Here is a 72,089-nt window from a genome sequence, read left to right on the forward strand (position 1 = left end):
TCAGTGTGCTTTAGTGCTAACAAAGTGTTGTAGGTTTCAAGTTCAATAAAGTTGCTTTTGGTTGAACATAAATGTTCAACAAGGGGGTGAAAAATGATGGTGCAAGCAAAGTTGGTCCGGATCAGGAGTAGTACCAAGCAAAGCTAAGGATGCCTATAGGTGTGGGACCAAGTGCTAAAGCTGGTATGTAAGGCCTGTGTAGACAAAGGCCACTAGAATGTATAATGTGGTTTTTGGGACCAAAAACTGTCATAAAATCTGATATCTAACCAACCCCAATAATTTTCTCATATTAAATTGATCACTTAATGTGGGAGAATAAACAGGAACAAGGGTTAGAATATAGACATGTGCTTTCAGATCTATCTCAACACGGGGCCAAAGGTAAAGGGGTCCAAATGAGAGATGGTCTGTCAAAGAGCAAGGCTAGCTAATGGTGGAGCTTAAAGACCTTAGGGTTAGATTCATTAAAGACCTCCAAAGGTTAGTGTTAAAAAGTCCTTTGACCTTAGGTAAGCTAGGGCTGAGCTTGAGGTGGGATCCCGGCCCAAGCTTGAGGTGCTTGTTGTGCTTGTTGACTAAGGTGCTTGAGGTGCTTGTCGTGCTTGTTGACTAAGATTCTTGAGGTGCTTGTTGTGCTTGCCGACTAGGGAGCCTGAGGTGCTTGTGGGAACACTACCCAGGCTTGAGGTGCTTCGTCATGCTTGCTGACTAAGGTGCTTGGGGGTAAGGTGTGCAAAACTCAACAACTATCCCTACAAGGAGGGGGCGAGCCCTACAAGAGGGGGGTAGAGAGAGAATACACACACCCTCCCAGAAGGCAAGCTAGGTACAAGGAGCAAAAGGGACACTTGTCAAGCTCCTCCTCATGTTGCCCTCATGGTGTGCCTAAAGCCTATTGGTTGGCCTCCCAAGGAGTCCAATGATAAATTAGTTAATTTAATTAATTATTTTTGAATTTATCAAGTCCTCTCTCTCAAAGGGGAAAGGGGACACTTGTCCCAAGACACCATGCGTGCTTGATATGCCTCTTTCTTGTGATTGGCTAGGCCTACCAACGAGCTTCAAGCATGAGCTACTAGGGGGGGTCAACCAAAGCAAGATAGGGGGTTGCTTGGTGGGTATACTCTCCCACACACACTCATACAACTCTCATTGTGTGGCGTGCAAAGTCCAAGATCTCCATCTCCTTCTCCAAGCAAGTAGAGAGGTTGAGAGCCTACACCAACACTCTTGGCTATGTAATGCAAATCCAACCAAGAACCATGCTTGAATGCTTAAGCTTGCCATCTTCTCCATCTTCATTACTATGCTATTATGTATGCTAGCAAGAAGAGTGATGATAAGTGAGGAATTATTTCTTTCTCCTATGAAGTGTTTCTTCTTCCTCTTCCCTACCCTCATTCCCTGGTAGCTCTCTCCACCTTCAAAGGTGTTTGAGGTCTTGGGACTGAGGCTCAGGATAGTTAATGCTTTCTACAAAGTTTATGCTATGCTCGTGATGCATGAAGCTTTCCATCTTCATTGCATCACCTAGGTCACACGGAACACAAAGATTGTATTGTACCAAGTCTCTCTTGATGTGAGAAACTATAATACAAATGCCTATTGGAGGGGGGACCGGCTCCACATAAATCCAGTCCTCAACTGTTTTCATGTTCTCTAAACTCTCTCGCTTGCAAAAGTATCTTTCATTCCAAGTTAACTAAACAAAGTAATTTCACAAAAGTACTTTCTTTAATCTTCCATACTCTCAAAGTTAATAGGCCATTTCCATTACATTGGTATCAGAGCATTTGGTTTCTCTTCTCTTGCTTAAGAAGAGAGGTCCTTAAGTATCCTATAAATGGTTGATTTTTCTAATTTTATTAGGGTAAGTGGGACTGGGATCTATTATCGGTTTTGTTGAGCCCACTATGTAAGATATGGTGCACACCTTGGGATCTTTGGACTTTATAATGGAGTCTTTTTAGACTTGACTATGGCTTTACCATTATTGATCCATAAAAAGTCCAAAAGGAGCTAGCCCTTGAAAACTCTGCAATATTAGACTCACTCCACTACTCTCTATAATTAACCAATTCGAGCTCTGCGTGTATGTAATGGAAATGGCCTATGAACTTTGAGAGCAGCGGAATTAGGAAATTAGGTGAAGCACTTTTAAGAGATTACTTTGTGAGCATAGCGGTGAACTTAATTGATGGTAGCAACATAAACATGGTACTTAGTTAACTTGGCATGAACAATACTTTTGCAAGAGAGAGAGTTTAGAGAACATGACAATAGTTGAGGACCGGATTCATATGGAGCCGGTCCCCCCTCCAATAGGCATTTGTATTATACTTTCTCCCATCAAGAGAGACTTGGTACAATACAATCTTTGTGTTCCTTGTAACCTAGGTGATCAATGAAGATGAAAATCTTCATGCATCACAAGCATAACATAAACTTGAAGAAAGCATTAACTATCCCAAGCCTCAGTCCCGAGGCCTCAAACACCTTCGAAGGTGGAGAGAGCTAGTGGGGAATGAGGATAGGGAAGAGGAAGAAGAAACATTCCATAGGAAAAAGAAATAGTTCCTCACTTATCATTACTCTTCTTGCTAGCATATATAATAGCATAGTAATGAAGATGGAGAAGATGGCAAGCTTAAGCATTGAAGCATAGCTCTTGGTTGGATTTGCATAACCAAGAGTGTTGGTGTAGGCTTTCACTCTCAAAAGCTTGGAGAAGGAGGTGGTGTTCCTCAACTTTCACCAAGTGAGAATAACCTCGCAAATGGGTGTGTGTGATGGTGTATATCCCCCTAGCACCCCCCTTTCTTGCTTTGAGCAAAAATTCTACTTGCTACAAGCTCATTGGACCCCTCTCCCCTTAGACAATCACATCCAACATGCATTCAAGCGTATGGGTAGTCTTTTGGCAAGTGTCCTCCTTACCCCTTAGAGAGAGAGAGATTAAAAATATCTAGATATTTGTTAGATGGAAGTAGAATCTCATTGGACCCCTCTTTAGCCCAACCAATAGCATTCAAGCACACCATGTGGTTAAGCTTAGTGAGAGTCTGACATGTGTCCCATGTGATCTTTTAGAATTCCCCTAACTTTGAGATTTTTATGCATAGGAAGTTTCTCAAGCAACTTCCTCATTAAGTGATTAGGTTCTCTTTTTGACTCAAGCATCTTACCCCCCATGCATAGGAAGATTCTCAAGAAACTTCCTCGTTAAATGTGATAAGTACCTCTAGTACCTTAGTCATCAAGCATGACAAGCACCTTAGGTGGGGTTCCCACCTCAAGCACAGCCTTAGCTTGCTTAAGTTAGGTCGAGTTCCCACATCAAGCACGGCCCTAGCTTGCTTAAGTTTAGGTCGAGTTCCCACCTCAAGCACAACCCTATTTTGCTTAAGTTTAGGTCGGGTTCCCACCTCAAGTTCAGTCCTAGCTTGCTTAAGGTCAAAGGACTTTTAACACTAACCATTAGAGGTCATTAATGAAGCTAACCCTAAGGTCTTTTAAGCTTCATTAGTTGCACATTTCTCTTTGATAGACTACCTCCTTTTGGACCCTTATTGAGATGTAACCGTCTGTCCTTTTTGGTCCCGTGTTGAGATAGGTCTAGAAGCACATGTCTCTATTCTAACTCTTGTTCCCATTTATTCTCCCACATTAAATGATCAGTTTAATATGAGAAAATCATTTGGTAAAGTTAGATATTATATTTTATGACATTACCTCTCTCTTGAAATCATAGTCGTCCTCGACTATGAGGTAGAGAAGATAAAGCCTAGTCATTAGTCCATGTTACTTAGCGGGTAGAGGATCCCTTTTTACCCTTCTACATCATTCCAAGATGGATGACTAATTCATTTGGTGCTTGGGAGACGTAGCTGCCGCAAGTATGTCTGCTCTTTAGTCCATATCATACTTCCAAAGTAGTGACAAGTTCTACTTCGTGTTTGGGAGACGTCGTTGCCACAAACATGATTCTAAGCATGCATACTTTAAATTTGTGCACAATAAAAAGAGAACTAGACCTATAAGACAAAAACATTTTCCATTTAAAATGCATTTTCATATGCTTACTCTAGTGCAACATTGTAAGCATTGACAAGGTTCAGATTATCCTTAAACTAGGTTCTTTGCATTCATCTAGCATCTTTAAAAGAATACTTCTTAAACTTAATAAGATACCGTCAGATAATCTTACCGTTTCTTAATACCTTGTCTTCATGTCATAGGATGGACTCAGGTTGAAGTACTTTTTCTTGAACTTTGATTTTTGGAGGGTCTGCAACAACTATTGCTTCTTTTGGTGACGCTTCTTTGTAAGGCTTATGTAGGTTCTCATAGAAAACATTGTGCATGAGCCAATGGTTGGGCAAATTCAATTGATAAGCCATCTCATTGGCTGGCTTAATAATTTTAAGGACCATAGTATCTTTTTGCTAATTTAGTATCATACTCTTGGTGGTCCATAGGATTCTTGCCCGTAGTATGCCTCAGATGAGCCTTGAGAAACTTTAGCAAGACCCAATCATTTTACTTAAAGGCTAAGGCTCTTTTGTGCTTATTAGCAACAGCCCTTTTTGCCTTTGCTGTGAGATGCCATATAACCATTTAATCTTTGGAAAATATTCTTGTAGGTCTTGGTTATATCCATCAGTAGTAAAGATCTTTCCATTTAATCTTTGGAAAAGATTCTTGAAGGTCTTGGTTATATCCATCAGTAGTAAAGATCTTTCCATATACTTTTAGTAATAAGGTACTTTTGTATCTTCCTTCTTTAACCTCAAAAGGTACTTTCCCCATAGAAGTATGTACAATATCATTGTACGCATACTCTATAAGAGGTAGGTACTTCTATAACTGAGAACATTGATCTACTTCCATGACATAGGTTTTAAGTAGATCAAGAATTGTTAGATTAGTTATTTCATTTCGGTCATCCTTTTGTGGATGATAGGCCGAAAGAGAAATTTAATCTACTTCCTAGATTCTCAAAGAGACCCTTCTAGAAATTACTGGTCATTCTAGGATCTTTGTTCGACACTATGGGTGTTGGAAATCCATGATGCTTGAAAATTTGAGATCTGAAGAGGGTTTCCATTTGATGTGCCTCAATAGTCTTTTTGACAGGCATAGAGTGTGTTTTCTTGTTAAGCCTGTCGACGACTGAAACAATCCAAGTTGCTTCCCTCGATCAAATTTCAACTTTTGGTATACCGCACATTTTGAAACATACTCTTGTATGTTTACTTTTCATGGTAGACCAACATAAATAAATTTCTATTCCTCGAAGAGTAGATTATGGAATCCCTCTTTGCTCCGCATAAGGAGAAGTATGGGATTCATACATGACTTTCGTATTGTATGGGTGATTCACACATAGCCTATTGCCGTTTGGAAGATAACCATCCTTCAAGGTGAATGGTTCTTTTTTCTTTTCCCTATTGCAAAGGCTATAATAATGTACTTAAAAGTTTCGGTCAGTAGCATACTCATCTATCATAAAAGATAGATCATTGTGAGTTGCTATAGACATAACATTTACGCTTGGTCGTTGTGAAAGTGCATTGACCACTTGATTGTGCTTGTCAGCAATGTGAGCAATATGAAATTTAAATTGAAAAAGAAAATTTGCCTACCTCATTTGTTGGTCGGAGAGCTTGGTTTGCGTCATGAAGTTCTTGAGGCTTTGTGATCCATTCGTAGGATGAATGGAGTCCCCAAGAGATAGCGTTTCCACGTGTTTAGGGCATATAGAATAGCTAGTAGCTTTTTGTATTTGCCCAATACTCACTTATCGAAGTTGAGTCTTTGACTCTCATATGCTATGGCATGCTCTTCTTGAAGCAAAATAGCTCCAAAGCAATTACCACAAGCATCATGTTGGACCTCAAATGGATTTGAGAGATCTAGTAGTGTGAGCACACATTGAGAGATAAGATTCTCCTTAAGCTTCTCAAAAGCTTCGTGCACTTTTCTAGTCCATGAATACTTAACGTTTCTTTTTGTTAAGTCATGTAATGGGCCTGCTATTAGCTAGAATTTTTTCTATGAAGCATCTATAATATGAACACATACCTATGAAACTTCGTACCTCATGTAGATTCCTTGGATTAGGCCATCCTCTTATCATCTCTAACTTTGTTGGATCCATACGGGTGCCATTCTTAGAGATAATGTGACCTAGCTATTGAATCTCTTGTAGGAAAAAAATCACTTTTCTTTTGATTAATGAAAAGCTTATTCTCTCTCACAACTTGAAAAATTACCTGGAGGTGTCGCTTATAACCCTCAAGAGATTTTGAGTGGCCTGAAGATTTTTGTCCATAATGAGTTTGAATGCGTCTAGAGCATTTGTCAGGCCAAAACTTGTAAATTATCAAATAGATCTTCTACTTGCGGCACGGGAAATCTATTTTTGATAGTGATCTTATTTAGTGCTCTATAGTCGACACACATGTGATATGTGCCGTCTTTCTTTTGCACTAAATGCAATGGTGAACAAAATGGAGAGGAGCTAGACCTCACCATCCTTCTTTTTTTTCACCAATACATGCACTTGACTCATGATCTCCTCTTGTTGAGCTTATGAAACTTGATAAGGAGGCTTGTTAGGCGGTGAGCTTCTTGATAGGAGCTCAATTGTATGGTCATCATCCCTCATTTTAGAGATAGATCACTAGGGATGTCATCAATGAAAACATCTTGGAATCCATTTAGGAAATTAGACAACTCTAATTCCTCTTGATTTCCTTTATTGCAAGGATATGGTGTTCCCCGACTCATTAGCATCTATGTACATGCATTTTTCCCTGTTAGGTGAAGTAGATTCTCCTTTCAAGGAAATTCATGTTGGAAGCCATGCGGTTAAACCATGGTGCCCCAATGATAAAATTCTCATGTTTGAGAGGGAAGATGAAGAAATCATTTTTGTCCACATAGGTTTGGACATGAAGCCTAAATTTTCCAATTAAGGAAGTAATTGAGACGTCTTGTCCCTTGATCTAGCTCCATTGGCTTTCAATATATCTCCCATCTTGTGGGCTTGTATGCCTAGCTTAGTGGTCAACTCCGTGGATATGAAGTTGTGAGTTGAACTAGGGTCAAAAAAATAAAGGCATCATGCTCTTGCATCTTTCCCCAAGCATAGGAAAGGAGAAATCCTTGGCAATGAGCATCCTCTTTTGGAGCTTCAAACATAGAGGCTCTAGGAGTCTTATTGCGGGTAATTCTCTTGGGGCAAGGACGATAACCATGGCCTTGCTCCCCACACTTAAACATTTGTGGTCCTTACGAGGAGCTTCTAGCTCTTTAGGAGAGAGTTTATATTTACCTTTGTAAACTTCCTTCTCCTTGGACGGATTGTTTTTGTTGTTGTTGGAATGGCCTTGAGAAGAATTTTGGGCATTGGATTTCCCCTTGGCATCACTTTTGTCTTTGTTTTCCATGGGTTTGACATTCCATCTAGATCCTTGTTGGAAATTGATGCGCGAAGCAAACATGGTGTGGTGGATTACCTTGGTGATACAACCAGGCCATTGAGAGTTGACATACTCAGCCATCTCTTTGGGTAATCCCACACATAATTGTTTCTTTTGCATGGCAAAGTTTTGAAAGATAGTAGTCTTGAGATGTAAATCCCAAAACTTGTCCACATATTTGTGGATATACTTATGAGAGAGAAGCTTTAAACTTCACCATTTGGTAAGCATTTTGTCCTTTGCATCACTTGCAAGGAATTGCTTTATGATGGAAACTCGTAGAGTTTTCCATGTCTTTGGGGCTTTGCCGTTGCCATGAAGGCTAGCCCACCATTGATGAGCTAATTTTTGGAAGTGCATAGCTACATGGTGTAGCTTGGAGGACTCTGTGAAGTCCTCCTCTCCAAAGGCCCATCAATACTTTGTCGGTACCACTAAAGGTTTAGGGAGGATACTCTTTCCTCCCTCTTTGAACTTCTTTAACTTTTGTGACCTTCGCCATGCAGGGTAAGATTTGCGATGTCCTCCCCTCTTGTATTCTCTAGAAGAATAGCCATAGTTTTCATCGGTAGAGGAGGAAGGTGAAGAAGAAGGAGAAGAGGGTGACCTCTTTCTTGCCCTTTTCTTCCTTGGTTTCGTCTCTTCCCTTTTGGAGCGACGAGGAAAACGACAATGGGTTAACCGTTTTCTCTTGGGAGGAGTTGGCGATTGTTTTAGTCCTCCTTCATCGTGGAGCCACATCTTCGGAGGAATTTAGGGATTCATTGCTTTCTTGATCTTTGGATTCCTCCTCTCATATGGGAGAGAGTCTTCTTTTGGGGTCTCTTCAAGAGGCCTTGTAAGCTCTCTCTCCTCTTTGAGAGGAAAGGAAATCCTATAAGCACGAAGTTTTTGAGTGACTTCGGCTTGCAAAGAGGGGTTGCCCATAGCTTGTTGCAACCTAGTAACAAGATAATTAACAAACATGGGGCATCATCATTAAAACCTTCTTGTGCAAAATCAAAGCTTATTAATGTTCATTCTACTCTCTTGGTTATTGTTAGCCATGTTAATTAAACTTAGGTGTTTACTTAGTGTATGCTTTGGAAATTCAAAACCTTAGTTGTTACTCCTCTTAGCCTTTGAAAATAGGCACTTAAGTATCTACACCCACGGCTCGAATTGGTTAATTATAGAGAGTAGTGGAGTGAGTCTAACATAGCGAAGTTTTTTGTGGGATAACTCCTTTTGGACTTCTTATGGCTCAATAATGTTAAAGCCCTAGGCAAGTCTAAAAAGACTCCATTATTAAGTCCAAAGCTCCTGATTGTGCACTATATCCCACAAAGTGAGCTCAACAAAATGGATAATAGACCCCAGTCCCACTTACCCTAATATAAATAAAAAAATCAACCATTAATAGGCTACTTAAGGACCTCTGTTCTCAAGCAAGAAAAGAGAAACCTAATGCTCTGATACCAATGTAATGGAAATGGCCTATGAACTTTGAGAGTAGTGGAATTAGGAAATTAGGTGAAGCACTTTTAAGAGATTACTTTGTGAGCATAGCGGTGAACTTAATTGATGGTAGTAACATAAGCATGGTACTTAGTTAACTTGGCATGAACAATACTTTTGCAAGAGAGAGAGTTTAGAGAACATGACAATAGTTAAGGACCGGATTCATATGGAGCCGGTCCCCCCTCCAATAGGCATTTGTATTATACTTTCTCCCATCAAGAGAGACTTGGTACAATACAATCTTTGTGTTCCTTGTAACCTAGGTGATCAATGAAGATGGAAATCTTCATGCATCACAAGCATAACATAAACTTGAAGAAAGAATTAACTATCCCAAGCCTCAGTCCCGAGGCCTCAAACACCTTCGAAGGTGGAGAGAGCTAGCGGGGAATGAGGATAGGGAAGAGGAAGAAGAAACATTCCATAGGAGAAAGAAATAGTTCCTCACTTATCATTACTCTTCTTGCTAGCATATACAATAGCATAGTATATATAATCTTCTTGCTAGCATATATAATAGCATAGTAATGAAGATGGTGAAGATGGCAAGCTTAAGCATTGAAGCATAGCTCTTGGTTGGATTTGCATTCCATATCCAAGAGTGTTGGTGTAGGCTTTCACTCTCACAAGCTTGGAGAAGGAGGTGGTGTTCCTCAACTTTCACCAAGTGAGAATAACCTCGCAAATGAGTGTGTGTGATGGTGTATATCCCCCTAGCACCCCCCTTTCTTGCTTTGGGCAAAAATTGTACTTGCTAAAAGCTCATTGTACCCCTCTCCCCTTAGCCAATCACATCCAACATGCATTCAAGCATATGGGTAGTCTTTTGACAAGTGTCCTCCTCACCCCTTAGAGAGAGAGAGAGAGAGATTAAAAAATATCTAGATATTTGTTGGATGGAAGTAGAATCTCATTGGACTCCTCTTTAGCCCGACCAATAACAGTCAAGCACACGATGTGGTTAAGCTTAGTGAGAGTCTGACATGTGTCCCATGCGCTCTTTTAGAATTCCCCTAACTTTGAGATTTTTATGCATAGGAAGTTTCTCAAGCAACTTCCTCATTAAGTGATTAGGTTCTCTTTTTGACTCAAGCATCTTACCCCCCATGCATAGGAGGATTCTCAAGAAACTTCCTCATTAAATATGATAAGTACCTCAAGTACCTTAGTCATCAAGCATGACAAGCACCTTAGGTGGGGTTCCCACCTCAAGCACAGCCTTAGCTTGCTTAAGTTAGGTCGAGTTCCCACATCAAGCACAACCCTAGCTTGCTTAAGTTTAGGTCGAGTTCCCACCTCAAGCACAACCCTATTTTGCTTAAGTTTAGGTCGGGTTTCCACCTCAAGTTTAACCCTAGCTTGCTTAAGGTCAAAGGATTTTTAACACTAACCATTAGAGGTATTTAATGAAGCTAACCCTAAGGTCTTTTAAGCTTCATTAGTTGCACATTGCTCTTTGATAGACTACCTCCTTTTGGACCCTCATTGAGATGTAACCGTCTCTCCTTTTTGGTCCCCTTTTGAGATAGGTCTAGAAGCACATGTCTCTATTCTAACTCTTGTTCCCATTTATTCTCCCACATTAAATGATCAGTTTAATATGAGAAAATCATTTGTTGAAGTTATATATTATATTTTATGACAGTGTAGATACTTAAGTCCCAAATTTGAAAGGCTACGAGTAGAAACTAAGGTTTGGAATTACCAAAGAATACACTAAGTAAGTACACAAATTTTGTTAACATGGTTGACAATAACCAAGAGAGTAGAATGAACATTGTTAACTATTTTTGCACGTGAAAGTGCTAATGATGATTCCCTCATGTTTGTCAATTATCTTGTTACTAGGTTGCAGCAAGCTACAACCCTGCTTTGCAAGTTGAAGTTACTGGCAACAACTTTGTGCTTATGGGATTACCCTTCCTCTCCAAGAGGAGAGAGAGATTAGGAGGCCTCTTGAAGAGACCTCCGAAAGAAGACTCTCTCGCATACGAGAGGAGGAATCCAAAGAGCAAGAAAGTAATGAAACTTTAAGTTCTTCTGAAGATGTGGCTCCATGAAGATGACGGTCTAGATGATCGCCAACTCCTCTCAAGAGGAAAATATCAACACATGGTCCTTCTCCTGGTCACTCCCAAAGAGAAGAGAGGAAACAAAGAAAGAAAAGGGCAAGAAATAGGTCACCCTCTTCCCCTTCTTCTTCACCTTCCTCCTCTTCTGATGAAAGCTATGCCTATTCTCCTAGAGAATACAAGAGGGGAGGACATCACAAATCATACCCTGCACGGCGAAGGTCGAAAAAGCTCAAGAAGTTCAAAGAGGGAGGAAAGAGTATCTCTTTTCTCACCTATGATGGAACCTTTGGTGCTACTGACAAAGTGTTGGCCTTCATCCAACGATTTAATGCGGCATTTGGAGACGACGGCTTCATAGAGTCCTCCAAGCTATGCCATGTAGCTATGCACTTTCAAAAATTGGCTCATCAATGGTGGGCTAGCCTTCATGGCAATGTCAAAGCCCCAAAGATATGGAAAACTCTACGAGTTTCCATCATGATGCAAATCCTTGCAAGCAATGCAAAGGACAAAGTGCTTACCAAATGGTGTAGTTTGAAGCTTCTCTCTCATGTGTCTATCCATAAGTATGTAGAAAAGTTTTGGGATTTACATCTCAAGGGTACTGTCTTCCAAAAGATAGGCTTTGCCGAGCATGGCCTAATCCAAGGAATCTACATGAGCGAAGAAGCTTTATTGGTATGTGTGCATACTATAGATGCTTCATAGCAAAACTTTCTCAAATAGCACGACCATTAAATGACTTAACAAAGAAGAACATTAAGTATTGATGGACTGCTAAGGAGAAAAATGCTTTTGACAAGCTCAAAGAGAAGCTTACCTCCCAACCAGGTCTCATGCTTCCGGATATCTCAAATCCATTTGAGGTCCAATGTGATGCTCGTGGTGATTGCCTTGGAGCAGTCTTGCTTCAAGAAGGGCATGCCATAGCATATGGGAGCCGAAGGCTCAAAAAAAATGAACATGTCTTAGGCATTCATGAGAAAGATCTATAAAATGTTCTACATGCCCTAGACATATGGAAGCACTATTTATTGGGGACTCCATTTATTTTACAAACCGACCACCAAAGTCTCAAGTACTTTATGACGCAAACTAAGGTTTTTGACAAACAAATGAGGTGGGAAAATTTATTTTTCAATTTAATTTTCATATTGCTTACATGTGAGTAAGCACAATCAAGTGGCTGATGCACTTTGACGATGACCAAAAGTTAATGCAGTGTCTATATTTATTTTACAAACCGACCACCAAAGTCTCAAGTACTTTATGACGCAAACTAAGGTTTTTGACAAACAAATGAGGTAATTGATTAGCCATGACTCTCAAGCTGGCTATCTGCACCTTGATGGGTAGAATGGTTTTTTTTTCCATATACCAGATGGAAAGGGGTGAAACCAAGTGATGTTCGAAATGTCGTGTGGTAGGCCCAAAGAGCGGCCATGAGATGCTTATCCCAATCACTTGTGTGGTTATCCAGCTGCTTTGTGATGATCTTACAGATCTGCCGTTTACCTTTTCCACTAGACCATTGCACTGCGGATAGTTCGGAGTTGAGGGTCGGTTTGTGATGTCTAGATTTTTCATCAGTTCTCCCACTAAGTCGCCTCTAAAACCTGACCCTCTATCAGATATTATCTCCAGAGGTGTTCCAAAGCGGTAACAAATGTGCTCAAATATGAACTTCACCACTTCTTGGGCTGTAATGCATGTGGTGGTTACTGTTTTGGCCCATCGGGTCATGTAGTCTACACCAACTAGAATGTACAGCTTACTCGACTGGGCCTTTGGGAAAGGACCAATCGCATCTATTCCCCACTTCTCAAACGGGCCATATGAGATGGTAGGAATCTGTGGCTCATAGGTTAGTGTTTGATCATGGAATACTTGACAAGCTCTGCATGTTTTACACCAATGATGCACATCCTTGTTCAGACTAGGCGAAGAGAATCTTGCTGTAGAATCTTCCTACTAGTAATATGTAGAGCAAAGTGTCCATCGCAAAAAAACCATCATGGCAACTTGAGATCACCTCCGTGATTTCACTAGAGATTGACACTTGCCTGAAAATTGGTCCTTGCCCTTGCAGTACAAGGTGCTGTTTATAAGGCAGTATCTTGTTGCCTTTTGAACAAGACATTGTTTCTGGCCCTTAGTATACCCTTCAAGACATTCTCCTGTATATAAGACGCTGATGATATCAGGCATAGCATTGTTAACCTGAAAGAGGGGCAACTTCAGTTTTATTCCTCCTATGGGAACATCTTGTATTCTTTCCTTGGCTAGAGCATCTGCTTCTTGATTTTTTGTCCTAGGGAGAAATAGATTCACTTCTTTAAACTTTCTTAAAATATCCTTAGCTTGACATAATTGGCCAAGCAAAACTTGATTTTTACAAACCCAAGTTCTATTTATTTGCTTTATTAAGAGCATGGAATCACCAAACACATTTAGGCGCCGAACCCCTTGTAAAACACATTGTTCTAATCCAAGAATTAGGACCGTGTACTATGCTTTGTTGTTGGAGTGGGAGTGTAGCAACTACCCAATAGAGAAGACCTTTTTAAAATGATGATGCCAACTCAGCGTAGTCCACTATCCTTTTGTAAGATCCATCAAAGAAAAGAGAGTGAGCCCCTTCTAGCTTAGGAACTTCCACCATTAATGTCACTCCTTTGCCTTCTGTGCCTACCTTTAGCTTCCTCTCACAGTGACAATGAGTAAGAATACCTGCTAGACTACCTCTGGTGGAGTTCTCCACTTTCATAGTGTAATCGAACTCTTGTAATCTAACAAGCCACTTGGAGATTCTAGCTGAGACATCCATGTGTTGCATTACATACGGAAAGACTTCTTCCATTGTTAGATTTACAAAGGGTCTAGGCAATAGATAAGAGAGCAACTTTGTAGTGGCAGACATCAATGAAAGCACCATGTGCTCTACCGTGGTGAGTCCTTTTTTTGATGGGGTCATGAGACAACTAGAGAAGTAGATAGGACGCATGAAAGAGCTTCTGCGTTAATACGGGCCCAAGTGTATCACTTCCTACACTGTGGTTTACATTAAATGGCTCGTCCCATCTAGGGGGTGCAATGGAGGGAAGTGAAGCTAGGATTTGTTTCACTTCGCTAAACTGTTGCTCATATTCTTCACTCGATAGGAAGACATCTCTATGGGTGACTTTTTGTAAAGGGAGAACCATTTGAAAGAGCAAGTGAATGAACCTGCTCAAATACCTTACCTTCTGGAGGAAAGATACCAATTGATTAGGTGTTGTAGGTGATGACAAAGATTCTAAAGCTTGAACCTTGCTTGGGTTAGCCTCAATTCCTTTGGCTGAAATTACATGGCCGAGAAGAGTGACCTTGCTTTCACCAATGTGACACTTATCTATGTTAAGCTCGCACCCAAGGTTTGCAGCCTAGCCAGGACATCATAGACCTTGCTCAAATAGAGGGAGAAAGATCTGTAGATGCAGAAATCATCTATGAAAACCGGTATTGACTTACCAAAGTATGGCTGGAAGACAAAAGTTACATAGCATTGGAATGTGACTGGAGCGTTGGTGAGGCCAAAAGGCATCACTCTGTAAGCAAAACATCCCCATGGTGTTATGAAGTTTGTCTTTTTCTGGTCTTCTTTTGCAATGCTAATCTGGATGTAGCTTGAGTAGCCATCGCATACTATGTAGCACTCATGACCTGCTACCTTGTTGAGAATCTCGTCTTGGAATGGGAGGGGAAAAAGATCCCTCTTTGTTGTTGCATTGATAGGTTTGTAGTCTACACAAACCTTCCACTTATTGTTCTTTTTGGCATGACCACCACTGGAGAGACCCACTCTGAGTCTTTGACAGGGTAAATGAAACCTGCCTGTAGCAAATTCCTTACCTCTTTGAGCAATGATTCTTGGTGAACTACCCCAAGCCTTCTGAGCTTTTGCACTACAGGCTTACTTTCTTCCTTGAGTCTTATGCGGTGCTGGACCACTATGATGCCTGTGATCTTGTCATAACCATCAATGAAAAGTGTGGTGAAGCTACCCAACATAGAGATGTACTCTTCTCTCTCTTCACTAGCTAACTCACTGGAGAGCATCCGATGTAACTTACTTGTATCCACCAAGGGTTGCATACCTGATGGTCCCTCTTGGTCCTCCGGTGGTGCTTAAGAATGTGTCAATCTCTTTAGATCTTTGAGAATGATTCCCATCACTTTTATGCTACTGTCGCTCTCTTCAGTTGTTGTCATATCTTCTTCCGAGGTGGTCAAAGAGTCACTGGTGAATTCATCTTCTGATGCCTCCAAGATCATGTTGTGTTGTTTACTAGTCTTCATGTCATAGAATATGGGATTTCCCTTAGCATCCTTCATCTGCATGATTCCGGTACTCCAGTCCTGCTTAGCCTCCATAGCCATGAGCCATGGCCTTTTGAGAATGATAGGGTAGCCCTCCCCTTTATGTGGCATGACAAAAATGCCTACCTCCACTTCTGTGTTGTACGCACTTCACTTTGATGTTATTTTCCATTTTAGCTCGGCAGGGTGCTGGCCTACTTAGCTCTAGGCCTAGATAGTGCATCATTTTCTCACTCATGATGCATATCTGTGTGCTACCATCTATTTAAATGTTTGAGATATGTTGCCCCTTTATGTGGGCATCCATGATAGGTAGGATGTTGTCTAGATTCCTCCCAAAGATAGCCCCAACTATCCTTGGTCTTGACTTTCTAGCACTTATCATCTTTGTTCATTGTCTCCTCATCCTTGGTGCAAGATGGAGTAGTTGGGGCTAGGTTATTTTTGGAACCTGCATCAAAACATCCTGAACTAGGTGATTTGGTTTATCATACTTGCCTGACAAAAAATCCACGATGTCGGACTTTCGTCAAGGATTAGACGCATGATTTCTAGACTCTGCTTTTCCTTTCATATTTTTCTCCCTTTAAGAGGCCTCTTTGTGCCTAGCACGCTTCACTCCCATGGCATCTACTTCTTCTACTTTTCCTTTTCCTTTATCCTTCTCTTTGACGCGCTCTTCTACCTTCACCTTTCCTTTAGCTTCAAGAGACTCCCTTCCAAATTCTTAGACCAATCAATGATATGGCCTATCAACTCAAGTTGCCCAGTCATTGGCTCATACACAATGCTTTCCATGTGAGCCTACTAAAGCCTTACAAAGGAGATCGAGGACCAAGAAGAGGTGCCGTAGCTCGAGTCCATTCTCCGACATGAAGACAAGATATTGAGAGGCGGTAATATTATCCGAAGATATCTGATTAAGTTTAAGAACTATCCTTTTGAAGATGCTAGATGGATGCAAGGCATACAATTATATGATAATCTAAACCTTGTCAATGCTTACAATGCTTCCCTTGAGTAAGCAAATGTAAATATGTTTAAATGAACAAATTTTTTTCTTATAAGACTCTCTTTTTGTTTATTGGGCACAAATGTTAAGAAGTATGCATGCTTAGGATCATGTTTGCGGAGACAACGTCTCCTGAACACCAAGTAGAGCTTGTTATGGAAGATTGATAGGACTAACAGGCAAACATGCTTTTGCGGCAGCTAAGGCTCTCAAGTGCCAAATGGATTAGTCATACATTATGGAACGATGTCGTAGGGTAAAATAGGGATCCTCTACCCGCTAGAAAAAGGACTAATGAATAGGATTTATCTTCTCTACCTCATAGTCAAGGACAACAATGATTTCAAGAGAGAGGTAATGTCATAATAACTAATATCTAATTCTCCTAAATGATTTTAGCATGTTAAAATGATCATTTAATATGGGGAAGTACGAGGGGAGAAAAAGCTAGAATATTGGTTAGGCTGGCGTACTGGTCTCAATAGGGATCCAAAGGAGGGAAAATAGGGATCCAAAGGGGGACAGTCTACAAAAGAGCAATGTGCATGAAGGGTGCTATAAAGACCCTAAGGTTCAGCCCATTAAGACTTCCAAATGCTAAGGTTTCAAAATTTCAATTAAAAATTCCATTGGGAAATTAGTCTTCCCACATCCCTATCTAGGAGGGGCAAGCCCTAAAGGTAGGGGAAGAGAGAGAAAATGCGAGAGAAACACACACACACTCTCCCAAGCTCCCTTTACACAAAGGGCATAGTGGACACATGTCAAGCTCCTAGGCAAGTTGCCCCCAAACCCCCATTCAAATCCTATTGGATAGCCAAAGAGGTAGACCAATGCGAATTAGGCTAGATTAAATTTAGTCTAATTAATTTAAAAACACTTGATAAAAGACACAATGAAAATTAAGTTCCCTAGAAGACTATTGGACAGTCTGCCAAGGGGTCCAATGAGAATTAAGCAGCCCAATGGCTTGCTTAATTCCTATTGGCCAAAAGACTAAAAGGTCCAATTGGAATTTAAATGAATTAATTAAATTACTTAAGCTCTCACTAAAGGGGAAAGAGCTACACTTGTCACAAGGCTCTCCATTTGACCTCTTATTTCCTATTGGCTAAGCTTGGCATGAGTCAATGAGGGGCCATCAAGAGGAAATAGCAAGAGGGGTCGACCAAGAGAGAGATGGGGCTGATTTTACAAAGGCATTATCACACACACACACTCACACAACTCATGTGTGGAGCAAAGAACTATCTCTCCTTCTCCAAAATTTAACGGAAAGCTCATCATATTCTCCAAGCTTTTGAGAAGGGAGGCCTACACCAACAAATCTTGGCTTTGTGATTCAAATCCAACCAAGAGCCAAGCTCCAATGCATGATCATATCCTCTACCATGCTAATTACTAAGCTATGCTAAGCTATTAAGAGTGTTTATGTGAGGAGAAATACTTCTTTCTCGTAATAATACTTCTTCTTCCTCTAGATCTACTCTCATACCCTGCTAGCTCTCACCATCTTCGAAGGTGTGTGAGGTCTTGGGTTTGAGACCTTGAGGGAAGTGATGTTGTGTTTTCCAAGTGTAAGCTTGGTGCTTGAAGCTTCCATCTTCATTCCACCAACAAGTTAGTGAAGGAACACAAAGTATTGTATTGTAAAATGTCTTTCTTGATGGGGGGGGGGGGGGGGGGGGGAACCTATAATACAAATCCTTTTGGAGGGGGGACCGGCTCCTTGTATATCAGGTCCTCAACTATTGTCAATAGCTTAATTCTCTCTCTTTTTGAAGTATTGTTCATGCCTAATTCTAATGAGGTGTTATGATTTTTTTGCGCTCTCTCCAACCAAGCACTCTTGCTATGCTCATTAGGATCTATTCTTAATGAAATGATCACTATGTCTATGTTAATTTCCTCTACACATAAGTTACTACCCCATTAAATGTTACAACAACAAGGGATGAATAGAATCTTCCACAAATTCAATATCCCTTGAGATCAAGCTACACTTTGTTTGACGATGATACAACCTATAACCCTTGCTTTCAGCACTATAACCAACAAAAATACATTTGACAGCCTTATCATCCAATTTCTTGCACTGCGTTTGTGTGAACCAAAGCATATGCCAAACAACCAAAAACCGCATGTGCTCAATAGAAGGCTTTCTATCATGCCATCCTTCATATAGAGTCATAGACTGCAAAGCTTTTGTAGGACACATGTTAAGTACATAAGTGGCACACATGATGGCCTCATGCCCTCGGGGGGTTCACTATGTGTAAAACTACAATATCACGTGCGTTCAAGACATGTTTGTAAAACCCCTTATTTGTGAAATTTGTTAAGAATATAATGTAACCTTTTGTTTTAAAATCTGTAACTTTTTGTCAAATTTGAATAAATAATGCCCTTTTGTATATATATTTCTGTAAGTTTCAAGAACTTTAAATACCCTTCTGTTGAACTCACGTGATAGGTTACATTTTTATTAGGTGACCTCCCCGGGCTCATGCCAAAAAGAATGCGGCAAAGCTTGAATTTTGACCATGCATCGTGCCATTTTTGTAAGTGACCTGTTTTTCCTCTTAGCAATACCATTTGCGGCCTATAAGGCACTATACATTGATTTTTTATCCCATGACTAGCTAGAAATGCATTGAATTCATGATACATATACTCCCCCCCCGATCGGAACAGAGGGTGCCCATAGTACATATTGTGACATTTTCAGCCATAGCCAAAAATTGTTTGAAGCACAAAACACTTTTAACTTTTCTCTAAGCGGATAAACCCATGGGATATAGTTGGGCCTCTTTATTTTCCATGAGCTTATGGAGGTGATTAACATTTTGACAAATAGGTGTATGCCATGTGTGCAAGAATGGTGGGTGTGTAAGAGATGTGTAGGAGTGGTCAAAGTATCACTTTTCCTCTTGAAAAGGAGGTGGACAATTTTATGACTTTGGCCTTTCATAACTCCCACACATGACCTCCAATTTGAGCAGAGATCATAGATCTGCAAGCTACACATCGAGCTCAGATATGCTACAATATATGGTTTTACACGCTAGATTTTGAATTCCATTTTGGAGGGAAAAATAAAATTCAAATGAACTAGTTGTTTTGCTTGTTTGAATTCAAAAGTTCTCCTTTGATTACTTTCTTAATACTAAAGGTTTGACTTCCTTAAACTACCAAATAAAGAGGCCCTCCTAGACCCCATTCTCTTCCTAATGTCTTTTTAACTCCCTTGACCGAATAAGAGGCATTGTTGGCACAAATGACTGAATTCCCATGAGGGACATCCTTGAGAGAGGTAAAAAAGTCACGATGAGAGGTAATGTGCTTTGTAGCACCACTATCAAATTACCACACTTGAGCATCTGCAACAATTGACAAGCATTCATTATGGACATAGGGGCCATAAGTGCACTTTGCACTAAAAACCCATTCTACATCAACATCAGCATCACAGTCTCCTTTCACAAGAGACTCAACAATAGCTACATTTGTAGTGGAACCAGCCTCTTTTGTCTTAGCCTCTTTCACCTTCAACTTAGGAAACTGCTTGATCAAGTGATCATTAGCTTTACAATAATGGCAACACATCTTATTTTTTCCGTTACCACCAGAATTCCCAAAACAATTATTGCAAGTAGAAGCATTAGGAACAGGTGATTAACCACTTATAGAAGAACCATGAGAAGTGGCTACATTGGTGTTACCACCTTTTCTTTGAGAAACAATAAAGGCCTGTTCAACTGCATGCTGTCTAGTCCTGTCTTTATTGGAAAGTGACTCTTGCAACATCAATGTGCATAATGCATCAAACTTGACAACTTCTGGATTTACTTGGGTCATAAGTCTCCAAGTACTAGCAAAGGTTTGGTAAGAATCTGGCAAAGCATCAAGAAAGGTCTCCACAAGGAAACTATCTAGAATGACTTCAAAAGTAGAAATAAGTTTCTCATTGATATCCTTGAAACCAACAAGGAAAGTGTCCATGTCATCTTCCTCATGCATAATCTTCGACTCCAGCTCGACTCCAACTCTTTACACACAATGCAATTTTCACCTCATTGTTGCGACTTGCATAAAGACCAACCAGAATATCCCAAGAATGTTTTGCAAATTTGTTGAATGAATGTGAGGATTAATAGTGTGTTTCATAGACAACACAATCAATGCATGAGTGTGTGCATCTTTTACATCCCAACAAGCTTGTTCAACCGTAGGCAAAATAGCTTTGGCAGCAGCAATTCTGCCACCAAAACATGAAACATCATCAACGTTTCTTACATCCTCAGAACCAGGAAATACATCAATGCCTTGCACAATGTTCCAAATGCCCTTTGACATGAGGACATGTGCATCATGTAAGCCCACATAGGGTAATTGTCCTCATCCGATCTGCCCTCAATAGCAAACATTTTGAACACACCTGTGTTGTTGTCAACTATGGTAAATGCCTGGATGTGATGTGAAAACTACCTAAAACGAGGAGAAACAAAGTAGGAACATAAATTTTTGTATAGCACACCAACCGTAGAAGACTGTAAGGGACCTGATATGCAAAAAATGGCATTGATAAAAATTATACACAAAATGACAAAATAGCATGTGCAATACTACCTGTAGTGGAGATAGAGGCCAAAATGAGACCAAATCAAAAATAAAAACTTGCTGATCCGTGCCAAATCTCACAAAAATTGGAGAAAATGAGCAAGTGTGTGTTGGAGCTGCTGCCAACCAAGCCCGGGAGGATCCAACCTGCTCTGATTCCAATTGTTGGAAGTAGGGTAGATAGCCCTAGAGTGATGGGTATATATATAATGCATGGGGGAAAAAAACCTCCTTGTGAGGGAAAAAATGCCCCCACGGTCCTAAGTGTGTTCACACACATCAATAATACATGTATATGGTAACAACATGCATGAGACAAGCTGACTAGTTACCCATCTAAGTTAGGCCCCAAATAGTCCCTCAAATTTTAAACACTCAGATGATGGAGGCATTCTAGTTGTCACCAATGGAGGAGTCAGTCCCTAGTTCAATACATATGACCAAAAAAAGAAAAAGAAAAAACATTTTCATATAGATAAATGCTACCAAGTCTAATTTCTTATGATTTGGATACTAGTCTCAATGAATAGGATTTGCGATCCTTAAACGACTTTGTACGGTATGGGACACGTGGTTTCATCTGCTGGATCTTTGTATATGTTTTCGTGCTCAACTTCTAGCACAAAGGAAGAAAGTGGCATCCAAGAGGTTGGTACACTTGACAAGAAGTTTTATATGAGGACATATAGAGTCCTTACGGGAGGAAGAAAGTAAAGAGAACAATGAGTTACATTTAAGAAATTGTGAGTATAGAATCTCATACTTAAGACTGGTAGCCAAATCATTGTAAGTCTCAAGGAAAATAAGTCACTCTACCCAATGAGAGACTATGAGGTGAGAGACTAAAAGGAACTATCTAGCTATTGGCGAATGGTTACTTCCCAACTAGGAATTGCATACACACTTATGGGAAAAGGAATATTATTGGCTTGGAAACAAGCTAATAAGTAGATGGCTAAAGATGCCAAGTCAATAATAGTGACCGCCTTGAGCCAATGTCCTGTAATCTTTGGAGGTCTCACCTGACGAGTAGTTTAAAAATCTCAAAAAATAGGTAGATGACAATTTCCTAAGAGGGGACATCATATTGTCCGACCAAGTAGTATGGGATGCTTGGTTTATGTATTTTAAGCACTAAACTACCACATGTAATTATTTGTCAAGAGCCTAAAAGGTTAGAGGTTGACATTGAAATGAAAAAAGTTCATTGTTCAATAAGAGCCAAGGAATTTATATAAACTCATAATGAAATAAGCTGTTCATATCGAGAGAAATCTCAAAAAAAAGAGAAAAAGAGCTCTAAGTTGAACTCATGCAAGGAGAGTTTTTCACCTTATGGTTTTCTCTCCTTAGGGGTCCAAGGATTTTTACGAGGATGCAAACTTTTCTTTACATTACGAAGAGAATGGGGTCTGAGAGGACCTCTTTATTTGACAGTTTAAGGAAGTCAAACCTTTCATATTAAGAAGGTAATCAAAGAACACCTTCAAACAAGCAAAATGGCTAGTTATTCGATTTTAAAATTTTCCCACAAAATGGAATTTAAAATCTAGCGGGTAAAACCATATCATGTAGCATATCTATGGGAAGAGCTGAATGTATAGATTGCAGATCTATGATCTCCACTCAAATCAGAGATAATATATGGGACTTATGGAAGGCCAAAAATCATAAAAATGTCCACCTCCTTTTTGGTGGAAAAGTGCATGCTTTGACCACTCTTACACATCTCTTACAAACCCACCATTCTTTTACACATGGAGTATACCTATTGATCAAAATGTTAATCACCTCCATAAGATGGCAAATAAAGAGGCCCTCCTAGACCCCATCCTCTTCCTAATGGAAGGAGGCAATGTCATGTCATCTATAGCATCAAGGCCATGGAACACATGTGGCACGTGCTGATAGGGTGCTTAGTGCACACTGCTTGTGGAGAGCTAGGGGGTGGAGTCTAGATTGGGGCTAGATGGACCCACGAGAATTTAGGAGGCCTAGAACAGTCATAGGTTGTGTAGCCCTGTACACCAAAGCCTTGGGTCTTGTCTGTCGACCAAGTGTGAATAGTTAAGGTCTAAGTCTTTATTAAGAGGAATCCTATGGTTTGATGGTCACTCATAGGCAATGTTCCTAAGTCAATGAACTCACACTAGAGTTCTTTATACCGGGAGGTGTAAAACACTGTGGGACGGGTGTCTAACCTCACTCCTATCTTATTGCAGACATCTCGAGAACCACGAATATAACTGTCAATCCATGGGACAAAGCTGAATCAACTAGTGCATAGAGGCTACAAGAGGTTGTCAATATCTTGGAAAACAAAAAACAACTTGCATCTAACTCAAGCTACACTCAAATGACTAAAATCACCAAAAGCTAATCGCTCATCGGCAAACAAATCACATTTGTTACAGCATCAAACAACATCCAAATGTTACAAAACTTCTACGACATGTTTATAAGACCTAAGCACATATGCTTATGGTCCTAAATCTCACTTTAGGTCAAGTGCAAAAATCACGGTTACTTAACAACAGTGAGTTTTTGACCTAGTCATTTATGACTCGGAATGCGTCTAAATGCTTATCAATGATGCCCCAATACCCCGCCTATACTTGTTTTATGATTTTAGAGCTCAAATTCCTACTTATGATGAAATTAGGCCGCGGGTCGGCGACACCAAAAGCTACGGATTACCATAAAATGTTTATGTCAATGCGTAGAGCTCTACCTGCGGTTGCAACACAACAAACTGCACTGCAATGTGACAACCGAGGAGGAAGTAGGAAGCACGAGCAGGAGAGAAGTGAGTGCCGTTAGCTCCCACTGTGTTTTCATTATCCAAAACTTATAGAAAACTTACAAAAATTGTCTTTTATACCTTAGCCAAGGTTTTCTGGTGGTCAAAACCAATAATCTGGGAGCTCTAGCTAGAGATAGATTGATACAATCTGGAAGCTTGTATCCCCGGCTCATCAATTAGAATGTTTATCTGGAAATTAGTAGTTACAATATTCCCAATTCATCAAAATAATAATTTTTTTAACAATGAAAGCTCCAAAAAATGTTATCCGAGCTAGCTTGCTGCTAACATCCCCCCCCCCATCGACTGTGGTCCCTTGACATAGCTTCATGGGTTGAAGTAGTCTTCGGGTTGACGGCTGGCAAGGCGGTCTTTAAGTGCGTGTAAGGATTTCTTATATTTGAGTCTTCTCTCTTTGTTAGAAACCTGCAAGAACTACACGGTGACTCTATGTTTAATCTCAATGGCTGAATAGCCAACAAATCTGGATGTGAGGTTGCTTATGACCGGCCCAAATATCTTTATTCGCTAAGTGAAGAAGCCTGTATAAAATTCTTCCTCAAATGCCAACATATTTCTTGAGGGCAAAAACATGCATCGGGCGTAGAAGCCATAAAAGAGTTCTTTAAAAGGCTAGCCACTTAAGTCATAGTAGAGACCCTTTATTGCCTTCAAAGGAACGACATCCATGGGGCCTGCTTGCTCTGGCTCATGAAAAGCTTAAATACATGTGAGAAGTATTCTGCAGATCTTATATAGCATGGCACATGAGAGGTCAAGAAGGCACTTGAAGAAAGTCATGGCGCCCGTTAGGGTTTTCACCATGTATTTCTCTGTTGCCGGTCCCTTCTCTGGAGCTGGCAATTGTGGATAGTTTAGCCATGTAGGCGTCTTCTTTTTTAGTGCCTCAAATGGTTGCCATGTCCTTACCCTTGGTACAAGACAAAATGTTGGGTCTTTTTGTAGTGCGAAAGGTGCTCTTGTGAACAGAATCAGATATCTTGGATTCTTGTTCAACTAGCTCTTTCTCCACTTGGGGTGGACATCCTCTATGCCTTCTGCCTGCATATCCTTGTATAGTCTTTCTTTTACCTGTAATAGCTCTACCTTGATCAAAGGGTATGGAAATGATTGTTGATGCCACTGTTCATTGATTTGGTTGGCAGTGAGTTGAGTTACATTCACTGAGTGGAGAACTCATAACTCCCAATCTATCATTGCCTTCCATTCTGCATCTGTTTTCTGAGAAACCAGTTCTTTGAGTGCATATTTCTCAGCTTTAGAAAGCTAGACCATGGGCACTTGCTCAGCATCTGTGAGTGGTACCTCAAAATCGTCTTCTCCTCCTATCTCTTCTCTTGGCTGTGTTTCCATCTCAGCGAAAGAGGCTGATGGAATGTCAACAATTGGTTACTCAGAGGGACTTGCTTCTTCCTGTGTCTCTGGTTGTCCCTGTCTTAGCAGCTGATTGACTCTTTTTAGCTCTACTATTTCCTTTGAGTAGTTTCTTTCTCGTTGTATCCGCATCAGTGCAAGGTATCTTCTTTGTGATTGCTCTAGCTTTAGCTCTAGCTCGAGTTCCTTGTTTTTCTTTTCTAATGTCTTATAGACTTCATCTGTACCTTTTATTTTAACGACAACAAGATTTTTCCTTATTTGTCTCAAAAATACTGCTTGATTATTAATCCTTTGCTCCGAGTATTGTAGAGATACGTTTGCTACATCGAGCTGCACTTGGATCTTCTATACTACTAGAGTTGTGGTTGAGAGTTCATTTGTTACCTCTACTAGCTATTGATATTTAGTCTTGCATGCATCCGATAACTTTGTTAGAAGTTCTCCTAGCTCTTCCATTTCTTTCTGTTGTTTCTTTTTGGCTAGCTAGTGGTGTTCTACTTCATTTTTCAGCTCTTTGACTTGTCTCTGTAAATCTGAAATGATAATCATCCTGTCATCTATCTCTCCTTGTAGAGCATCGATGAGAGTTCCAGCTCTCTAGCCTTAGCACTGCGGCTAAGTGATGCTGTTCGCATTTTTTGGGTCATCACCTGCATATGCTTGGCATATTCATTTACTTGCATGATGACTCCATTGTTTGTTTCCCATTCTTTAGGCTCCGTAGGCTGTGTAGAGGTTTTAGCCATCTTTGTGTGTGGCTCCTTGGGTGGTGCTGTGGTGGCGGCTTGGGGTTGCGGCGGGGGTTGTTCTTCACCTTGAGGCGTTGCGATTGCCTCGGCTGTTTCTTGTTGGGTGTTTGTAGATGGGTCTGCCTCTAATTTTTTTGGTTTGGGCTACTCAAAACCCTGGGGAGGTCACCTAATAAAAACGTAACCTATCATGTGAGTTCAACAGAAGGGTATTTAAAGTTCTTGAAACTTACAGAAATATATAAATACAGAAGGTCATTATTTTTTCAAATTTGAAAAAAACTTATAGATTTTGAAAGAAAAGGGTACATTATATTCTTATCAATTTATAGATAAGGGGTTTTACAAACATGTCTTGAACGCACGTGACATGGTAGTTTTACACATAGTGAACTCTCCGAGCTCAAAACTGGCTGCTGCTGCCTGTTCCTGCTGTTCAGGATCTTTTTCTTTGGCTTCCTCGCCCTCATTGGGTTTAGATGTTTTATGAAGGGCGAGGGCTTGTCATTGTATGGTTTGCCTGCTCTGTAGAAGGTGAGGTGGGCTTTGGAGACATCTCCCCCAGGTAGTACTGAGTCTCGCTTTGTTTCGTAGCCTCCTCTTTGTCTTTGTTGCTTTGCTGCATCTTCTCTTGCTTTCCTCTAAGCTTCTTGAGCGTCTTTTGACTTTAGGGCTTCTGCCTCTACATACATGCGTTCAAGAAAGTATGTGGGGTCCTCTGCTTCTTTCCTTGCAAGGTATTTGGTCCTGTGTCCCCTTATCTATTTTGGAACCCACCTTTCCAAGTCCTCAGCTTCTTTCATAAGTTTGTTTTTCCCTTTCAAACCTCGCCTTCTTTTGTTGAGGTTCTTCTTGATGTGCAGCGACAACTTTCTTCTTCATCTCTTCAATTTTGGCTCTCCTCTCCTCATTGTCTGAGCTCTCACTGCTATGTGCTTCATGAGAGCTTTCTGCCGATTCTTCATCTGACTTATAAACTCTCTTTGATGAATGTGTGGTTTGGGGAGAAGGTTGTGTAGACACAATCCATGTGTTTTGATATGGGGATGGCGCCAAATTGTCGGCCATGCCAATAGCATGATATGCTATTCTTGTCAGTACTTCAGACACACCCAGATAAGTGATTTTACCTTCTTTCTTTGTGCCCTTTAGTGTTGTCAGCACATATTGCGCATGATCAATTGGCTATCTGGTTGTCGACTTCAACACTTGGGTGAAGGTAGTCGTAATCGCATGGTTTGGGGTGGTGTACCGTGGAGGTCTCTTTGCTAAAAAGTGGAAGTGCTGATGGTATAGGCGTGTTGGTTCTTCCACTTGCCTTTGGATGAGGTCGGCAAAAGTTGCAGTAGTAGTCTCCTTGGTGAATGTACCTGCTGTCTTTTTGTCTCTGGCCCGCATTGTCATCCCTTCAGTAGGCAAATTCAGTGCCTCTGCCACAATCTCTCTTGTGATAACGACTTCTACTTTTTGTCCTTGTTGGTCGGTGATTTGGGTTGATCCATCCTCTTTGATAGTAGACAATACCTAATAGGCTTTTTGGAAATCTACGCCGCACGGTTCCGATCGTAGAAGTCCGTGAGGCCTAGCCTTCTGTTGGCTTAGCCTTCTGTTGTAGAAGTCCGTGAGGCCTAGCCCTCTGTTGGCTTCTTTTGTGTCTGGCTTGGCAGCTACATCATAGTTCTACATGGTGTCCTTCTTCACTCTTGAACTTGCCTGTGAAAACCGTGGTGTTGTTTTCTTCAAGCTGTTCTCTTGACAAGTAAGTTGCTTTGGCCGTCTTTACTGAACTTGGGTCCAGTTGGTAGGGTGGAAGCTCTCGCAACTTTTCCTTCTAGGACACCCTTTCCTTGGCCTTCTCGACGGCTTGCATTACTCCTGTTAGGGGAATACAGTGCCAAAGTTAGAAAATTCCACAAATTTGCTCTGAAATGCCCTTGAGTCTGAATTGCTGACAAATTGAGTCCAATTTGCTTCAAATCAATTTTGGAGCATGCATAGATGCATAAAAACATGTAAAGATCAAAATCATACAATTCAAGAAAAAAATTGCAACAAAAGTAAATAATCGTGATTATTTACAAATGGGATTTTTTTTTCCAACTTATTGGTTTTTTGACATGGTAGGCTTGAAATATATAGCATTTAGGTGCTCTGAGTGAAGTGTGGGCTCAATTAAGTGCACTAGGTGTAAATGGTGCCAGATTTAGGGTTTTAGTCTCTGAACCAGTAGATATAAAGGGATTTTGAGATTTTGAGATCCAAACTTGCTCAAACTTGGTCAGTGGACTTGGGACATCATGTGCTTTGGTCCCTTAACACTAGGTTGGTAATGGGACACTTTTATGTCCTGGGACACTTTTATGTCCTGGGACACTTTTATGTCCTGTTAAGTGGCCATTTTCCTTGAATTATGTCAAGAGTTTCAAAATGGATTTTGAGGTGCTATCTGTGTAGAAAGTTGTCTCATGAGCTGAAAAAAACTCGACATTTTTTTGGAATATCAATTCCATCTTTAACCTTGTCCTTGCACAACATTTCACAACCTAAACTTTGTGAAAAAACGGGTCTTGTTTTTGGCTTTTTTCAACTTTTTGCAACTATACCACTCTAGAATTCATGTTTGTGAGGTCTATAATGCTAGAGAACTATCTTTTAGTAGTCCTCAACATGTCCTGATGCTTCTAGGGAGAAATAAATGTTAAAGTTGTAAGTTATGACCAAATTACAAAAATTGTTAAATCCTGTTTTATAGCCAATTTTAACTCTTCTATGATTTTTTTGGTGGCTTTCATGATATGCAAATGCGGTTTTGATTTTCTATGTCGCATATTGTAACATAAAGCTAATATTCCTTGAGTTTTGGGGCACCTAATACCCTATTTTGCATAGTAGACAACGATGGTTGATTTTTTCAATTATAGAAGAAAACGAAACATTCTAGTATATCAAGTATAGCTTTTTCAATATTGTTAGTTTCTCGTGACAACTACATGCATTTTGTAGGTAGTAACCATATCTAGTCATAAGAATCAAATTTGGCTAGATATTGAATAGTTTCTATGGGATTCTACAACTCATAATGTTGAACCCAGTTTTTTCATGTTTGCTGTATTTAGCACTTCATCTTTGTCCCCAAGATTCCCCTTGGTAAGAGATGTATTATTCTTTTGACATGCTCTATGGCTCCTTATGAATCTAAAGGACAATAGGGAACTAAGAAAACATGCATATATTTTTTGTATTGAGCGTGGCTATAGAAACTTTGATGATAGGTTTGCAGAATGGTAAAAATTCAACTTTTTTGTACCTATTTCTTTTGGCAAAACAAAAAATAGTGAGTGAGAAGCAATCATATGTTCTGATCACCAAACCATTGAAGTTAACTAGGGAATTTATCTCAAGTCCTATAAAAATCTCTAATCTTATTTTTATGCAACAAAACGTAAGAAATGACTGTTTTGATGAAAATGTACTGGTCCATCAACTTTGGAGGCTTGGTGTGACCAAAAGATGAGAAATTTTACAAGTTTCTTATTTTTTACATGTGTAGTAGGCCTTGAAATATAACCTCATGAAAGGATTTTACAAAATGAGTGGATCTACTATGGTTTTGGAGGTTTTTTTCAAAACCCTGAAAGGACACTTTTATGTCCTGTTAGGTTACCAACCTAGTGTTAAGGTCAAAGTTGCAATTTTCAACCATTTTGGCAAGAAAGTAAATAATCGCGATTGTTAACTTTTTCATCAAAATGTACATCTTTTGGTTCAACTTGGTTCTATGCATGATGTAGACTCTGTGTATGAGATATGGAGTGATTTGGATAAAAAAATGAGACAGATAACTCAAATATTGGATTGGAGAGACTTCTTTGCGTTTTTTGACAATTCCCAAGTCATTTTGGCTCACACTTGAAATGTGGCATGTAATGGGTGTGGACAAGTGATAGGTGAAGTGAAGGTACCATTTTCAAGCCAAAAAGGTACAAAAGTAAATAATCGTGATTATTTATAGCAGTCAATTTTTTAATCTAAACTTGACAATTTTTGACCTAGACATATTCAATACATCTAAAACAAGTCCTTAATTGAATTTGGTAAAGTTTTGTCGTGTCGGCATCACTTCATGCTTTGTCGACTCTAAAATCACTGATTTTTATGACTAGATGGCATGTGGAGTTGGTTAGTCACTTTTGAAACTATGGACTTGTCCGCTACATAGTCTTGATGCTACCCATTCAGTTTTTGGTTCATTTGGAATCAGTTTGACTTCATATGTCAAATTTGACGCTTTGTAGCCTTTGAGCAGTTTTCTACTGTTTGAGAGCTTGCCTTGACTGTTTTCAGGAAACCATCCGTGTACATTGTGTATAGACCCAGTCTATAAGCTTTTTGTGGAGTCAGAAGCCAATTCTGGTATCTGGCAAAAACCTAGAATTTCTACTTGGACCCCCCTCGACCCGTGCCGAATGGTGATCTGGTGATATAGAAGGGCATGATACAGTTCAAGTCTCATCCAATTTGATTGAGCTGACAGGCTGCTATGGTCAATTTCTGGTCGTAGGACTTCGTGCACGGCTCGATTTCTAGGGTTTTCCCCCTGAGCCTAGACTTGCTACTGGCCACATAGAATTGATCATTGATAAACTTAGAACTTACCCCTCATGTCTTGTGTGAGATGGCACTGTAAACGGGCGACTGTGGACTCCGGAAATCGCGCGAAAAGAAGGTCAAGAGCTTTCTTCTCCAAGGGCGACTAGTGGAAATGAGGTGATTTTGGACTACCTTGGATATCTATACTCGGACTTCCCAAACTATTTTTCCCCAAATTCCCCTGTTAGTCATGCTAGACCATGAAATCTATGTTAGACTCAAAAATTTCTTCAATCGGATTCCTTAGCTCATTCTGCAAGAATTTGCGAAAAAAGCCTTTGCAGCCTGATTTAGGCTTCCCGCTTCCATCTGTCGATTTGATTGAATTTTTTTGTGCCTGTCCATCTTGTCATTCCAATCATCAACGTATCTTCAATTTTCCATATGAGCTCATTTGCTATTTATTATTAATTTTTGACTTGTTTATTGAAAAAATCAAAGAAAATAACAAAATATGCTAAAAAAGAAAAGTGAAAATCCAATAGTTAGGAAAATCCATTGAAAAACATAGATTTATTGTTTTTTGGTAGATTTCTCCATTTTCTAGTCCCAATATCAAGAAAAATAACAAAAACGACCAATTTTGATGATATTTTGATAGTATATACACTATTTACACTCTTTGGGAAGATTTTATCACTTAAATTTCCCCTGTTGATGACTTGTTAAGAGAATTATTAGGTAATTTTGCAACAAATCATACGTTAACATCAAATTTTTCCTCCCTCTTCAAACATTGCCCTTAATTACTTAGTTCCCTTCCACCCCTCCTACATGGCGTACTCCGGGACGACTGTGTGCCTGGGTTGAACAATCTTGTCTATGCATAGCCTTGGTTGGCTCTACCATGCTTTGAAGATCAATGCAATTCAAACCATTATACTATGCAAGAGTTGGGTCTTTAGTAATTAACTCAAGGGTTTCTGATGTCGAGGTTTTCTTTTGCTGTCTTCCAAAGAGAAAATTTTGTAGCTTGTGTGCTCTTTGCTTGATTGGACCATCAAGATGCTTTGGCACGCTGATTTCTTGAGATGTTGGTATCACTAATGGTTGTTGTCGAGCTTTTACCCGCCATTGGTATCTTGGTTTTTCTTGGTCAGAATGTTGTGGTAGATTCTTTTGAGACTTAACTCTCCATTGTTTATCTGATTTACTGTTTGCAAAGAAGATAAGTGCTCCTTTTTCTTCCAAATCCATTTTGTTCTAGGTTCTCTGCTTGAAGATGTTCCTCTTTTTGGTTTGACCCTTGTAACTATCTTTGATAGAATAGATGATGTTTTGGGCACCCAAATTTGAATCGATTTGTCTCCTTAAGCTGTGCTTTTGGTACCCAAATTTTCCTAGCTCCTTGCATGCTACTTGTAGCAGTTGCTTGTCGGTAGGATGGAGAAGATGTATTGCTTCGTGGTTTGTTCTGCTGGATTCCTTCTTTCCATTCCTCTTTGCTTGGTGCAATTGGAGAAATGAGTTGTCCACCTTTAGGTGATAGCTTGAGTTGATTGGTATCCCAATCTGGTACTGCCTTGTACGTCCACATCCATGATATTCCCAAAATCATTGTGTCTCATTCATGTGTTCATCTAGTAAGCATACAGATTAATGAGGGAATGAACATCCATGTACTATGGCACATTTAATTTGACTACTCCCAATGTAGGTGTTGGGTTCTTGTTGCATCCTTTAATAGTCGATATTCCTACGGTTAAAGATTGACTCGTTGCTTTCTTGTACGTGGAATAACTGACTGCATTTACTTGAGTGCTTGTATCAACCAATCATTTGTGCTATGATTGTTCAGCTGTACTTTGGTGCAAAGGTCTATTCCATCTAACCATTCATCATCTGTTGATACTGCATGTTTTTGTAATTCCCATAATCAGTCATCTAGTTCCAGAGTGTTGATGGGAATAGGTATTTGTTGATTTTTGAGAGCAGCTTTCCTTTTGAGTACTCGAAGCGGAGCTTCCTCTTAGGCTTCATCAATAACCTCCTATCGTTTTATCTTTCTTTGCTTTGGTGCATGCATTTTTTCTAGCAATTCATTGGTTAGCGGAAAATTGTACTTCTTCGAACGGCATCCACTAATCCAATTAGCCATTCGTTCGCCATCTAGGGTGGACAACTTAACTACTCCACTTGGGGATACATCTTTAATGATAAACAGCCCGTTTTCCTTTTTCTTAAACTTGGGAATGTGTTACTTAAGGGAATAACTAAAACTAAGTCCCCTTCTTTGAAGATTTTTTAAACTAGATGGAAATGAAAAAAATGTTTTTGTTTTTACTTTTGTGCATAGATGTGAGCTACATTAGTTAGACTTTGCTCATTAAGCTTTTCTAAATCTTCAAGCCTCTCTGACGGTTCATGTCTAGTCCACTCAAGATCCTTAGCTACCCTTAGTGTCGGCAATAGAAATTCTATCCGTAGTATGAAATCAAGACCATAAACAAGGTTAAAGGGTGTAACATTTAAAGCTATTTTGAATGAAACTCGATTCTTTTGCCAATCTGTCCATCCTAAACTAACCACTTTAGTCAATACCGAGCTAAGAATTTTATTCGTATGCTCAGTTTGTCCATTTACTTGTGGATGATAGGGAATAGATTTGTTATGGATGATCATGCGTTCATTAAGCAGATATTAAATTACCTCATTGAGGAAATGAGTTCCCCTATCACTAACAAGTTCTATTGGCAATCCATTAATTGTGAACACATTCTCATACAAGAATTCAACTGTGGTTCTGGCATCATTCTTTTGAGTTGCTTTAGCCTCGGCCCACTTGGTCAAATAGTCCGTAGTTACAATGATATATTGATCTTGGGTTCTATAGGCAGGTGGCTGTATTGGCCCAACAAAGTCTATACCCCATTTTGCAAAAGCTCTAGCCCCCATCATTGGTCTTAAAGGCATGCTATCTACACGGGTTGGCATTTTAGCTCGTTGAAAAGCATCACACTGGCAAACATATTTTTTGGCATCTGTAAAAATTGTTGGCCACCATATGCCTACCATTAAGATTGCTATTGCGGTGGTCTCACTAGAAAAGTGATCTCCAGCTAATCCAGCATGTGCTTGTTCTGTAATGGGAATATATTTGTCTTTATTTGCACAAAGACGTAGATGTTGCTCTTTTCCTCTCCGATACAATTGGTTTTTAATAAGAGCATAGTCTCTTGCTTTAGTTTCAATTGGTCTTTGATGGAATTTACTCATATCCTTAGGAAATGTTTGGCTTGATAAGTAAGTAACTAGATAGTTACTCCACTAAGGCACCAGTGATATCTGGAAGAATGTTACATGAGGTACGGGTGTTTATTTTTGACATTGAGGACAATTATTTACAAACGAGTGAACATCACTCCTCATAGTTGGCCAAAATACTCCAAGTCTCAAGATCCGTAGCATAGTTTGGTCTTCCACAAAGTGAAGTCCTACTACGGTAATATGTGCTGTGACTTAGGTATTGGGTTTTCTCCTCAGGATTAATGCATAAAAGCAATATTCCATCTTTATTTATTTTGTACAACCTTCTAGCTAGTAATTGATACATAACCGATTTCTCAATTAATTTGATTGTAGTAGGAAGTGGTATTCGAATCCACTTAAGCTATGGTCATCAATGATACCATGTTTTTCGACCATCGAGGTATCATTTCTACGGAGAACAGATATGCATATGGTAGATCATCGTCTACTCCCTTAGGTGGTTCTCCTGAAACAATCCTTGACAAATGATTTGCTCTTTGATGAGTGGAACCCTTTTTCACAACTACAGTGAAATCAAATTCCAAAAGAATGATGAACCATCTCACTAATCTTCCTGTGTTGCATGGCTTGTTGACCAAGTACAATAAGGCTTGGTGGTCCACAAAGAACACAAATTTGTTAGCTAATAGGTAATGTCTATATTTTTTGACGGCATAGATCATTCCTAATCCTTCCCTTTCTATGCTTGTATAGTTTTTTTCTACCATGTTCAACTGTCTACTAGCATAAGAAATAGGAAAATCAATTTTCCCGTCTTGTGGTTGAGCTAGGATACACCCGATGGAAAAATTGGAAGCATGTACATGTATGTGGAATATCTTATTCCAATCTGGTGCTTTCAATATTGGAGCTGAAGTGAGAGCTTGTTTAAGATTCATAAAGGATTCTTCACACTCATCAGTCCATTCAAAGAGTGTAATCAAGCTATCCATGGGTTTTGCAATTGTAGCGTACGTGTAAATGAATTGTCTGTAATATCCACAATGTCCCATGAAAGCTTGAATCCCTTTCACTATTGTCAGTCTAAGCAAATCAACAATAACATAAATTTTATCCATACCAGTAGTAGCTATGCCATTTTTAGACACTTTATATCGAAGAATTTTTCCTTGTCTACCCATAAATGTGCACTTTTTCAGGATTTAAGCAAATCCTATAAAGTCTACATTTTTTGAATACCTTTTTGAGGCATTCAAAATGATCAGCTTGGATTGATGAATGTACACATAGATCATCCAATATACTTCCAAGAAATTACGAAGATATTCTTGAAAAGCATGGCTCATTAATCTTTTTAAAAGGTGGCAGGAGCATTTGTTAACCCAAAAGGCATAACCTGATAGGCAAAAATACCCCATTCAGTTGCAAAGGAAGTTTTATGTTGATCTCTAGGGTCAACCAAAAGTTGATTGTATCCCAAAAATCCATCTAAAAAACTGCAAGCTTCTTTTCTTGCAACTCGTTCTAAAACATGCTCAGTGATTGGAAGAGGAAATTTGTCTCTAATGGTAGCTGCATTCACTTTCTTGAGATTGACACACACACACACACACACACACACACACACACACACACACACACACACACACACACACACACACACACACACACACACACACACACACACACACACGTAATTTTCTATTTTTTTTGGGTACTACCACAATTGGAGACACCCAATGTGTGTGTTCAATTTCATAAATGAATTCGGACTCCTTTAGCTTTTCAATCTCTTCTTTGATCTTCCTGGAAAATGTCTCATTATAAGTGTATGGCCTTTGTCTACTTGGTTTTGCATCATCGCTCATAGGTATGGTATGTTGACAAATTTTTGGATCAACACCCTTGAGATGCTTATAAGACCAAGCAAAGATATCTCGGTATTCTTTCAGTAAGCTTAACAAAATATCTTCTTCTTCTTCAATCAGGTCGTTTGCAATGTAGGCAGGTCTAGGATCTTCTCTTGGTTTGGCCAGATCTATCTTTTTTGCGTTTTTAGTCCTTCGTAGGACTCACCTTGTTTTTGTAGTTCCCTGACAGGTTGTTCAACTATGATTTTTTGGTCTTGGAGAGTATATTTGTTGTAATGGGATGGAACACTCATTACATCATTACCTTCTTTCTTAGTGGTTTCCATTTCAGTTGTATATATCTTCTTTAGAGCTTTCTTCAACTCTTGATACTTCTTTCTTTGTTCAAATCGTGTCATGGTTGAATCCTCGTCATGGTATTTAGGTTTTTCGTGAGTTTTCTTTCTCGTTTTTCTTGATGTTTTTGATATTTTCCGCTTTTCGTTTAAAGAATATCTACCTGTGATTTTGTCTTTGACACAATCATGTGCATCTATCTGCATCAAAAACTGTATTCTACTGGAGACTGATGCTATAGGTCTAGATTTCAAGTTTCTTGTGTCTCTTTTTCTTCTATACCATTTCTGTCTTCCCAATTTCTGGTTTGGAAATTCAAAAAACTTTTCCTCCCCTCCTTTCATGAGTAGTTTATCTCTCACATGTTCTTTTTCTAACGCCGAATCATCTGAGGTAGCTAAATGTTCTTCTAACTCATCTGCTGCATTATAATAGAGGTCTAAAAAGACTTGTTGAGATTTCATCAAGTCCTTGGATGCTTGAATTTTGTCTTCAATGTGCAGGGTTGAGATCATTTGTATGTGAATTATGTCATAGTAATCCTCGTTGCAAAATTGAGTAGCCATAGACGTATTTACACATACATCTATTGTTGCTAATATTTGAGTCCACTCAAATGGCTCAAAAAAATGCTATGGAAAGGGTTCAGGTACATAGGCTTTATCTGTGCAATCCCTTTCTAAGATACATTCTTCTCGTTTTAAGCTTCCATTTTCTGAGGCTCCGCACATCCAAATAGGTGTGTCTTTGTTCAGCCAAGATGGAAGCTTAGTTTCAGCCAAAGAGACTGAGTCAAATTCTTGTATCGGCGTTTTTCAAGACATCTCTAAAAGTGTGATCTTTTAGATTAACCCTTGTTATTGATCCCACTTGCTTCAAGTACAGATAATTGTTTCTCCAATCATCTCGCGAAGTTCATCTCTTGGAATAGTTTCTGGTCCTTGGCCCAATATCCAATCCCTTATGGAGTACCTTTGGTAATTGGTTTGTTCCACCTCTTCAGGACTCATCATAACAAAATTATTGTTATAACAATCCCTAAATAGGTCGATTGGTAGATTTGCCGATCCCTTGTCTTTGATTTTGAAGATACAAATGATCTTTATGGACGTTAACTGTCCTAATTTGGCATGAGAAGTCCATAGAATATTTTTGACGTTTCTATCCTCCCAAAAATAGACTCCGATTCTAAGATTATCCGTACTAAGCTGTTTCAAGGGCTTCAAATCAACTTGATCGTATCCCTCAAATTCTAAAGTCGATGGTCCTTTTGCTATTTTATATGGAATTATGAGATTTACTTGTAATCCACATTTGTCTATCACGTCAAGGTTTTCAACTTGTAAGTACTGAGTTTCGTTTTTATCCATGTACATTTTTTCTTCTCTGTTTGCCTTGATTTCCTCTTCAAACTCTATGTCATGGTCATCAATGCGAATGGCATACTCTTCATTAGGATCCAGGTAAACCTGAGCTCCATGGTGATTAGTCTTATAAAAGGAGAGTATGTGCTTATATCGCACTGTCGTTGCGGTTTCTGAATGAGTCGAATAGGAAACATTTCAGATGTTGATTCTAAAAAAGTGTCTGAGACTTCTTCAAAGATAGTGTCCAAGGGATCTCCTTGGTTCACACTCTCTTCGGTGAATACTCTACTAGCGGTCTCTCCAAATATGCCTTGGTTTGCTAGTTTACGACCAGATATAAGGTTCATATAGACTTGTGAAGCCCTGGATAGAGTACTTACTGTCGGATTGACTTGTTGTCAACTTCTTCCACCTGACTTGATTGCAACTCCTGTTAGGCTTTCAATTCCTTGTCAGCAACCTGATTCCTGTATCAACTTTAATCAAGTTAGCTAATCTTTCACAAAGAATGTACAATTTTTGCTATCTATTGCGAGTGTTCTATGTGTATCTCCTTAATTTAAGCATGGTGAGTCAGCAATCGAGACTTTCAGATTCTACTTTTGCAAAAAGACAAAGAATAATCTGCAACCTAGAAACTGAGTAAACATGTACTAATCTGGATCCGATTGAATCCAAAATTGGCCGGTGGCCTTGTATTATGTTGGTCTAACACTGTACATGTTTAAAAGTCAAAAAGTCTCTCTTTGTGTATCAGTAGTAAATAATTGTGATTTTTTACTTTTCTCAGTTTTTTGCACTTTTTGGCTTGATTTGCCAAGTATGCAACTTGTTAAGGTGTTTGGACAAGTTTCACTAAGTTTGAACAAAATTTGTTCAAGTTATAATCTGTTTTGTGTCCGTAGACTGAGTTTTCAAGAATCTGGCTTAAGTCTCACTTTTTGTGATCCAAATTTCACCAAAATTGATTTGCGTGGTCTAGTTGATATGCTTGACCTAGTGGTATACTCAAATGTGCAAAAATGTCCAATTTTGTAGCATACTATTTTGTAGCAATTATTTACTCCTACCATTTTCATGCAAGTTTTTGCCACAATCTTGACACATGTCTGTTAAGTAGCTCAACTTAATCTCCCTAGCCAAGTTTCACCAAGTTTGGATAATTCCTGTTCAAATGGTCCACAGTTTTGTGTCTGCAGACTGAATTTACAAATTTGGCCATAATTTTCAATCCAATGATCCAAATCTTACCAAATTTGGTTTGTGGACTTAGTATAACATGGTAAAACTAGTGGTATGTTGGGTTGGTCAAAAAGGTTAAAAAATGGGACAAGAGGAAATAATCACGATTATTTACTTTTGGCAAATTTTTCCATCTTTTTGGTCAACTGAGCATGTACACTTGTTTATCACATCAATATAAGCTTATGAGTCAAGCTTCACTTGGTTTGAACAAAAGTTTTCCAATTTTACACTCAAGTTCTCGACAACAGGATTCAGTTTCTACCAAGTTTTTGGCCAGTTTGGTGATCCAATTCTATGAGTCTTTACAAAAGATGTTTGTACACATGCATAGAGTCTCTGGTATCAGCCTTGGTCACTTTTGAGCTGAAAGTAAATAATAAATATTATTTACTTTAGGCCTAAAATGACCACTTTTTTGAACTTTTTCACTGGACAGTCTTTTCATGAGCTATTTTAAGCCTCTGAGTCAAGTCAAAACTTAATTTGGCCAAAAATATCAAGAAAAAGTAAATAATCTGAGTTTTTGCAAAATCTTGAAATTTTTACCTCAATATGTCCACTGGTCCATACAACTTTTAAAGCATATCCTCGCCTGGATTCAATGATTGACAGCCTTCTGGTGCTATTTCTAGCCATAGACCTGAAATTCTGCAACTTCACATAAACAACTCTCAATAGTATTGCCGAACCAAATTACATTGTTGTTCACAATCTATAAAAATTGTATGACCAAAAGCCATTATGAAAAACTGTAGAACCAATTTACATTGTTGTTCACAATCTTCAAAATTGATGTATATACGTCATCTCCTAATATACATGCTATATAGAAGTAAGAATAGCTGGGGCTAATCTGACATCGGCTAATGTGACATCTCATCTCAACCCAACAGTGTATCTGTTGGATTCTGAAAAAATTAATAAATTTTTTGTAAGTTGAAACATACAAACATAAAACAATCTAACAACTTATCATTAAAATACAATAAATTTTAGAGCTTAAAATTAGGTACTTACCAAGCCAGCCGAGATCTCAGGATGTCCATAAGGGCATTTAAGCCCTCTTGGCCTGCAAAGTCGCAATCATACGGTGTGGGATCATGTCCAATCGTTAACCATTGCTCAAGACATACAAAGAAATGACTACGTGAAATTTAATATTACAAATATTTGAAACTACTAAACATAGAGAGCAATGCAACAACACTTACAAAGTCGGCCTGAAATGATGCCCATTTACCGCTCCCCAAGTGGTGTGAGCTAATTATCTCTACTCGTTCTCTAGATGACTCCTTTTCTTGCTTCCACTTATCGAGATTCTTACATGTTTCTCACTTTTCAATCTTCCAATATTCTTTACTTAGCCAAGCTAGTGTGCTCCACCCATGCTTTATTCATTTCTTCACTTGAGAGTGCTTGTGCTTGCAATACTAGCGCATCTGCACTCTCATCAATTGAAGTGCTCATCCCAACTTGCCATGAGAAACTTGTCATTTAGCATGTTGACGTATCTGTCTTTCAATTTATCTGCAAATTCTGACCATTTATTTGATACATAGTGCCAAAAAACCTGAGAGCACAAGCCACGCATGCATGTAATCACCTTCTTGCCGTTGTTGGGAAACAAGCAAACTGGAACACCTCTATAGAGATGTCACCCAAGAGCATTGAAAGAGCACTACGAGAACACCAAAATCTTAGGTTAACCCCCTTGAAACACCACAAATCCAACAAGAGCAGTCCCCTTGGGAATTTAATGGCCGTCGCCCACCCAAGAGACTATGTCACATAGGAGCAAAACCCTATCAAAAGCACGGATTTACAACACACGCCGACCAATACATATGAAGACAAGGGCCTCCCCTTTCACAATTAAGCATCACAAACCCAAAAATTCAACATCAACTCCACAATTCATAGATACATGCCCTCCCAATGTGTCTGCACACAATTTTCCACTAGGCTTCCATAGCCATAACCCTACAGAGAACTAGTCGTAACCTGAAGAGCACAACTCCAATTGGGGCACTTTAAATCTTGAGAAAATTCTTGAAAAATGAGTGGCGAGAAATATGACAGTGACCAAAATTGAATCTACATGCCACTATATGAAAAGTTGACGTGAATAGGGAGCTGTCCCAACACGACTACACGTAGAGTAGGCAAGGCGAGAGTAAAAATTGCAACAAGACCATCAAGGAGGCACAAAGAGATCAAACCTGGAATTTTCTAAAGTTTGGCTGAACTTTTTAAGTTTCTACATGAGTTTAAGTTATAAACAAGTCTCCCTTCAAAAAACTCACTCACGGACACTTAGAGCAGCCCAACAGCTGGCGCTGTGAGCGGGATGGAACACACACAACGCCTCTATAATCACCCGACACACACTCTTGGGATAACACACACACACACACACACACACACACACACGCACTTATCTAGCTGGCAAGGTTTTGGCTAACCCTTGGCTGATAGCTTCCCTTTCTGGTGTGCTAACCTAGAGCTACTATTCTTTAGAAAAGTTTCACTGAGTCTCTAGAGAAGACCACAGGTTTTGAATCCACCTCATCAATAATACGGCGGGAAGGCATCCCTGGTCCCTGGTTGATCTTTGTATGAAGGTATCCTTGGTTGACCTCCTTCACCTTGGTACGGTTCATCATTCTAGCTTCACCTACCTAGCTTCCTGGTGGGTATCCGGATAACAATAGGGAGACATAATTTTCTCACTCCTTACCATGGTTGGCATACATGCTTTAAATGGATTTTCAGTGGCCCTCTTCACACCTAATTTCATGAGGGTGATGTAGGAGCTTTTAAAGCTGGTGCAACACCTGCATGAACATTCCCTTGTCTATTGTCGGTTTGCATTTGATGGGTACTTCTCCCTTTCTTTGGTGCTTGCTCTCAAAAGCCTCCCCTCTACTCACATGCACTGGAATATCACTACCTCACACACATTCTCTTGGGAAGATAAGTATCAAGCCATCCCTAGGCAATCCTTATCCCTAGTCAACAAAGGTGGGTGCTCCATACTGGACCCTCTATTTTTTATTGAAGTTCATTTATATGAAACCGTTGGCTTTATATGCATACTCACAAACCCATCTGGGTCCGGTTCTGCCCTGTGAATGAATGTCTGCATACGCGCGTGCACACACATCCACAACATCGGATCTCGCTCTCCCCACACACCTTATCTCCAATTGACATACACACCTTACCTATTGGCATACACACCACATAAAGGTGAACAACCAGAGGTCCTTGTGCATACAGTACTCACGCTCTCTCTCTCTCTCTCTCACACACACACACACACACACACACACACACACACACACACACACACACACACACACACACACACACACACACACACACACACACACACATAGAGGTGCATACAGGTCATGGTCTTGCGTTCCTCAAATATGACATTTTAACAGGGCCACAAAACAGTAAAGTAGACAGAATATGATCATTGGCTGATGCTGCCTCCCATTTCGTGTGCATGGATAAGTTTACAAAGGAGAACACCTCAACACAGTAATCCTCTCTTTCAAGGCTCCTACCCTACCCTCTCGAATTTGCAACAATCGAAGCTAGCCTTAAAGAAATGATGCACAAGCACATTGGAGGAGCAACTTGGATGAGCACATACAGGTCCACTCACAGATTCAGAAGGAATGTGCTTCGAATCTTGAATGATGGATACTACTAGCTACAACATTTATTGAACCTATGAGATGGAGATAAATACAGGTAGGTGCATCTACACCTACTCAGTATAGAAATTCTTGCGTTTATGGTTCATATGAACTCCTCAGCTTAAATCAGTTTTCTAATGGTTTTTTTTTTGGACACGACTACATATGAAGATACTGTTGGTTGTTGTTTTGAGTAATACACATAGCTCTAATTTAATGAGAAGTGTCGAGGCAAGTGATTAAACACATGAAACATGTCTGTTTTGTTTGCATTTGATAGGTAGTATATCAGATTCCTTTCAAATCTAAAAAATGATTTTGAGTCTTTGTACATATGAAAGAATAACATTATTTATGGTAATCAGCTACAAAAAGTTGTTTAGAGGTTTTCACTCGATGTTCCTTTCAAGGGTGATGATAAAAATCGGCTCTAGATTGCAGTTGGTACTTGGAAAATAAAAATACTATTGAGGTTCTTCATGGTCTATGCACAATAAGATTTACTTTTGACGTCTGATCCTAGTTACGGACATCTGATTCATGGTTTTTTTATAACATAGCTGATTCTTTTGGATCCTGAGTCTGATTTGATATAAGACTTTGAATAAATAATAGGCAATACAGTCATTTTGATATGACTAAGCGTGTGACTTACTGGTTCGTATTGATACCTTGTTTCTTTCCATTTGCTGAACAATTGATTAACCATACCTAAATAATCACTTTGACGGAGTTTGTACTGTTGCCTTTTAACTTTCCTTCTATGGTTGCTTTGATAGATTAAATCTATTGTATAACAATAAAATACTAAAAGCTAGCCAATGCACTTTTGTCGGAAGAAGATGAAACATAATAAACTTTGAAATTTACATAGTGGTAATGGATATATGGAAATTGTAGGCAAAGCCTTTACTTTTGAATGATTGCTAGAGCCTTAAACCTCATGTGAGGGTCTCAACAGAGATGGCTTTGACTGGAATTTTAAAAAGTTATCCGTTGTACAAAGGAGATTCTGCCCAAATTTTCAATTTTTAGAGATCTGTAATACTAGAAATTGGAGGGATAATTCATACTTATACCTTTCTTTGTCTGTTAAAAATAATTGCAGGATTAGAGGTAAAATTATACTAATTCATAAGTTCTGAACACTCACATTTTTTGACATAGAAGTTTACACTCTTGAATATTCTTAATTGGTTTTGTTAAAACAATTTTCATACTTAATTGTTTGTCGTACTACTCGAATGAGGATTGACATTTTGCAAATTGTTTATCTGGGTGTGGACTGTCGCTTGGCTGCGAACCTGTGAACCAGCATATGGTGCATACAACTTCCATTGGGCTACCTCCATGGATTGTAGCTCGACACTCAGATCTAGTTTACACAGATTAGGTTATTTTTGGATTTTTACTTAATTGCTTAAGATATTATCGATCTTTCGAGCTCAATCAAATTATATAAATATGCTTATGACTCTGGTAAAGATCTTCGAGGAAGCGGTAATGACTGGAACTTTTGAAATACAATCTATATGTAAATAATATGCTGTCCAACTTAAACATCCACCTAGCAAAATGGCCTTATAGACATGTACTTCTATCTTTGTATGCAAGAAATCACTTCTGATGAAGGTAAGTATATAGTGTTGACTTCACAATTACAAAGTACTTTTTGATGCTCTTGGATAAGTACATAATTCTTAACACAAATGTTTTACCTTGAAATTCGTTCAAATTAAAAGAGCCTTAATCCTCAAGTGGGGGTCTCGGAAGAGATGGTAGTAGACTGGACGTTTGAAAATTGATCCAATTTACAAAGGAGATGCTGTCCAATTTTTTCTAGAATTAAAAGATGTAAACATTAGCATAAATAAATGGCTCAAACTTGATATTAGATCTTTGTTATGGTGGTAGTTTGTGTTGTAATTTTTGACACCAATAACAAGGGGAGGGAGTCGTTGACACCTGTCTTCCCAAGTAATGCTAGTTTTGACAGGCTTGTGTTTCTTGGATGGTGGCAGGTAAGAGATTCTTTCCTTGGGATTACAACAAAAACTGTAGCAGTAACGGAAGATTGTCCAATGTACTAGAAAATGTACCAGATGGATCCTTCTACATGTAGATGTAGTGGAAGCTCATCCCAAAGGATGGAAACATAAGATACAACACTAAGATATTATAGTGTAATGAGCAACGATCAAATTTTTGATCTAAATGATTGTATTATCCATTAGATACGGAATGTTGTATTGGTGTATATGAAATGATTTATGATGCTTGGACACAATTGAGCTTGGGCTGACACCAATGGGGAAAATAGCTCACACCATATGGATGAAATATGCCAGATACAATCACAAATTTGAGCAAAGGCTTCACTCACATGAGAAACTTACACAGGCAAAAAAATAAAAAAATAGTGAGTAATTTGGCAAAATGGTCAGTTCCATTGCATTCGGAACGCCCAAAAATCCCAGTCTACAATATCAAAGTGCTCAAATCCGAGCTCGGCTAAGCAGTTTATGGCCAAAGCAGGATCCAAAAAAAAACAAAAATTGAGTTGCGGATATTCCTCCTCTTCTCTTCAAATTTTTCTTGGATTTTTCTTGGATTTTTAGTGTTCACACTTCATTTTAACCCTTGGGTACCTTTGGCCTTTTGATTGACCTCAATTGGACCCCAAACATGCCAAAAAATGTCCACACAGTGCGTTTTTGTTACCCTTCTACATCCATCCGCACACTTGGCACTCTACTTTTCCCCATAATTCATCCTGAAATCACATGAAGTGGCCCCCATATATAGTTCTCATGATGAGCTTTCTGCATAATGCATCACAAGGAAACACTCCCATTGTGTCCTCACTTATCCACGTGCAAGTCTTGATCCCATTCAACCTTCTGACGCCACTGGATGTCATTTGACGCACCTGCTTACCTCATGGTATGATCCCACTGATAGCTTCATCGAGAAATTTTATGCTCCATCAAATCCTCATTATTATAGAAAAACACACTGATACTGGTGATAATGAAAATCGATGTACTATGTACACACTGTCCTACCTGTACACATGTGGGCCTCGTGTAACCACCTGGCTCTAGAAAATGGTAAATCCTTTATTCGATACACCATGCATGTGTATGTACATATGTGCGATCACTTCTTCCAAAAAAAATCCTAACATAATTTGCCCATCCCCTAGTCTGCTAGATCATTCATGATCAACACCAGAAAAAAGAGATATGAGACTCGCCGAGTTACAGGTCTCCTCATCCCTCTCAGACATTACTTGTTCTCCAAACAACTCATCTTGCTCCACCATCATTAATCTAGCATGATATAATTTCAGACACAGTCCATTTACCCTTGACTTATGTAGAATCCCATCCAGGTTAGCCAGCTGATATGTACCATTTGAAAAACACTCAACTACCTTGAAAGGGCCTTCCCACTTAACTTGAAACTTCTTTTGGAATGTTTTGTCCAGCTTACTATTGTAGCGCAAAACAAAGTCATGTTTCTTGATATCCTTACTTTTGACATTTTCATGTATCTCTGCTAAAGCCTTATCTTGCATCTATCCATAATGTTCGAATGCGCTCATTCTATCTAGATGAACCTCTTGTAATTGTAAGAGCCTCTCTTTGAATGCATAACTAGACTGCCCAAGCAACTTTTCTAACATCTTGAGCGCGGGCAACTCTACTTCCAGAGGCAATAGTGCTTCCTTTCCATATACCAAATGAAATGGAGTAAACCCTGTACCTGTCTTCATCGAAGTACGGTAAGCCCATAATGCACTAGAAGATTCCAAATCTCAATTCTTTCCTTGGTGCTCTGTCACTTTCCAAAGAATCTGTACCAACTCATCCTTGAATCTTTCACTTAAGATATTACATTATTGTGGATAATAAGGAGTGGTATACTGGTGCCTAATCTTCATATTTGCGCACAAAAGTCTAATAGTTTAGCTCTAAATCCTGGCCCCTTATCTGAAAGTAGCTCTAGTGGCACCCTAAACTTGCAATATATTTCATCATACACAAATTTTACCATATCTTTGCAGTGATTTGTTTTACTGCTGTAGCCTCTACCCATATAGAGAGATAGTCAGCTGCAATCAAAATATAGTTTTTTTCCATGCATGTGATAGGTAACGGGCCTATTGCATCAATCCCCCACTTTTCAAACACATCAAATGCCATAATAGTTTTTTGTAGCTCTAGATTCAACACTCTCTTCCCAAATGCTTGACATTGATTGCAAGACCTACACCAATGGTGAACATCCTTGTGCAAACTAGGCCATACATACCCCTCTTGCAAGATGATCTTTAGAGAAAAATGTCCGCCACTTGTGCCTTCACGATTCTCTTCCAACACTCTATAAGGCTCCTCCCACCAAGGTACACGTCTCAACACGAGATCAGCCCCTTTCATGTACAAGACATCACCAATCAATTTGTACTTGGATGCTCTATGCACAAAACCATACTTCTTAGACTTCTGAATGTCCTTCGGAATGATTCTTGTTAGCAAAAACTCCTCTTATTGAGCGAAACTTTCCCAACCATAATAAAGAGGTAAATTAGTTCTTAGCACAAATAGCTCCCCAATCATGCTTTGAGCTACTTCATGTGCCTCTCCATTTAGAGCACATTCAATGTTTTTGATGCTCCATGCTTTGGACTTTTTTAACAGGCCTTTAATTCTGAAACACATTTCCTTCAATGAGGTGTTCTTGCTCTTCCACACACCCAACACTTGCTCCACAACTAACAAGGCATCACCTTTTATGCTCAACCTTCTAATCCCATGCTTCAAACAAATGTGTAATACATCTTCCAAAGTAGCATAATTAGCCTCATTGTTACTATGAGTATCCCATTTGAACCCTCTCTTGCATACTAGCTTCCCCTCTGGATCATAAAAGCGTTATACCCCCTGAAGCCGCATCATGACTCTTTCTGTATGAGCCATCAAAGAACAACACATGTGCATTAATGATTTGTGGCATTTGTTTAACTACCCTTCTCACCACCTCTTCCTTAACAAGAATGGGATTCTCCTTGTAAGTCAATAAATCAGCTAGGGTAGCTCTTGTTTCTCCTCCACTAAAAAAGAGAACTCAAAATCTTGCAGCTCAATTACCCATTGCTTGACCACATTTGATATGTTAGTGCCATTAATTAACTATGGCAAAAAGGTGTAACTCATTAAGAAAACAAAAGGTCATGGTAGCAAGTTATGACAAAATCGTCGAGACAAGCAAATATTACACTCTCCATCACTACCTCTACTTCCAACAATTTTCTTTCTGCTACCAACTTCACTCGGCTTGCACAATACATTGGCCTCATATAATGGCTTCCCTTCCCTTTTTGCAATAACATGGATCCAATGGCATCATCCCCTACTGATGGATTTACATAAAACACTTGCTCCCAATCAGGATCTTGCATGGCTCACAGCCCCCCTAATACCTCTTTCACCTCTTGAAACACTTCTTCACACTTGTTATCCCATTGCAATGGATCATGCTTTGCCACTTGTTGTAATGGATAAAGGAGCTATGAAGACAATGGAATAAATCGCACCATGTAATTCATTTTGTGTATAAAGGTTGACAATTTCTTTGTACTCTTAGGTGATGGAAGAAGAATAATAGACTTAACTTTGTCTGGATCAGCCTCAATGTCATTTTCTGACACCATATGGACCAATAACTTCACCCTTGGCTATGCTAGATGAAATTTCTTTTGATTTAGTTATCCTCCACATTTATCATATTGAGCCAATACCATCTGCATCTTCTCATGGTGTTCAGCCCTACTGTTGTAGACACAAAATGCGTCCATAAAATCTTTAACACAACTACCAAATGAATGGTGACATTACCCAATTTTCTCTCTCTTGATAGAAGGATGGTCCATTTGATAGCCCAAATGAAAATACCATGTAGAAATAACAACCCCATGGAGTAATAAAAGTTGTCTTTGTTCGATCTTTAAGAACAATCTTCAATTGAAAATAGCCTAAAAAACCATCACACACACTGTACCTCTCATAACCTACCACTGAATGCAAGATCTGATAGATGAATGGAGAGGATATGGGTTCTCCTTAGTGACTGCATTTAAGGTTTTAAAATCTACACAAATCCTCCACTTTCCATCCTTCTTTGGGCTGACCACGACTGGACTCACCCATTCTGTGGTCTCCAGTGGGACTATGAACCTTGCCTTCAATAACTTGTCCACTTCTTCCCGCAAGGCTTCCATCTGCTCTTAACCCATCCTTCTTAGCCTTTGCCGCACTGACTTAGCACCTCCCTTCAGCTCTATATGCATCTCTTCTCTTTTGAACCTCTAGTCTCTTCATATGAAGTAATGAAAAAATCACGAAAACTAGCCAATGATGTGCAAATATATCTCCTTCTCCATAGCTGAGAGATCTACACTGACCATTTGTGTCATAAATTCCTACTTCTTTGACAATTCAACCTTGGTTTGCATCAGCCCTTCAATCACTTCATAAGGCCCTTCACTTTCATCTTCAATCTCATTTGCAAATGCAACTAAACCAGACTCATGGATTTCTTTGTCCATCAAAAGAAATGCAACATCAACATCCTCATCACTGCTGGTAGTACTATCACTATCCTCGTCAGACACTGTGGAATAGTCTTCATCACTAGCCTCATCCTCATCTTCATAAAGTTCCTTCAATAGTTTCCTTGTGTCCATATTATATAGCTTCTTGGCACCTATCTTTACATAGAGGCTAATCGTACCACGTCTCTAATCTTGAACAGATCCCACTGCATGTAACCATGGTCTGTGAGGTATAATAGGATATGCTCCCAGCCCCGCTGGCATCACATGAAAATCAACCTCCAACTTTGCATCATACTCCTCCACTTCTAATCTCTTTACAACACCCAAACATTTTACTTTCTGATGGTTTCCCAATCTGATCCGAAAGCTTGACACCCCAGTCACTATAAGACCCATCTTCTCAACGCATGAGTGTGTTATGACACATATTTGGGCTCCACCATTAGCATAACCTTGTCCTAGATTTTTTCTTATGTGCCACACATTTACTATTGGGAAAATGTCTGGTAGCTCATCCATTGCCAACACCTTCACTGAACCTCTCTTTTTCTCCATTGGGTTAACCATCCTCTTCCACTGTTGCTTTAGCTTAGCACCATCTCTATAAGCTACCCAAAACTAACATTTGCTTTCTTGCTTGTCAGATCCTCCTTCAAGTCATAGCTTAATTGCCCATCTCCTAGTGGAGAATCTGAAACATAAAACTTGCGATGCGCCCTTCTTTTCCTCTTGGCCTTGACATCCTCGTCTTCATGGCTCTTTCCCTTCTTCTTACTAGGACCTGCACCATTTCTTCCTTCCTTATCCTATATAGTCCTCTTCCCAAAATAGGCATCACTAATATATCCTCCAGCTTTGTTGCTCTCTCCAAGATGACCACACTTATCACTTTTGTCTTTTCCTTTTCCTCTTGGGTTAATCCATTGGTTCCTTCTTCTCCCTTAATTTCAATGCCATAATCATTTGAACTAGTTAGCACCTGTCTTGGCAATGGATACATGTCTCCCCAATCCTTGGTGGCTTATCACATTGTGGGCTGATGTGGCCCAGCCCCTCCGCAATTATAACACGTGGGTGTCTGCCTCCAGACCCTACCATTGCTTTGTCCAACACCATTCTTGGGTTTTTGACCTTGCAAAGAATCAATACGCTAAAATTCAGACCTCCTAGGCAAAGACTCTACTTTTAGCTGACTCATTCTTCTCAGCTTCCACTCTTTGTTCCTTGCTACATCTAGTGCATCTTCATATGTCCTGGGATTCTTTAGCTCCACTCTCCAATGTATATTCTCCCAAAGACCAGCCAAGAACCTGTCCTTATTCATCATGTCAGGTGGGGGTACCTGTGGTGCTAAGGCCTTGCACATCCGCTCCCATGCCATTGAAAACTTACATATGTACTCATCTACTAGCTCACCTTCCCTTTGCATCAAACCCTGTACTTATTGCCACACTTTGTCTGGATCTTTTGTCTTCACAAACTCCACTTCCAATCCATGCCTTAGATTGTCCCAGCTTAATCTCACAGGTGGATCACCTGCATGCAACTCCTCTTCAAATGCTTTGGACCAAACTCGTGCATCACTCTTCAAACAAATATGGAGAAGATGTAACATCTGTGCAGGATCGTGAATCTAGTTTCTAATGCAAGCCACCTCCATCTTTTCCAAAAATTCTTCCACATCTTGATCACTTCTTTCATGAAATTAGGGATAAGAAAAAGCCATGGCTACCCAAGTTTCAATGCTTTGAGAACCCCTTCTAACACAGGTGCAAGAATCCAAAACATTTTACGGACTCAATCCACAAAACTTCAATGGAGATCAAGCTTTAGAAAAAGATGAACACATGCACATCAAATGAGTTTTCATAGTTAATGATCGAAATTACAACAGGCAAAGGGGATTCCAGTATCCCTCTTAATCTTCTTGGCCCAAACATAAAGACTATGCGTTGTTGGTAAAAAATCTTCCTATCCACATGAAAATTTATCTGGATTCTTTGTGCAAAATGAAAAGGAGTGAACTGAGGTCTGTCGTGATTATCCATTAAAAGCCATCCATGTAGCTTCCAAGAAAGTACACTTGACTAATTACCATCTAATTTTTACCAGAATTTTAGTAGCATAAGAACATAAATGGCTCAAATGATAAAAAAACCAGCCATCACAACTTAGAAAAATTTGGCGAGAGTTTCCTTAGAATTAGAGTAGTAAAAACCCAAAATATCGACTGTATATGTATGCATAACCTACCAACAATGGTACCCAAGCATCAAGTAGGAATCACTAGTACATAGCCTATGACAAGGTCATGAAAGGGTGCTCTAGCCACCTGTATCACCGAAAGGATCTCACACTTAAGAATCCCCCAGCTCAACAAAACCTCACCACAATCCTCTCACGAAGGTTTATGCAAATATCGTATAGTCGTCTCGGAAATGACTATCTTCCAGATCAAGTCTCAAAAATGACTAGGATTGCCAAATAAAACCAAGTATGGCTCCACAAAGACGTACAATGGCAATATACACAAGTAACGTAAAGTGACCAGCAGACAATGCGCTCAAACATGCACCAAATGATGCATACCGACTTCACAACTGCAAGTGACTCCCACTTGCTAGCATATCACTCTACTCCAGCTACCTATACCTATGTATATCACTTGTACCTATACCTATAACATGTAACGTGTAGCCTGTAATATGTAAAGTGTAATCTGCAATCTGTAATCCCGAAGTTGAAGGAACTCAAAGAAGATCCTCCGTGGGGATGCCAAAAGAATGTGAGCGGGATGGAAACACACACAACACCTCTATAATCACCCAACACACACTCTTGGGATAATACACACACACACACACACAGACACACACACACACACACTATGGGGCACCACTCCGCCTACACAATCCATGTGGTCGAGATAGGGAACACATCGATGGAGTGAGAGGAGCCATTTGCCCACTCAACACACACACACACACACACATCAGCTCAAAGGAGGAATATTTTTGATGCTTAGATACAATTGATCTTGGGCCGACACCAATGGGGAAAGTAGCTCACACCATATGGATGAAATATGCCAGATACAATCACAAATTTGAGCAGAGGCTTCACTCACACAAGAAACTTACACAACCAGACTAGCAAGAATATAGTGAGTAATTTGGCAAAATGGACAGCACCATTGCGTCTGTAACAACCAAAAACCCCAGTCTACAATATCAACACTGCTCGAATCCGAGCTCGAAAGAGCAGTTTATGGTCAAAACAGGCTCCAAAAATAGCAAAAATTGAGTTTCCGCTGTTCCTCCTCTTCTGTCCACATTTTTTGGGGTTTTTTCTCAGGTTTTTTTAGTGTCCACACTTCACTTTATCCCCTAGGCACCTTTGGAATTTTCATTGACCTCAAACAGACCCCGAATAGGCCAAAAAATGGCCACGCAATGCGTTTTTGTTACCTTTCTACATCCATCTGCACACCTGGCACTCAACTTTTCCCAATAAAGGATCACACAATCACCTAAAGTGGCCCCTAAATATAGTTCTCATGATAACCTTTCTCTATAATTCATCACAAGAAAACACTCTTGTTGTGTTTTCACTTATCCACGTGCAAGTCTTGATCCCATTCAACCTCCTGACGCCACTGGATGTCGTCTGACGCACCTGCTTACCTCATGGCGTGATCCCGCTGATAGCTTTCTCGAAAATTTTTACACTCCACCAACTCCTCATTATTATAGAAAAACACACTGATACTGGTGATACTGAAAATCAATGTACTATGTACACACTATCCTACCTGTACACATGTGGGCCCCACGTAACCACTTGGCTCTGGAAAATATGCAATCCTTTATTCGATGAACCATGCATGTGTATGTGCATATGCGCAATCACTTCTTCCAAAAAACTCCTAACAAGGCTATACTAGTGACTTGCCTTACAATACATGTGCTTGCTAAACCCCACAAAATGAAAGCCCACACACACTTTTGACATCAGGTGTCATGTCCATATGTACAAATTTACAAAAAACGGGGTGGCAAAAATGAGCCCAACATAGTTTGCCACACCCCAGTCTGCTACATCATTCATGATCAGCAACACAAAAGAGATCTTGTAAACCACATGAGGGAGTCTTCACTTCATCTTCATCGTTAGCCACATGATCATAAAATTCTTCAAAATGAGGCTCATCCTCAATTACAGTCATCAACCTTGCAATATACTTCTTCAACCTATAGCCATTCACACGTGCTTTATGTGGGGTACCATCCAAGTCAGCAAGTTGATATGTGCCATTTGGAAACCTGTTTAAGACCAAGAAGGACCTTGCCACTTGATTTGAAACTTCTTTTGAAAAGTTCTATCAAGCTTACTATTGTAACGAAGCACCATGTCACCCTTCTTGATGTCCTTGTCCTTCACCTTTTCATTTGCTTTTGCTTGATTGTTCTTCGAGACCTACGCATAATGCTCAAAAGCTAGCAGCCTATCCAATTGTACACATTGCGAATATAGAATCCTTTCCTTGAATGCATCATTGGGATTTTCTTCAAGCTTTAGCATAATCTTCAAAGTTGGTATCTCCACCTCAATAGGAAGTAAAGCCTCTTTGCCAAAAACTAGATGGTAGGGAGAGAAACCAATACCTGATTTGATGGCAGTCTTGTAAGCCCATAGAGCACAAGGTATCTCTAAATCCCAAGTCTTCACATTGTTTCTTGTCATCTTTGTAAGCATCCTTATGAGCTCTCCATTAAACTCTCGGGGGGTTCACTATGTGTAAAACTACCATATCACGTGCGTTCAAGACACGTTTGTAAAACCCCTTATCTGTGAATTTTGTTAGGAATATAATGTACCCTTTTCTTTTAAAATCTGTAAGTTTTTTTCAAATTTGAAAAAATAATGTCCTTTTGTATATATATTTTTGTAAGTTTCAAGAACTTTAAATACCCTTCTATTGAACTCACGTGATAGGCTACATTTTTCTTAGGTGACCTCCCCGGGATTAAACTTTTCATTCATGCCATTGCATGGGGGATAAGATGGAGTAGTAAACCTGCGATGCACATGAAGCTTCTCACATAGATAATCCACCAGCTCTCCCCTGAAACCTAGACCCTAGTCAGAAAGTAACTCCAATGGCATGCCAATTTGTAGCAAATATCTTCATATATTAATTGAGAAACATCTTTGCTCATGATGTGCTTAATAGATTTGCCACCTGGATAGATAGTCAACAACAATAAGTATGTAACATTTGCCTCTAGCTGTCATAGGTAGAGGACCTATTGCATCAATACCCCACTTCTCAAACACATCATAAGACACAATAGTGCCTATAATTTCTGATTTGAGAACCCTATTTTCCATGCTTTGACACTCTTTACAAGACTTGCACCAATGGTGAACATCACGTTGAATGCTTGGCCACACATACCCCTCCTGCAAGACTTTATTCAAAGTGATTTTTGAAGGAAAGTGACCACCACAAGAACCCTCATGATTCTCCTCTAAAATTTTGTAAATTTCCACTTTTCTCATCACAAGATCAGCCCCCTTCATATATAAGGCATCACCAACTAGCACATACCTTTTGGCACGACGTATGAAGGCATACTTTTTTACTTCTCCAACTTTGATGGAAGCATACTTATTTGTAGAAACCCTTCCTCCCTTTCTAAAGATTTCCTTACCAAATAAAGAGGAGAATCAGCCTCCCGTACAATTGTCCAATTGAATCCTGTGCTGCACCATGTGCTTCTTCAATTTGAGATTTGTCCACATGCTTAAACTCCAAGCTTCAAAATTCTTAAGCAGATTCTTCACTTGAAAACATACATTTTTCAGCCTTGGATTCTTACTTTGCCACACCCCAAGTACTTGCTTAACCACCAAAAGAGCATCACCTCTTACCCTCACATGATGGAGGCCAAGCTCAAGGCAAAGGGTGAGACCTTTCTCCAAAGCAGCATACTCAGCTTCATTGTTGCTTTGTGTTGTAAGCTTCAAACTCTTTTTAGTTACCAAAGCACCTTGAGGATCGTAAATTACAACACCTCCTGAAGCTTCACCATGCGATTTCCTGTAAGAGCCATCAAAAAATAATAGATAGGCATTATCTATGTCAGGGGCTTCCATGTGTTGCTTCTTCACTGTGTCCTCCTTAAGAAGAAGAGGGATTTTGTTATAAGTAAGAAAATCAGCCAGTGTAGCCCTTGTACTCTCCTCAACAAGAAAAGAGAATTGGAATTCCCGTAACTCCACAGTCCACTTCATGAGCCTCTTTGACAAAGTAGGGCTATTCACCAACTGAGGTAGAAGAGTGTATCTAGTGAGGAATGTGAATGGTTTAGGGAGAAGGTAGTGCTTAAACCTTTTACATTCATAAATCCCACTCATCATAATGAGCTCCACCTCGATATAGACTCTTTCCACCTCTAGCTTCACCCTGCTAGCACAATAGTTAGGCTTCATGTAGTGGGAGTTGTTACCTCTTTGAAGAAGCATAGCTCCAATGGCATCCTCACCTACTGATGGATTCACATAAAAATCTTTATTCCAATTAGGAGCTTGCATCGCAGGAAGAGAACCAAAAAACTCTTTGATACCTTGACAAACTTCTTCACATTCATTTGTCCATTGTAGAGGATCCAACCTTGCTACTTGTTGTAGAGGATATAGAAGTTGAGAGGACAAAGGAATGAACCTTTCCATATACTTCACCTTTTGAATGAAAGTAGAAGGTTGCTTTGTATCCTTAGGTGATGGGAGGAGCACCAAAGCCTTCACTTTGTCAGGATCCACTTCAATATCATTCTTTGAAATCATATGTCCCAGAAACTTCACTCTTGGTTGAGCAAGATGACACTTCTTTGGGTTGAGTTGACCTCCACTTTCATCATATTGCTTAAATGCCATCCCAAGCTTTGCACAATGATCCTTTCTAGAGCTATAAACACAAAATTCATCAATAAGGTCCTTCACAAACTTGCCAAGAAAGGGAGAGAACACCTTATTAACGTGCTTTTGATACCATGCACATCCATTCATAAAACCAAAAGGAAGCACACAATAACAAAAGAATCCCCATGGTGTGATAAATGTGGTTTTCTTTGATCTTCTAAATCCAAGGTGAGCTGAAAATATCTAGAGAATCCATCACATACACTGTAACTCTCATGCTGCATTCCATTTATATGCCCATACCAAAATAATCATGCATATAAAACGTTATTATATGCTGAAATCCTGTATAATCACTGTATTGCCCGTTTAATTTTTTTCGATCGAAATAATTTTTGATCAAAAGATCTTTCAATAAAAAAATATTTCGATGGAAAAATATCTTATATAAGAAACTGTCACCCATTTCGATTGAAAGCAGTTCTAGAGCTTCAGGAGATTGTTGAGACAGATAGAGCTTCAGATTGTGAGAGTTTGAGGAGGATTTTGGGACAGCCAGAGCTTGAGGTAAAATTTTCAACTTGTATGGCTCTTTTCTAAGTTGTTTTTGTGTGTTGTGCCAGACTCGTGTGGTGCAATTGTTTTACTCTCCCCACAAAGTAGTTGGCTTGCAAGTTATAAGGCCACTTCGTGGTGTGTAGCCATCCGGCTCACTCCAGAATGGAGAAGGGTTTAAGAGAGACTTAGATTCTCACTTGTGTCGTACAGTTGTCTATCTCTCACCATAGGGTTGAGTTTAGGGTTTAGTGGTCGATTCGTGGTGTGCAGTAGGCATGATGCTACACCTCTCACTCCAGAGTGGCCTATAGGTTGCTCAATTTTAGATTAGCTCAAATTATTGTTTGTTTCACGTACACACAAGAGTTTCTATTCGTCAAATAGAGAGTGGAGAGATGCATAGTTTATGCCCTCTTCATCTTTGTGTGACGCACTGGTTACTCTTGTGTTTTGAACTCCAAAGACACGTCATTATTCATCAATAGATGACTTGGTGTTGTCTTGGATGTAAATACATACAATATTCGGGCTGCATCTGAGATTGTTAAGTTGTCCGTTGATGTTTGTGTTGTGAGTTCTACACACTTCATCAGCGATTGGATTTGGTCACATGATTGTTCTTACTACATAGAAAAACGAGGGATACATTTGTCTATCTAAGAGTGAATAGATGCATACCTATGCCCTCTTCATCTTAGCATGACACGCCTTGTATTTTTTGATTCGTCGATACACCACTTATCAATAAATGAATTGGTGTTGTCTTGGATGTAAATATGTATGATGTTTGACCACAATCCAAGATCTTTAAATTATCCATTGATGGTTGTGTTGTGCATTCCACACACTTCATCAGGGATAAGATTGATCAAACTATCAATCAACATTACAACAATGTCCAAGACTTGCGTTGAGTGTACCTCACACCAGCTTGGTTGTTCACATTCACGCTCTGATCGTTTACGTGTATTATGTAGCGCACATAACAGGGTCTAGTTCTTGTGATGAGCGTACCTCACACTCCTGGCCTGTTCACCTCTTTCCATTTCTCTCTTTGTGTATTCTCCTCTTTATTGTACAATGTATGTATTGCAATCAATATATATTGTTGTTTGCTATGAATTCAATCAAATTGTGTATGAAATCTGGATTAACAAACATGACACAAATTTGATAGTTTTTCTTCTTCTGTGAGAACATTTATGCTATAAGATTATATCTTGCACATATGGAAGATATTAAGCTGGCGAAACATCACCAAAAAATTGTCTTCAAAGTGATAATACGTCACTTTCATCCCATGCCAGAGCTTGAGCTTCATCATTGCCTAAATCCCTCGGCTCTGGAACAGTATTACCAGTTCACTGAGGCTTTATCAAAGTCTATCTTTGAGTACTTTCAGCACACATTTATGCCCCAGAATGCATTTGACATATCTTTAATGACATCAGGTTCATTATTGGACATGGTCAAGCAGTCTATTGGATAGATTGTGAATATTTTTTAGGATCTAAAAAACATTGAAATAATTACTTTTCTAGGGGTAGCTACTCGCATACAACTTGTGCAACAGTTGTATACTGAGTTCAAGAGTAAGGGAAAGTTGGAAAGAGCAACAAAGTGCACGAGAGTGGAAGTCATCTCTTTCGATGCTACTATAGAGGGAGAGACTGCAGTTAGAGTAGAGACTCCTTCTAGTGCCACTCTTGCACTCGATCAGTCTCAAATCCCCCCTGTGCTATATATTTTGCCAGAAATTGCAGTCTTCAATATACAAGCTCCGCAGCTGGGAGAAGGGAGATGGGAAAACATGAAATGTGTAGGTGTCACACACCTTGCCTTTAAAGAGACAATATATGCGGTGAAAATATTCAAAGTCCACTTGCATGGACCCACTGTGGATTAACAGTCAAGGACGAAGCCTGTAGATGGCGAAGATAGTCTCACTGGGTGGGAACCGACTCTTGTGAGACGAACAACGGATCACTCAGTAATTACCACGACAGCTACCATAGTAACTCCCAAGGCATATAAATAGGACCCATTACAGTGTAATCGAGCTGGCATTTGTTGGCTGTACTTCTGCCTAGCTTTTGATTCATAATCCTTAGTTCTCGAGCTGTTCCTGAGCTACATTATCTCCATCTGTAATCTTTCATCCGTAATCCTAAACATAGCAGTCCAGTGTACTTCAACAATACATACTTTGTACTTATTCTCTTTGAATTTGAATCTGAATCTGAACATCATTCTCAGTACTTCAGTCTGTTTCTCATTTTAGTAGATGTATTCCAGTTCAGTTTCTGTTTCCTTTCCCAGTTCTACTGTTTGAACTAACACATCACTACTAGCTATAAACTTCTAACATTGTAATCATATATCTAAAGAGACCAGCTCCAATTCCATTTTGGCGATCACGTTGGCTAGAGATGTTGCTTGTTGACCAGCAGACCCCTCTCCTAGTTTGAGTTTCAGTTGTAGTAATGGCACCCAAACCCAGTCGTGGCCGGATAACATCCTACCATATTGACCCTATTCTTGAGGAATCATAAAGAGACTCTGATCCCAAGGATGAACAGTAACTAACATTGAGGCTCAGGAGGAGCACACTCATGCTAATGAGGCATAGGACTCTCATCATTCCAGTCAGTCCAGACGACGCATAGCTAAAAGGGAATAACGCAAGGCCAAGAGTTCTCGGACCAAACAGGGAGACAAAGGTGCCAAAGGTAGTAAAGGAAGTCGTCATAGTTCCAGTAGAAAATCTAGAGAGGAGACATCAACTAAGACGGAGGTAGAAATTAATTGGGATGTAGACACGGACTATTGTAAGAAGGCTGCAAAAAAGAGTCAAGATTCCAAGGTGAGAAGAGGAAGAAATGAGGCTGATAGACATGATTACACATCATCACTGAAAATATCTTTTCCCATGTTCAAAGGGGGAAAGAAGGAGGACCCGGATGTTCATATCCAAGCCTTTGAGCAGCATGTTGAGTTAAAAAATAATGATGAAGATGATTGGGGTGACTACTTTCCGCAAACATTAAAGGAGGCAGCAAGGAAATGGTACTACCATTACCCGGCTTGTCAACTCAGATCATATAATAAACTGCTTAAAGCTTTCTAACTGGAATATTCAGACAACAGAGGGGATGAGGATATAATCTATGAGTTGGATAAGATAAGACAGGGAAAATTGTCAATCAGAAGCTATGTTGAGAAAATCAAGGAGCTAACTAGAAAATTGCAGGAACCACCATCCGAAAAGCGGCTGCGAGAATGGTTTTTGAATGGGTTTCGCAGTAAGAAGCTTAGGGAACAGGAGGTACCGGCACCAACCAAAGAAATTCAATGATTTGGTGCAGCGGGCCCTGAAGCTCAAATAGCAAGCTAAGAAGGAAAAGAGTCATAAGAAGAGGAGGTCCAGTAGTAGCAGTACTTCTATTTAAGATTCTGATTCCAGTAGAGCCTTCAGTATCTTTGAAAGTAGTTCAGATGAAAGAACCAAAGACAAGACTAAGAAAGGATCTTGGTCTACGAAGATTGAAGAGATGGTTTGGCAAATTGCTGAAATTAGCCAGACCAGATAGCCGGTAAGAAGAATGGAAACCTGGTGTTCAAAATGTAAATCTAAGGACCATGTTTCCAATGAGTGCCCACAGTGTACTTATTGTAAAGCTTATGGCCATCTATGAAATAACTGTGGCATTAGGATTCATCATTTCAAAAAGGGCAAAGATTTGTTAGTGGTGGCATTTACCAATGCCGAACCAATACGAGTGGAAACTGCCAACGCTTCTCAGGAGGAGAAACCAGGTACCAGTGGTACTGGTACAGGGCGCGTCATATACCAAGGAGGTACTAGCTGGGGCCAAGGGCGTGGTAATTTCTAGAGCCGAAGTCTGAATTGCTATACTTGTGGAAAGTATGGGAATTTCGCGGCTCAATGTCCAGAAAGACCTGTGACTGCGGCTACTGTGGCGAAGGTTCCAAAGCCAGTCCTAGTAAGAGCAGGTACATGAAGCAAAAGGGTAGTGATTGAAAAAATCCTAGGGATTCCGAAAAAACCAGTCATTGCTGAAAGCACCAAATGGTCTCAACAGAGAGAGGTATGGAAGGCCAAGGGTAAAGAAATGGTGGTTGATGAATGGCAGGAGCAGAGAGAACTAGTGGCGAAATCACAGAGGATTTAGCCAAGAAGCTGCCAGAGCAGTCAGAGAGTTCTGAAGCATGGGTCATTCAAAAGATACCAACCCAATCTACTGAGACAGATCAGTCAAAGCCCGGCATACCTGAGACCACGTTGGCTGTAGTACAAGGGTTGATTGAAGAGTTGGGAGCTGATAGAGGAGCTGAAAGCACTAAAATGAAGGAATGGCATTGTGGAGATATTACCAGTTATTCAAGCTCCGACAACAACTTTGATCATGAGAAAGAGGAAATTCATGTCAAAATCTATGAGACAGAATTCAAAAACTCACTGTGGAGTTGGAAGACATTAGAAGAACTTTGCGTGAAGTAGTGAAGTTCATGAGACAACGAAGGAAGGCTGAGGTGGGGGCCACGACAGTTGACTTGACGGCTGTCAAAGATGATGAAGTGCCGCTAATTCAAGTAGATTACAAAGTTTGGAAACAATGGGAACTACTTTTGAGTGTCATTCTGGATGGAGGAGCAAGAGTAAACATCATGGGAGTACATCTTCAGCATAGGATGAGCATCACAAACCTGAAGCCAGCACCTTTCAAAGTGCGGATGGCAGATCATCGAGTAGTGCAAGCTGTTGGTATGATGGAGAATATGCAGATACGAGTGGGCAAGGAGAAGTTCAAGGCCAGTTTTCTAGTTCTTGATGTGCAAGGAGCATATGGAATGCTACTAGGGTGACCATGGTTGCGAACGGTACAGGCTGTTCATGACTATGCTAATCAAACTCTGACTATAGAAGGGACCAGTTGGGCAGGATCCAGACTTAGACAAACAACACTAGAAGCTGGAGAAAGGAGTTGAGACCTAAAGAACTATGCCCAGAAGAAGATTGAAAGGATGATAGCAGCTCTAAATATTTTTCCCTTAGCAGAAATTGATCTCAATGCAGTTCTACTTAATAAGGAGCATTTTGACAAACAGAAGAACCAGTTTCCAGACCAGTTTACTGAACTCCTTCAAGAGAACGTTCATTTCAGTTAACTGGAAGGCCGGAAGAATCAATTGAATCCAACACGCTAGATGAGCCAGCACATTCTGGGGAGGACACCGTAAATCAAAATAGTGATTCGGAACTCAAAAGGCCGTCTTGGGATTACGGCAAAGAGTCAACCAAGAGAAAAGGCGGCGGGCCTAACTGGTTACTCCTAGATGACCAAGAGATCGAGGAATGGAATTTAGGCTCTGAAGACAACCCTAGAATGATCAAAGTTAACAAACATCTCAACCCTACAATGAAGGAGAAAGCACGCAGAATGTTCCAACATTACAAAGATGTCTTTGCCTGGGAACATACTGATCTAAAAGGGGTGGATCCAGAGGTCTACGAGCACAGGATACCACTGAAGCCACAGATGCCAAGCTAGTGAGACTGCAATAGTACCGAATGAATCCCAATTATGCTAAGAAGGTCAAGGAAGAGATTGACAACCTTCTCAAAGCTGGGTTCATCACTGAAGTGGCCAGTAGCGATGGCTGTTTCCTATTGTAGTTGTTCCCAAGAAGAATGGGAAGTTGAGAGTATGTGTAGATTATAGGAAACTCAACGCTCAAACCATCAAGGATCCATTCTCATTGCCCTTCACAGATATGTTTCTTGATGAGATTATAGGGTATGAGATGTACAATTTTATGGATGGATATAATGGCTACAATCAGTTATAAATTGCTCGTGAGGATCGGGGGAAGACCACTTTCATTACAGGTGGGGAGCATTTATGTATCTGGTAATGCCATTTGGCCTATGCAATGCACCGGCCACTTTTTAGTGGTGCATGATGGATATATTCAATGAGTTTATTCATCGGTTCCTCGCCATATTCATGGACGATTTCACTGTATATTCAGTCGAGGAACAACAATTACTATCCCTAGAAATGATTTTTAAGCGCTCTCAGGAGAAGCGGATTTGTCGGAATCCATTCAAATCTATTTTCCTAGTCTGGAAAGGACAGCTACTGGGACATGTGGTATCCCGCAATGGAATAGAAATGGCCAACAACAAGATCCAGTGCGTTCAGCAGGCCAAGGCGCCCAGGAATGCATCTGAGTTAAGTTCTTTCTTGGGATATATTAACTTTTACAGAAGATTTGTGCATAAATTTTCCTCCCAAGCTTTACCAGTGTATGAGCTCACAAAGAAAACTAGCAAGTTCAATTAGACTTCTGAGTGTGAGGAAAGTTTCTAGAACTTAAAAAGTGCCATTATCAATAAAGTAGTCCTTCGGCAACCAAATTGGGATGTTATCTTCCATGTACATGTGGATGCTTCGGGGCTGGCGATGGGGACGATACAACCCAGCCAGATGGAAGGATTGACTATCCTGTCTACTTTGTTAGTCGCAGATTTAGCCAGGCTGAATAGGGTTATGCAACCACTAAACAAGAAGCTCTAGGAATGGTTTTTCAGGGCTATAAAATTCATGCATTATTTGCTAGGCAAATTGTTTCATTTCTATGTGGATCATCAGGCCCTATTATTCTTGATTAATAAAGTCATTATTCAAGGTAGGTTAATACGGTGGATGATGTTCCTTATGGAATTTGAATTCTAAATTTTCCATAAACCTGGAAAAAACCACTGTGGTGTTGGTTTTCTCTCTAGGAGTACGGAGGGCTGTTTTGAAGCGTCTTTAAGAGACGAACCAGTGGATGCTAAACCCGAGGGATTCACCATGGAAAACTTACAGCACCACGTAAGTGCAGGGGAGGGGTTTGTTTTTTACAAGTTACATAAGCGTATAAGTTAGGGGTACGCCCCCCAATAATTTATCTCCCAAGATTAAAAATAAGGCAGGGGGTATCATATTTATGGGGGGGAAGGTGAGAAAATGGAAACATGAGAGGAAGTATTTTTGTTTCAAAATCATGGCTTCCCAAAAGATTCTTCCCTTGAACTTGTGCATCAATAGCTACAAAGATACATGCAAGAACTAACACTGCTTTGTATATAGTTCATTTGTTGAGGGATGAAAGCTATAATGAGTTTGTATAGATGCAAATTTACATGTAGAGTCTAACATAACTTTATAACCATGGTTTTTGAGTAATTTAGATGGGTCAAAATTGGACCCGAATTGGACAAGTAGGTAGAGTGCAAGCTGAACGGCCACATAGTTTCAAAGTCAAACTAAGACACATTGAGGGTACATCTAGTTATCAATAGAAGTGGTTCCTTAGTACGTTGCCAGTCACTATGCTACATGCTCTTTGACTAGTTTTACTCATTTAGATCATGTAAGGCCTAAATTTTATATGTAAGATAGGGGTATGATAGTTTTTGCATGGATTGTTGTATAAGTTTCCTTGATATGAGTCATATATAGGGGTTTTATCAAAGTTGTCTGCTCGCAGGTGGCGTCCCGTTTCATATATAGAGGGAATTCCTCGGGATGCTAAATTATTTCAGCTGGAAGCGGCAGAATCAGTCGATCCTGAATTATATGAAATATATCAGTTTCTTTCTAAGGGTAGTTTCCCAGATGATTGGAAGCAGAACCAAAAGAAGGCTCTGGTTATCAAAAGCTTAAATTTTACCATCATTGCACGCTCACTCTATAGATTAGGTGTTGATGGGATTCTTTGCCGATGTGTATCTATGGAGGGGAGAATGCAAGTTATCTCAGAGGTGCATAATGGAGAATCTGGTTGGACACTTTTCTACTGATATTACTTACAAGAAGATTTTGCAGGCTGGTTTATTGTGGAAAACCTTGATATCTGATGTCAAAAGTTTTTGCAAAACCTGTGACATATGTCAAAGAATGGGTAGACCCATGACTGCAGACATGATTCCCTTAACACCAGTTCAGCCACATTGGGTGTTTTTATGAAATGGGGTCTAGATTTCATGGGACCATTCAAGAAGGTTACCCCCAGGAAGAATAGGTATATCTTGATGTCTACCTGTTATATAACCAAGTGGGTAGAAGCTAAGGCTCTTTCCGACAATACAACAAAACCTACTGCAAGGTTTTTATTTGAGAATATTGTATGCCACTATGGATGTCCTGTGGAGATTGTGTCAGACCAAGGGACACACTTCATAAATGACACTATGGATATCCTCATGTATATGCTTTCAATCAAGCATCGGAAATCCACACCATATTATTCTAGATGCAATGGGCAGGCTGAAAGAAGCAACAAGACCATTAAGACTATCCTCACCAAGATTGTGCAGAAAAAGCTAGAACAGTGGGAATTGAAGCTTCTGACTCCTCCATGGGCATATAGAATAGCTTATAAGGTCACTATGGGGTTAACACCATTCAGAATGGTGTATGACACTGAAGTTGTTGTTCCTATGGAATTTGTTATACCTAGTCTCAGAATGGTTGTAGAGTATGGTTTAGATTTTAATCACGATCTGAAGAACACACTGGAAGAGCTAACCCAGTTAGATGAGTTGTGACAGAGGGCTATGTTGGAACAAGAAATTGTTCAACAAAGAAGGAAAAACTGGCATGACAGATGAATTAAGGTTCGAGAGTTTCAGAAAGGCGATCTAGTTCTATTATATTAGTCCAAATTAGGCCCTAAGAAACCAAACTTAAAGATAGCCTGGGTAGGACCATTTGAAGTTGATTGGGTGTTCTCAAATGGCATGGTACGATTGAAAGATCTGTCTAGATTATTGTTGCCAGAGGTATATAATGGAGCTAAAATCAAGCTCTATTATTCAGAAGCGAGGGGAATGGGCATTGATGGCATGGGAGCTGAAGACCAGGCAAATCTGGGATCAACTATTTTAGCTCTTTTCCATGTACAACCAGTTCGAAAAACAATCGAAAAGCCAGAACAACACCAGTGTGATAAAATCATGTCCAGACTAGAACTAGAAAAGTATGGACACCATTATCAGTTTTTGAGGGACCAACGGTCAGATGGAATATCAGTAGTAATCATTTTAAAGACGAGAAAAATTCTTGTCGAGTGCATGTCTGCCACGTCACTTGCGGTGCATAGAACTCTAGGAACGATAAGTGGTGGAGCTTTTATGGTGCGAATGCGTATAACAGTAAGGCGAGTAGGAATTTTTCCTCCCAAATCTCTTGCACGACGCTTACCTTCTGTTGTCCACTCACCATCGCCGAGCTCCGAAGTTTCTTCACTGGAGCCACAAACCTTGTCCTCTGAGGAGACCGTGGATTGTCGTCTGTCTTTGCCAGCCACACCTGGATACGGTTTCGAAGAATCAAGTAAGGCATCTTCTTCTTCTCCTGCTTCATCATCTTCACCGTGCATGGGTAGAAGAAACTGTCAGAGAAGATGCAGGAGACTATTGATGAAACCCAAGCCCTTATTACTGCTACAAAGGCAAATCTTCCACTCATTTCCCATAGTAAGATTCAGCGTTATGTGTTTACTGAGCAAGCCAAGGCTTTAATCCAACTATGGGATTTGTGTGTGGTTTTGCAAGCCACAAGGATTGAGTTTCACACAACCATCATAAGGCAAGTCCTGGATTCTTTTAATGTTGAAGATGGAAGTGCCGTGGTCTATGGCAGAAAAGTGACAGTTACTCCAGAGAACATTGCTTTTGCTTTCCAAATGCCAAATGAGCCAAAGCCATCTGTGGCAATCGTAGAGGAGATCAATTCAGCTTTAAAGGAATATGACACTGCCAAAAGGAGACGAAAGCCAGTGTGCAAGGGATTCCAGAAGAAGGTCTGGACGCTCCTGTTGCTTACCAATTTGTGGGTGAAGCTGTGAGCCTAAAAAATAATCCGACATATGTGTCAGAGAAACTCTTTGCTATGATTTTAGCAAAGAGATTGGATTCTAAAGTCGATATCAACCTCTGTCAGATATTGTCGCATAATGTAGTTCAGCAAACTGCCAAGTTTAAGTCTCAAAGTGTATTCTAGTCTTGGTATGTTTGGCGGTTTTTGTACTGGGTGACTTATTTAGATGCCCATGATCAGGTAAGAATGGCTTGGAGCCAGAAGCCATTCCCAGTATCCCAGAATGTGGAATTATCATATGAGGAAGAAGCCCCAAAAAGCTAGTCAGTTCCCACTGGACAAAAGAGAAAGGCTATACAAGAGGAAGCTGTCAGTTCAAAGAGGCCAAGGATGACATTGACCAAAAGCACGGCTCTCTTGAAGCAGTTAGAAAGTCAAATCAAAACAGTGTCTACTGAAAAGACTTCAACTAGTCAGACTGAACAAAATATTGTCCAAACCACTGGTGGAGTTAACCAACCAACAGACCAGATTTCATCAACCACTAGTACTGAACAAGACCAATCAGAAAGGGCCAGTCCTGATCAGCCAGCATATCATACTGATAAGGGCTAAGGAGCAACATCTCCAAGTCCACTTGGCAAAGTTTCTATCCCATACAGTGAAGCAACCCTGCTAGTGACAAAGAAAGATAGGTTACAACAGATGCAGACCATCCTCTCAAGGGACGCCTAGTTTTGCAAGAATCTGATCATTCTGCATTACCCTACCTGGCTCTTGTACGGTCTACAAGCCAACTGACTCTAATCCAGCAAAACAGTTAAGGATGGTTGTTCTGTGCTTATTCAGTCATCATGGAACACTATTGTGAATTGCATGGGGCAAATTCTGGATACTCCAGGATCAGAAGATGAACTAACTAAGGTAAAGACTGAACTAAGGGAGGTTGAGGAGAAAATTAAAAATTTGGAGAAAGGGAGAGCAACCCAGAACCTACCCCACAGTATCCTTGAAGCTCAGGCAGCTAGGACTATTTAGCAGTTACAAAGTAAGCTTGACAAGGTGGAGTCTAAGATACGGACCATACGAGAAGAAAAGGCAGAAGCTGAAAGAATTGCTAATAGGTTTGAAACTATGCTCAGAATGAAGAGAGTTGAGTTCAACTCCTTACTGACCAGCCACACTGCTCTGAAGGCCACATTAACAAAAAGGTATATCTATAATAATCTAGTCAAGATCTTGAATTTAGAAGGAAATGATGTTTTCAACTTGGATAACTTGAGGGCTCTTACGGAGACAATGCACAATGATTTGCAAGATAAAAACTTGAATATAACAGTGCTCTGGCAAATTAATCTATCCTTGATTATATTGTACACCAGAAGGATGATGATAAGGGGGAAGAAGAAGCAGATAAGAAGGAGGAACGAGAAGAAGAGCATAATGATGATGATGATGACTCTCCTCCATCTCCACCTTCAGAACCTGATACTCGTGGTGCAGGGACAACAGGAGAACATGATCAGTCTCAGGCAGACCAACCAGACCAGCCTAAAGGGCAACAATCGAGCGATCAGCAGAGCTGGGAAAGCAACAACCCAACAACACTAAAAAATCAACAGCATACCAGTCACAACACAGTAGGGATGCTAAAGGGAAAGTCAAAGCTGTGACTGAGGGTTTAGCACGTGATGAGCAACATTCATTACAGCTCATCACGCTGAACAAGAGATTGAAACATCAGCAGGCTGCTATAACCAGGCGGTATCTGGAGGATGATGATCTTATCTCTGATCTAGAGCGCTTTCAGCGATTGTATGTCAGCGCCAGGGAAATGGTTGAGCATTGAAAATCAGTTGCTTTCCATGATCAAGAGTCCTACCAACTGCATGCGCATCCTAGTACAATACAACTGTTAGAAAGGGTGCCTGAATGGATACTAACTGCTAAAGAGAGAATAACCAATCCACATTGGCAACGGTGGTCTACTGCAGATTGTCGCTCTCTGGCCATGGAATTAGAGCTTTTTCTGGGGAACAAGCCAACATATAAATGCATGAAGGATGTCAAGAATCAATTGAAAGAGGTCTTAGAGCAAATGTAGATTGCTAGGGGAGTTCTGGATCAAAGGGTGCGAACTACTCTTGAAGACCAGACTGCCACCAGTAAGGGACCTCAAACTCGAATGTCAGTGGGAGAACATGCAACTGCTCTCTGATGACTGTTTCAGCTGGTCAAGGTAACCAAAAAGATGATGCAGCAAGAGAACGAGGCTGTCCTTAACTTCTTGGAATTTGTGCCTGATTTCCCAGTTCTCTTGTATGCTTTACCAGCAAGAGAGGCAGAGTTGCCAAGATTTTTTCTAGCACTCTACCCTCAACATCTAGAACCAATTGATGGGCTCACATATTTCAAGATTACTGTGATGATCTTCAGGATTGGTATGAGCGATCGATTGTGGAATGGAAAACCTGGCAAAAACTGTTCAACGACTCTCTCCAACTGAATGATCTCCAGGAGCTGAGAGATGAGGTGCAGAGGATCAAACTGTGTATGGGCTAGTGGAAAATTCAGCTCAGAGGCCTCACTAAAATCACCAACCAACTGCTGCAACTCACTCTTGAGTACTCTAAAGTGCTTGAAAAGGACATTATGGCTACCACAATACAAAGAGATGACTAAGATTCTTTTTGAAGCCCGGATCAAAGCCCATCAGCCTCTTCTAGAAGGATGGATCGATACAGCCTTGCATTGTCACAAACTGGCCAGAACTCGGCTCACCAAAGGCAGACGCGCACTCTATAATCTCGACACCAAAACTTATCATCCTCTCACGCCTTATGAAATTGAGATGTCCACATAAAGGTGGGATCAGCTTGAACAAGAGGCCATTTACAGGATCATTGAGAAGGAGAATGCTGGCACTGGGACTTCTCAAACGCCATCCGGGCCAAAGGGTAAACGGAAGCGAGTTCAGTGGAAGGATACTGGGTAGTTCCATCTCAAAATTCGGTCAAGGATTTTTCTGCTGGTCTTCGAATTAGACGATAGATTTTTCCAGCAGTTTCCATAGCAGACGCTGAATTTTTCCACTCAGGGGTTGGTGTCACTTGGCTGGACGACCCTTGGAATTACAATTACTAGGGTGCCAAGCACTCAACAACCCAGGACTAGAAGAATCAGACGCTGGATTTTTTTAGTCCGACTTGGTGTCTTTTGGCTGGATGCCCCTAGAACTACAACTATAGGGGTGTCAAGCACTCAATAAGCAAAATTCTAGAAGAATCAGACGGTTGATTTTTTTCAGAAATTTTGGAATCTTGCCAAAATTCAAGAAAGGAGGGAAGGATGTAGATGGTGGATATAGTCTCATTGGGTGGGAACCGGCTCTTGTGAGACGAACAATGGATCAGTCAGTAATTACCACGGCAATTACCACAATAACTCCCAAGGCATATAAATAGGACCCATTACATTGTAATCGGGTTGGCATTTGTCGGTTGTACTTTTGCCTAGCTTTTGATTCGTAATCCTTAGTTCCCGAGCTGTTCCTGAGCTCCATTATCTCCATCTGTAATCTTTCATCTATAATCCTAAACATAGCAGTCTAGTGTACTTCAACCATACATACTTTGTACTTATTCTCTCTGAATCTGGATCTGAATCTGAACATCATTCTCAATACTTTAGTCTGTTTCTCATTTCAGTAGATGTATTCCAGTTCAGTTTCTATTTCCTTTCCCAATTCTTTGGACATCACTCATCACGGCATCATTTATCCACTTGCCATGGTTCGCCATATAGAGCGTCCAATGCTCATTTCACGTTTTTGTGGAATGGTGGCGATGTAGAGTAGTGGACAAGAGAGTGCACTGCAGATGGCAGTCAACCTGCCATTCACGATTATGTAACCACAAAAGGAACAATAGAGTTGTTTCAAAATAAAATTTTGCAACTAATAAATGATTTGCTTCAAACCCAGAAGTATCTACATGTGCACATCTATCTCCACAATGAACTTCACTCCCGCAACATGATGCTTGACTTTGGACAGAAGGGGTCCTATGTAGGCATTGTGGATTGGGGGTCATGTACAAAGACCCCCATAACGATATGTTTTCTTCCTCTCCACAACTTGAAAATAGAAACTAGAAAGCAGAGTGAGAGAGATTTTCCATGGGCTGCCTCAAAATGCATATCTACTAATCACCCTCCCTAAAATAAAGCCATGGATATTTACTCCATGTGCCATACTTATAAACGGCTCTTGAAGTGCATGGAAGTGCCACAAGAGCAAAACAAAAGGGATTTTTTAAGGGAATGTACTTACCCACCTTGAGAGTGGAAGCAAAACACTTCCTTAGCTTGACCTAACACTTTTGATATTTCCTAGTGTCTAAACAATGCCCATAGATTGGGCTATGCCATTGTAACAATTTTTGGTCTATGACCAAGTGATGACTGAAGTGATGAATTGTTTATGGTCCTCTTTAGTTGCTCTTATATTATATAATTGATCAAATTATCTTGTCTCTTTCTAAAGTGACATGGTGATAAATATTATCTATTTATTGCTGCAAGATTAAGATATCCTGTCTATTTCTTTGAAGATTTGAAAGTGATAACATGTTAACTTTACGATAAATCTCTCTCATGATGACATGTTTGCTTGTTTGACAGACATGGAAGAAGAACTCATTCATGACAAAGCACAAGCCATCTACAAAGAGAAGAGAGAGTGTTATGGTCAGGAGAAAGATCTTGAACCTATTGCACGGATCGAAGAGGACGAGTCCGGGTTGCAAGGCGAACCTCTTATCCTTAAGGAGTGCAAGAAACTATGTCCAAGCCACTTTTTGCATCAACATTTATTTCAAATCAGTGGCAATGCCAAGGAATCAGCACTTGTAAAGCTATCAGATTTGCAGCACAAAGGACTCATACAAGTGTTGCTACAAAAATCCATACGTCGAGAGAGAGTTATGCCAAACAACAATCAAATGGAACTCTACTTTATACAACAATGTTATGTTCACGACATCCTTGGGAGATGTGTGGATTGGTTAGACGATGCCCCAAGAACTCTCGCATTGGGCATGGTCGGATTGCAGAGAAAGTGGCTGCAAGTCATGTTATGGAATTGATATTTTATTATTTGTTGCAGTTGACAAGTGAAAAAAGACTGGGACCGAGCTAGGCCTATGCAAATGAAATTATATACATTGTACATTTTATTATTCAAGTGCTCTTTTATGAGCTTTGGCCATTTATGATCGGCCGGCCAGTTTGTAACCAATTTGACCATTCAAGAAATCTATATAACAAATACGTGCAAGAGGGAAATGGTCACTCTTGCACGGGGGGAGATTGTACCCAGTGCTTGTGTCTTGTTCTCTCCTCTCCTCTCTTCTCTCTCGCCATGCCGGCGTAGCACTCCGCTCTAGGAGGTATGCCTGCACGTGTTCTTTCGCTCTCTGGCGCTCTCTATCTCTCTCTGTTCGTGTACGACTTGATTATATGCTCACAGGATTTGTCAGGTATGCGTATTTGCGGTGTTTTGTTGTTTCCATCATGCTATTCGAGGTATTTTGCAGGGACGCTACGTCTTCCGTCTGTAGCAGTGGTATCAGAGCCCAGGCTACGCTCCAAAGATTAAGGATATCAATAATCAAAAGCTAAGAAGATCATTTTTTAATTATG

The sequence above is a fragment of the Adiantum capillus-veneris genome, chromosome 22 (genome assembly GCF_014529385.1).
Source record: "Adiantum capillus-veneris isolate H3 chromosome 22, ASM1452938v2, whole genome shotgun sequence".
Taxonomy (NCBI): domain Eukaryota; kingdom Viridiplantae; phylum Streptophyta; class Polypodiopsida; order Polypodiales; family Pteridaceae; genus Adiantum; species Adiantum capillus-veneris.